This window comes from Sapajus apella, unplaced genomic scaffold (genome assembly GCF_009761245.1).
Source record: "Sapajus apella isolate SASKATOON/1434 unplaced genomic scaffold, GSC_monkey_1.0 scaffold134, whole genome shotgun sequence".
In the NCBI taxonomy this organism is placed as follows: domain Eukaryota; kingdom Metazoa; phylum Chordata; class Mammalia; order Primates; family Cebidae; genus Sapajus; species Sapajus apella.
This window is the reverse complement of record NW_022437074.1, coordinates 2,459,362-2,520,309: the sequence shown is the minus strand read 5'-3', so window position 1 is coordinate 2,520,309 and position 60,948 is coordinate 2,459,362. Positions and strand designations below refer to the sequence as shown.

The following is a 60,948-nucleotide window of genomic DNA, read 5'->3' as shown; positions in this document are numbered from 1 at the left end:
GTGCATATTTTTTTCCAAAAAAAAAAAAAAAGAAAAGCTATAAATACATTCTCTCTCCATCTGTCTCTCTGTCTCTCTGATTACTTACACTTGACATTCAAGGACAAGTCGTGTGTCACTAGGTGAGGAAGTTAGGGTCCAGGTCCTGGTTTTGCTGAAACAGCCATTAGCCAGGTCCTGCTTTGGACTATTTGAGTAGCCTGACTCAGGGTTAACTGGCAGCATGGAGGCCTGATTGCTGTTGGCCCCACCATCGAGGTGTGTGGCCATATCCTGGCAGAGCTGCAGCTCCTATGTTGCTACAGCTTTTTTCTCCACTAATTTACTTTCCGGGCTCACCATATCAGGATGCTGATTAATGAGTTTACCTTTGATAGCATTGGCCACACCTAGGTACCAAATCAAGTTTGGATTTTTGTCCTCTGGCGATAAACACACACACGGTGAATTCATTCTCCAGTGTGGGAGGAAATCACTGAGTGAGCAGCCTTTGTGAACATCAGGCCACAGAGAGAGGGCCATGTGCTCTCTTCAGTTCCTGTAAGATTAAGGGGTCTGCCCTTAAATCTCCTTTTCATGGGGATGGCTACTAGATTAAATGTTGCTGATGGCATCAAGATACTGTTACAGAAATCCAGAATCTTGGAGGGAGCCTAGAAATTCTATAAAAACACGTTGAAGGGCCCAGATGACTCTCCCCTCAGAAATAAAAGAGAAGGCCTACAGAGATACTGAGATTTTCATAGTAGACCAGCAAGGACCATAATTCATTCATTCATTCACCATTCATTGTTCACCAGGCACTGCCTCAGGCACTGAGTAAACAAAGAAATAGAGCTTTATACAATTTATGGAATTTAGCACTTGTGGATTTTGGTACTTCCTTCTTTATTTCCCTATAGTGATGAGATACAAAAATCTTAAAATGAAAGGGTCTGCAACCCCACACTTAGGGGCAGGGGGAAGTGGAATGCTGGGCCATGCTTCCCTCCATGGAGTCCCCAGCAGAGAGAGGAAAGCAAGAGGCTCCAGCAGGGGCTGACAGCTCTGGGGAAGAGAAAGAGACTGATGGAGTTTGGGAGGCCTGTGAGAAGAAAGAATATGATACTGGAGCAAGTGTGCTCTGCTTGTTCTCCATCAAACCACCCTCCAAGTAGCCAGCAGAGATACCTACCTAAATACCCTAAGGGCTTCACCCTGTGCATAGCAGGGGTCAGCAAGCTTTCTTTGTAATTTGCTGAGTGGTGACTGCTTCAGGCCTTGCCAATCACATGGTGTTGGTTGCAGCTACTCAAGTCTGCCTCTGATTTGTGACAGCAGCCACAGGCAATATTAAACAGATGGGTGGGACTATGTTCCAATAAAATTTTATTTATAAAAACAGGTGGGGAGCTTTGGTTTGCCCTCTCTGCCATATTGTATAAAGAAAAAACTCTTGAACTTGACATAAAAGTCATTTTTAGTAAACTTTTTCCTCCCTGAACCTCTGGCTGTGGTGATTCTCCTCATGTGAGTGGCCAGTGTCATCTTGAAGGCCCCATATTGCTGGTCTTTTTTTTTCCCTAACAACTTTATTTGTATATAATTCACACACCATATAATTCACCCACTCACTTAAAATACACAATTCAGTAGATTTTTAAAGCATATTCACAGAGCTTTACTACAATCAATTTTAGAACATTTTTGTCACCCTCTCAAAATGCTGTGCCCTTTAGATGCTGTCCTTCAGGCCCCTGTTCCCAGCCCTCAGCAATCTTAATTCTACCTTGTATTCCTGTAGATTTCCCTAGTCTGGAAATCTCATATAATTGGAATCACACAGTATGCGGCCTTTTGTGACAGGCTTCTTTCATAATATTCTCAATCTTACATTTTAATTTGATTATCTTTTCAAGGTTCAGCCATGCTGTAGCCTGTCTCACACTTCATTCCTTTTTATGGCTGAGTAGTATTCTGTTCTAGGAATAGACTACATTTTGTGTATCCATCAGTCAGTTGATGGACATTAGGGTTGTTTCCTTCTTTTAGATATTGGGAGTAATGCCACTATAGACATTCATGTATAAGTTTTTGTGTGGACAGATCTTTTCATTTTTCTTGAGTGTATACCTAGAAGTGGAATTACTGGGTCAAATGATGACTCTATTGAACTTTTTAAGGAATTGCCAAGCTATTTTCCCAAGTAGTTTCATTGTTTTACATTCCTACTCCCAGTGAATGAGTGATATAATTTCTCTACAGCCTCCACCAGTCATGGTTATCATCTTCCTTTTTTATCATAGTCATCCCAATGAGTAGGAGGTGGCATCTAATGGTGGTTTTAATTTGCCTTCCATAATGACTCATTAAGCTGAGTATCTTCTGGTAATTTGTGTATCTTCTTTGGAAAAAAATGTCTATTCAAGTTCTTTTTTCATTACAAAAAAATCATTCTTAACAGTTATATAATTACATGTATGTTTAAGCCAAAGCATTTAAAGTGGAAAAATTTTTAACTCTTATAGGTTAGCAAAATCACACTACACAGTGTATAAGGAGGAAGGAGGTACTACAAAGCATTCAAGTAAGAGCTAAGTATTTGAAAACAAAATAATATTTTAAAATTCAAGATTTCTTTATGAGAGTTCAACACTACAAGCTAAATGTATGTTTTGAATGATTCTGTAATCAAGGCAGTTTCTTCTTTTAAAATATCATGAAATGCACAAATGGTCATTAATAGATATAGCCGCCCTCAAGATTTCAATCTCGTTGGCTTTCTTTAAATTAAAACTCACAAAGCATACAATTAAAATATGTAAAAAAACTGAATCCGCTACTCTGATAGGTGTCCATGCTTAACACTTAGAAGTTTATTTGACCAAATTAGGTCTTTTTAGGGGAAGAAAATGAACAACTGTAAAGCAGTTAGTTTGAAATAGATGCTAATATTTTTATTAGAAATAAAAATTTATGGAGGAAAATTTATCATAAGGAAAATAAAAGTAAAACACTAGAATGAGCAAACATTTTCAAAGAACAAGCACCACAAAGGACAATTACATTGTATTTTTAATATTTATCAGTGCATATTTCTTTCCCCAACCAGTCTACTTCATCAAATTTGGAAAATTGTGTGGGGTAGAGCTCACAGAGGGCAGCACTGTCTCCTGGCAGAGAGAGCTGTGTAGAGGACCAGCTGGAGGGGAAGCTGGGTGAAGAGGGCCTGGGACAATGAAGGGAGGAGCCGGAGGAGGTGGTACAGCTGGAGTTCCCAAGGCAGTAGGTAGAGGTGGAGGCAGAGGTTGGGAGATCTTGGTAGAGAGCAGTTGAAGTCACTTAAGCTCCTAATGAGGACAATGACAGGGCAGATGGAAGAGTTGGTGGAGGGAGGTGTGGGAGTAGAGCTCACAGAGACAGGTGTATTGCCTATAGCTGGTGACCGAGGGTGATTTTCTATCAAACCTGCAGCAGCACTTACACAGGTGGGCAAGGATTTTGCACCTCCTGTTCCTTGAATTAATGGAGGTGGTTCATGTGGCCTGACTGAGACCTTTTACTCAGCTCTCATCTCATCTGAGTCTTAGTTGTCTGACTAAATGACAAGGCAGAAAGCTAAAAGATCCATCCACATGATCCACACGCTTCAGGGGCTTTGATGCAAAGAGATTGGCATCATCATCAGTCAGCTCCAGACTTGGGCCAGCTTCTGCCATCCTTTGTCTGGCTCATGAGAACAATCTAGATTTTTCTAGCTTCTGCTTTCTCTTTACCTTTCTCTGATCTAAAATGTTGCAACATTTTTTCTTTCATAAATCAAACTAATATGAAGGATTGGCACAAGTTTGCCCATTTAAATATTGGGCTGTTTGCCCTTTTATTGAGTTGTAAGAGTTCTTTATATATTTTAGGCAGAAGTCCCTTTTCAGATATAGGATTAACAACTGTTTTCTTCTATTCTGCAGGTGTTTTATTTTTCAACTTTCTTGATAGTATCTTTTGAAGTACAAAAGTCTATAATTTTGATGAAGCTTCATTTACTTATTTTTAATTCTTTTTTGTGCTTTCTTTGAGGATGGACCTCAGTGCCTCACAAAAATTTATATTGCTAATGTTTCTTTCACAAAAGGGTGACTATGCATTGAGGAAAATAAAATAATCAGACCCTTGGGGGACTACTTACTACGCAGGCTTTGAACTAACACTGAGTTCCAGAGATCCAAAATTTCACTGTGGCCCATTACAGTCAGAGTAGCGGCTTATGGCAGTCAGATGACCAATGGAATTCAGCTCAGGTCCATCTCACAGTGGGTCCAGTGTGTTTCTGAACCCATCCTGTGGGTATTTCCCTAGTTTTGAAATGCACAATTGCTCTAGACATATTCAGCAGATGACAGAATCCTCACATTGTTTCCTTGACTTGTGGAGTGAGGGCTCTTAAGGTGAGAAAAACCAAATGGCAGTCACTAGATCTGCCTTTACCTAGGAAAGTGGTAAATCAAAAGCAAATCCACATTTCTAGAGGAACTGCAGAGACTAGTGCCACAATCAAGTACTTGAAAGATGCAGGGATGTTGACTCCCACCACATCCCCATGTAGCTCTCCTGTTTGGCCTTTACAGAAGACAGAAGGATCTTAAAGAATGACAGTGGATTATCGGAAGTTTAACCAGGTGGTGGCTCTAATTACAACTGCTACACCAGATGTGGTTTCATTGCTTCAGCAAATTAACACATCCCTGAGAGCTGTCATGCAACTTTTTATCTGGTAAATTCATTCTTCTCCATGCTTGTCCATAACACTCACAAGAAGCAGTTTGCTTTTAGCTGACAAGGCCAGCAACGCACCTCACTATTGTTCCTTGGGGCTATCAGTTCTTCAGCTCTATGTCATAATTTAGTTAACAGAGATGTTATCGCCTTTACCTTCCATGAGATATTTCACTGTTCTGTTTATTGATGACATGATACTGATTGGACCTTGTGAGAGAGAAGTAGCAACCACTTGGGGCTTACTGGTATGATATTTGAGCGTCAGAGGGTAGGAAATAAATTTGACTAAAATTCTACCTCAGTGAAATTTCTAGGTGTCCAGCGGTGCAGGGCATGTTGAAATATTTCTTCTAATGTGAAAGGTAAGTTCTTGCAACTTTTCCCTTCTACTTCTTCAAAAATGAGGCAGAGTGCTCAATAAGCCTCTTGGGATTTTGGAGGCATCATCTTCCTCTTTGTGTGTCTTATACCAGCACATTTGCTGAGTGACCTGAAAATTCATTATGTTTAAGAAGGACCCAGAAGATCAGAAGTCTCTGCAATAGGTCCAGGCTGCCACACAGGCTATTCTGCCATTTGTGCCACACGACCCAGGATATCCAATGGTGCTTGAGGTGTCAGTGGCAGACAGGGATGCTGTGTGGAAGCCTTGGCAGCCCATGTAGGTGAATCACAGCACAGGTCTTTAGGATTTTAGAGCAAGCCCATGCTATCTTCCACAGATAACTACTCTCGTTTTGAGAGATAGCTCTTGGCCTGCTATTGGGCCTAGGTAGACTGAATGCTTAACCATGGGCCCTCAACATACCATGTGATCTGAGATGCCCATCATGAACTATTATCTAATCCACAAAGCCATAAACTTGGGTGTGCAGAGCAGCAGCTCATCATGAAATGGAAGTGATGTATACATGATTGGGCCTGAGCAGGCTCTAAAGGCACAAGTAAGTTACGTGAAGAAGTGCCCCAAATGTCCATGGTCCCCATGCTCCAAGATAGAGACAAGAAAGAGTTTGTCTGGAATCCTGGAGATAACTTTGAGTATTTGTGTACCATGCCTTGTGATTAAGTTCAGTGGAAAACTACAGATGAATTTGGGCAGGACTAATAGTTCAGGCCCTTCAGGATGAAGACTCAGGTCACCTCACCAGGTAATGGTGTATGACGAGCTGAGGTGTTTGTTGGAAGCATGGGAATATGGAATGGATAGTGGAAGAAGGTAGTTATAAATATCAGCTATGACCATGTGACCATTTACAGAACTAGGCATGTAATTGTCATGAATGTTTTTTGTTATGTTTGTGTGTATATAAATGTGTATTAAGCAAAGTCTTTGTTTTCTTCCTTCTCTCATCCCCATCAAGTAACAGAAGATATATTGCTTTTAAACTATAATGCTAAGGTATTATTAATTTTATATCATAGTATTTAAGTTACTGGATATCAAGGGGAAAGATACCCAATAAAACACTGTTTTTATAAACAGCAATTGGAAATAAAAAATTACAAGCAATAAATGGTTAAAGAGGAGAAGGAGCAGCAGCAGGAGCTGGGTCATTTTAAACATTTCTAGCACTGAGGTGCTATGGAGGGATATTACTTGTGGAGATGGGAAGATCTACTGGGCAGTTGAAAACATAATAATTCTGGAGAAGATTTGGAACTGGAGATTTAGATGTGGGACAAAAGCACATAGAGGTGCCATTTGGAGCTTTTGAAGGGAGAAGATGATCTATTCATATTTGAATTTCAAGTTCATTAGTTCTAGGTTGGAATGATCCTCAGAGGGTTTTCTTATTTCCATCTCCCAATCAGTTGGAAGCTTATAATGTTCCATCTCTCACTCTGTCTTTTTTGTTCTTACAATGAACCCCCATCTCTTGCTCACTCTCTCTCTCTCTCTCTTTTTTTTTTTTTTTTTTTTTTGAGATGCAATCTTGCTCTGTCACCCAGGCTGGAGTGCAGTAGTGCTATTTTGGCTCACTGCAACCTCTGCCTCCCAGGTTTAAGCGATTTTCCTGCCTCAGCCTCCTGAGTAGCTGGGATTACAGGTGCCCACCACCACAGCCAGCTATTTGTATTTTTTTTTTTTTTTTTTTTTTAGCAGAGCTGGGGTTTCAACATGTTGATCATGGCTGGTCTCAAACTCCTAGCCTCAAGTGACCTGCTTGCCTTGGCCTTCCAAAGTGCTAGTATTTGGCATGAGCCACTGCACCCAGTCTGAGCCCCATCTTTTAATCAGAAATATATATTTTAAGTGGAATGCCCTTGGATGGGTTGGCAGAGGTATAAGCATGCTTGAGAAGCAGAGTCAGGCCGCTGTGCCTGAGACATGAAACACTTCCGGTTTTATCGATTGTTGACTGACGTTTATGACAACATTCCAGAAACAAGGCTGAAACTCAAGGCTTTTAATCACAGACCTAAGACAGGCACATTATGTAAAGCCTTGTGTTCAGATTGCTTTATTATTTACAAATAGTTTTTCAGCTTTAGATTGACTTTGGCATAATCACGAACCAGGCTGAATGTCCAAAGGCTTCTTGTAAAGGCAAACCCTTGGAAGACAGAAGCATCCTGCTGGAGACTGATTGCCAGGTAGACACCTCTGTGAAATCCCATGGCATGCAGGCATCAAGATGTACTCACATAGCTAAATACACTGAAAACTGAAAAACGGTTTAAAGTTCTATTAGTCTGTCTATATATATCTCTGTCTCTATATCCTATCTATCTATCTTTCTATCATTTATCACAATAGAAGATTTCATTATAAAATTCAATGTCAGGTGGAAAAGTATAGCAGTTTCATATTTTCAGTGTTCTCTCAGAAATTAAAGATTCATTTAATATACTCCCCAAACAAACCATTATTTTGTCCCTTTAGTTTAAGTGGAGCAAATCTGCTCTATGAGTTTTGGTGTCATCACAGCCCAGCGTTTAGGCATTTTTCCCAGAAATCCTTTCTGGTTGTTTATTTTCCCTGTTCTTCCTGTTCTTCCCTGTTCCCCTTGTGCCTTCAGCATTGTGTTTTAGTCATGAGATATGCCTCAGGCTCTCCCCAGAGTGTTTTCTCCAGCTTCCTGGTCTCAGGCCCCATCTTCATTTCTGTGACTTTCGACTCCAACCCCGGCTCACTCAATTACTGGAGGTCCTGCTGCCCTAAGTAGGAAACACCCTGGCCTAGGACCTCCCTGGCTTGGACCTGTACCCCCGCCCCATGGAAAGGGGCTAGGATGTTGCATCTCACATTCTAGGTGTTTCACACCGAAGTGGCCACACTCTATATCAGGGCAGCAGGGTGTGGAGCTTTAAGAAGGGGGACTTCCCCTTAAGGCTGCAGGCTCTCCAATTTGGCTGGCAAAGACCAAGGCAGAGCTCACAGATCAATGTTGAGCTGGCAGATCAATCAATCCCACATGTGCCACCACTACAGTTCATCGCCATCAACAGTCCCCATGTGGACACCCTGTATTTACTGACTACTCAGCTTTCAGCTTCAGAGGGAAACTTTTCTACCATACAGAGGTCAGGGTTCTTGGTGGCACTCAAACAGTGCTGAGTTTTTCATGTGGGATTCAGAAGTGGGTTCCTCCTCACTGATGCTCCCTGGTAATGAAGCTGAGCTCCTAGTGCTCTGCCCAGATGCTGTGAGGTCCCCACCGCCAGTCCTCACCTCATCCCCTACCCTTTTTTCTACGAACCTGGACCTTGGTATCTGAGTGGCTTTACCCAGAGGCTTAGAGACCACAGGCTAGAGAACACAGGTACAGGGGCTGACATTTCCCTGGGGCATCTCAAAGGGAGTGACTGTGAGATGCTCCAGGAAAGCCCTGCTCCCTGCTTCAAGTAGGGATAATCTCTGCATTGCCCCTGAGGGTCAGGCTGCACCTAGGACTGTGCTAAGTCCATACCCTTGCTTGGCTACTTCCCCTCCAGCCAAGGAAGGGAACACTTTTTAAATAAATCACTTACATTGATCATTCTCTCCTAGGAACACTTTTTGAATAAATCACTTACACAGAAATTCTCATACCAGGGTCTGCTTCTGGCAACCCAAACCCAAATACAGGATGGCATAGGTTGCTTGCACACTGTGGGATTTCACAATGATGTCTTTCTGGCACACCAGCCCCTAGCAGGATGCTCCTGTCTTCTAAGGTTTTGCCTGTACAAACAGCCTTTGGACATTTAGCCTGGGATGCAGTTATGCCAAAGTGCTGTGGCTGATTGCAGTTTCCTACTTGATTACAACCAGGATGTGACCTGACATTCCACCAAATTCCAACTCCCTGGGATCTTAAGGGGCATGACTGGAGATGTTTTGTGCTAGTTTCCTGGGCTCATGTCCATGTGAATTGTTGGGGAGTGTATCTGAACTTTTATTTGGCTGTTGTAGCTGATTCTGTACTGAGTCTTGTGTAGGAAGCCAGCTTGGCCTGCCTCTCGCTGCACTTGTATTGTTCCGTAATTTCCATGGTTGGTACTACTAGGATGTTCTCCATCAGTTTGGAGCTTAGGGGGGCAGCCAGTGGTCTCCTGGCTAGGGACATGCTGGACTCTGGAGTTTTAAACCTAGGGGTGGATCAAACCCTAGCCAGTTTGTCTACCTTTTTCTGCTAAACTTTGCACCTAGGGCTGATGTCTGTGAGTGGACACCACTAATGACTGCTCCTGGAGGCCTGATGACCCATGAGACCACAGCAATCCAGCCGGACACTGGGGATGAACTAACATGTGGGGAGCTGTCCATCAGCCACACATAACCCTTCTTGATCCTTATATTCTGGCTGGAGGCCATGTTCAGGTCACCACCTGAAAACTGCACCTGCACTTTACCGTCCTTGCTGTCATGGCTCACATACACCATTGGTCACTTCTGTGTCCACCTACTTGTTCCTGGGACCACAATATGTACACCACTTCCCAGGAGGTTCTTCCAGATGGGAAGGTGGGTGGAGGAATAGCTCCCGCCTCCGGAGCATGAGAGCTGTTGTGGCCTAGGACCTCCCTTGGCTTCAAGAGCTAGGAGTACTTCCCCCACAAGCTTCAAAGGGAGGCAGGCCCTTTACCACGCACAGGCTCCGATTGTTGGGAGTGCTCCTCAGAACTCTTTGGGAGGAAGGCTGGGAGGATCTGATCATGTCTGGATTTCTGGGACTCCCATGGGATCCTCACCCAAGACCCCTATCTTCACAAATACGGATCTGCAGGAAGTCTCCTGTCCGTATTCAGGTCTCATTCATCCAAGTAAGACCAGTACAAGCTGACCCAGAAACTCAGCTTGAGCTGACTGAGGTGGGCTGCCTTCATCAGCTGAGGTAGAAGGAGGCACAGACACATTTTCTATTTGTCCGAACTCAAACCATGCTCCGCTCTGACTGGACTTTCCTCACTTAACCCCAGTTAAGACTCAGACGAGTCAATTCAGGGATGGTCAACCAAGGCAGACAGAGATTTACGAAAAGTGCTAACATCTCTGAGTTCTGCTTGGTAGGGTTTGGAGGAAGTTGGTGTGACACATTCTATGGGTTTTCCAAGAACCAGCTGCCACTGTAAGGCAATTCTAGGACCTAGCCATGTGAGCATGTCCCCGAGAAGATGTGGCCCTGGACACATACAGAGAGACGGCGTGGGGAGGGAGATTTCTCAGAGGACTACCAACATGACAGGTAAAGTCTCTCTTTCTAGCTTTGCTTATGGTGAAGATGGAACATGAATGGTTGATTATTCTCATGAAGAGACTGCAGAAGGAGGAAGTAGAAGCCACGGTGTGCTTGGGAGTCACTGAATGCAGAGACTGATCATGGGTCAGGGCTGGTGAGAGGGAGGGTGAGAGGGAGGAGAACAAGCACCACTGAGGAGAGACGGCCACATCACCTCTACTCTCCCAGGGTGCCCCCTGGGTGGAAGGTGGTGCCCAGTGATGGACAGGAGTCATGACCCTGAGGGAGATGAGTTTGCTGGAAACAGTCCACATTGCCAACAAAGATACAGCACTCGGGGCAGTCTGCAGACAGCTGAGGACCCCTGATTATATTAGAACCACTGGAGGGTCCATGACTCCTGCTGCCCACAGCCAAGTGCTCAGCCCTCCTTGATGTAAAGGTGTCCCTGAGGAGCTCTGCCTCTTCTTCCCGTGGAGCGATTCTGAAGCACTTGGTGAAAGGCAAGACATTACAATGTGCCGAGAGAGCCCAGATATACAGACTGTAGGAAGCACTGCTGATGGGGCAGGGCATGAGGGAGGAGAGGACACCAGGGCCTGGATGTTTGTGCCAGCCATGCATGATGGTCTTGGGATATGCTCTGTTTCTGCCACAGCTGGGCTGAGGGTGTTTGTCAATGTTTGTTCATTTGTAAAGCCAAATTTGGCAATTTTTGTTCCCTTCTCTTTTTCTCTGCTCTCCCTCCATGTAGCAGGCGTGCAACAGTTATGCCTGTGTGGCCATGGTGCCTACAGCAGGGCTGGTTGGATGGTCATCCAGGGCCTCTGCCTAAAGAATAGGCCTGCTGGGGAGCTCTCCTAAACTAGGGGTCAGAAAACAGTTTCTGTAAAGGACGAGATAGGGAATAGTTTAGGCTTTGTGGGTCATATATTCTTTGTCATTTCTGTTGTTTTTATAACAACTGTTTAAAAGTATAAAAACAGTTTATTCCTAGCTCCCAGTTATACTAAATGGCTGGATTTTTGGCCCACAGGCCACCTCAGTGGCCTAGACCAACCTCTGTGAGCCTAGAGCAACCACCCATGAATGTAGAGAAAGAAAGGGCACTGATAATGGAGAAGGGCTGGGAGGGTCTTCCACTGATGAAAAACCTCTTTGGAGAAGACTGATCATTAGATTCCCCTAGTATGAACTCTAACTCTACTAAGCTGAAAACAGAATAGGAACTGTTAAGAGGTAAACTCTGACATTTTAAAGAGTTTATTTGAGCAGGCAATGATTCCTCAATATGGGTCTCCAAGCCAGAATGATTCAGGGCTCCTTTGAAGGAGCATGTGGGGAGACTTTTATATAATGAATGGGAAGCAGTGTAGGGGAAATGTTTAATTGGTCAAAGTGGAGCAATAAGTGGAAAGTCCCTAGTCCGAGGTTGGCTGGTGGTTTCTGACCTGGTTGAGTCCTCAGTGTAACTGAATTTGGTCTCGGTTTGCTTCCATAGGAACCTGGGACACTGCAGGCACTGAGGTCTGATGGCCTTTCAGGTGATCATTTTAACAACCCCTATAAAGGGTTAAGGATTTTCATTCCTGTCCTTAACCCTCCTTTTTGTCATTTGTTTATTGGCATTCCCCATACTTGAGTTTATATGGACTAAAATTTGCCTCACATGTTTTGAAGTTCCTGTAACAGCAAAACCCACAGTAGATTATTAGTGAGAAGAGGAACATAGCCTTTGGGGCTGCATAGGGAGCTCAGTTCACTCCGTTGAGGGCATGCCCTATGGGAGATTTGGTGAGGTTGGGCAGGAGGCAGGGGGTGTCTTCCTGGCACCTACAAGCCAAAGAAAGCCCAGAAGCCCTGTGATGGGGATGGAGGGCAGAACTGGGCTTTACTCAGCTTTCGGAAAGGGCAGTTTCTGCTGGGGTCTCCTTCCTGCTCATGGACATCTCCAAGACACTCTAATGTAGAGACCCTATCTGGGAAGGGTCTCTAAGTGGATTCCCATTCAGGTTTTGTCGTTTTTCTTTTTCTAAGCAGGTCATTAGAAAAGTTTTGGAATGTCATGTAATCAGAAAATCCATAGAACGCCCAAGCTGTTCCAAGTGCAAAGAGGAAGTGAGTGAGTGCAAGATGCAGTCTGCAGAGAAGACTTTTGCAATCGGTGTGACTCCTGAAGTGTGTAGGGAGCTAGCCAGGGGCTGGGGGATCCCAATTTAACCGTGTCTGCTGTGACCTGTTTGTGAGAGTCATCTCTCTCTCCCCCTGGTTCTTAGTCTTCTCATCTGAAAAGTGAGATTGTTGAACGATATGATCTTTCTCATTCTTGTAATTCTCACTGTAAAATTTATGATTTTAACTTCCCATTGCTGCTTTTTATTTTCTTCTAAGTGAATGGTTCCAAAGTAAATTGAACATTTACAATTTGATCTTCTATGACTGTGGTATATTTAGGAGTCTCTCTCTCTCTCTCTCTCTCTCTCTCTCTCTCTCTCTCTCTTTGTGTGTGTGTGTGTATGTGTATGTAGTAAGTGATCAGAACACAAGTTCTTTTGAAATTATCCATGACCATCAAGAATGTTAGATTATCTAGGACACATGGATGGTCATCTTCATCATGTTTATTTTATGCAGCTGGACCAAAGATATTTTAAGATTGAATTAAACCATTAATTATTCTTCATAGTACTTTTAGCATTGCTTAAAAGGACATAGCAGAGCTTTGTAAAAAAGGAGTCTAGAAATATTTTCTGTGGCTGAAATTTATAGAGAATATAAGAATGATATCTATTTTTACAATTAAAGTAAAAAAATTAGCCTTATAAAGGGAGAAAAGCAAGTTTTGCCTAGTTGTAAACTCTAGACCTTTGCCTATATTCTGATCAATAATGCCCATATGTCCAGTTTCTATCATAGTCATAAAGGGAGTCATTATGTGCTTGCCATCTACATTGTTAGGCAGCTCTTGGAACATGAACCTAAGACATTTGGCGTGGGTGTTTCTGATAAAAATTCATTTGCTCTTGAATCACACTGGTTCAGTTCACCATATCTTTCTTCAGCACGGGCCAGCACTCTGCAAATATACTATACTGGGATATTTGTCATGTGGTTAATGATTTGCATGCTTTCTTTAGAGAGGGAACGAAGAAAGAATGCAAAGGGATATACTTTGTTACTGGGTGGAGTAGATAATTTTTTGTGTTGTATGATTTAGTGATAAGGAAATCACCCATCCCACAAAATGTACCTTCCTCATATTAAAAAAAATAATACATGGATCTTTGTATAACTTGTATAAATGATGGCAGATATTTTCTTGGTACAGGTTTTAATAAAAAGAAGAAAAAGAATGTAATCATAAGTTTAGCTGATCAACTTGCAATGCTGACAGTTTTGCTAAAAGCCCTTTTTAAAAAAGATAAAAAATGATTTACCACAGAGATATGCAAGTTTTTCTTAATTTGCAACAGTTACTGAATATTTTATTTTTTCCTTGAGCTCACTGAAGACTCTGTCTCTCATGCTGTCTCTCCCCATGCCCCCCCCCCACCGAGAAGTCCATCTGAAAGACAAAATATTTCTCTGCTTTCCAGCCTTGTGTTGGCCACGGAAGCTGGCTGAGTTTCTTGCTCATCTTGCATTCCTAATTCCTCTCCTGTGGCCTTTCTCTTTGGTTTTGGGACCATTTCAGCTTGAAGCCACCTGAATCAGACCCAGCTCACAGCATTCCATCCTTCATGCCACCCTCCGTACATCCTAATCTGATGTCTTTAAGAGTAGGACTATCCTCTGCTTCTCATTCCTGACTTTTAAAAATAAAAACCAGTTCCTCCTCACATTCTCCCTAGTGCCCACTCTCATCCTCATTCTTCTCTTGTTCACTTTCTCTTATGTTGAAATTAGACTCTTACCTATCTCTTTATTTATTTTACCATTGTAAACCAGTGATGGAACTAAATTACCTTTATTTTGCCTTAGGACAGGTGAGTACATTATGTGGTTGCTGTCTACATGAGGGATCATGTATCTTAATTAAAAACCACCTAGGATTTGGTTACATTTTGATGAAGTATTATCACAGTGGCATAGGGCCTATAGCTAGTGTGTAGCAGCTCCAGACTGGAGGAAGGGTATCTTTGTTTTAGGTGTCCTTGATCATGAGGCTAAAATGGCAAAAATCTGGTAAGAAAGTCCAGGGCAGACTCCATGACGGCTCTCAGATCTCTGTGCGAAAGTTTAGGGTGCTTCCTGCCATCTTCTTCTGGTAGTCTTTGTCAAATTCTTCATTTTGGGCCACAGTAAAATAGTTCTTCCAGTCTCCAGGCATCCCTGAAACAAGGCAAAATCTGACTGATTGCTGCAGGAGTACAGGGAGAGGTGAGCATGCACTCTTGGAACCCCACCAAGAATGGAGAGAAACAGGCAGCTTGCCTGTCAAAAAATGTACAGTGGTGCTGCTGCAAATAATAAATAATGGAGCATGAAGCAGTACAGGAAAATCTACCCAGATCATGGGGACCACAAAGTTCCATTTGACATCTTAGACTACAAAGCTTATCTACCTTTCCTCATAAAAGGGGAGATGGAGTGGTCCATGATGCTGGTGGGCAAAGTGGTATAGTTGGCCATTGGATTTTGCTTCATTACATCAAAGGAGGTGTGATAGATGATTTTATTCAGAACTTCCTCTGCTACGTCTTTCTCCAGGAACTTCAGTGTCTTCTCAATTTCCCGCTTTGGGTCCTGTATGTGGAACGGTCACACCAAACAAATCATGTTGGGTCTTCCCTTGGGGATGATGTTCCATTTGGACAGTATTTTGAAAGAAATGAGTTAAAGGATCAATTCAAACATATTCCAAAAATATTTCTCAAGTGACTCCTAGTGCAAGGCACTGTACTGTCTCAGATGCTGCAAGAACACAAAGGTAAGGGCTGTCCCTGCCCTCAGGAAGCTTACCTTGCAGGAAGGGAATTAAACATAAACACAAACAACCACACTGCTGGTTGAAAAAGTACATGTTGCCTGCAGAGTAGTACAGGGTGCCAGAAGATTTGGTGAGAAGGAGCAATGATAACTCCTGGGAGAGATGAGGGATGGTTGTGTGAAGGAGGAACAATGTTGGTGGTGAAGCATAGTGTGACTAACTCTAGTATTTGGACTACAATAGATGGCAAAAAGAACCTGTTAATTTAATAGAAGTTCACTAAGAGGAGGAATAAAATGAATCTCAAGTTGACCCAGAAATATAAATCCTTATTTCTTGGATCCTTTTCATCAAAGAGATACAGAAAGAGAGAAAGCTATAGCTTTTGATTAAATTTCCAAGGACATCTTAGATGCTACTTTTTAAATTCTAGGATGCTGATGCACTGGGTCATAAGAGTGAGTTTGTGCAGCCACTCATACACCATGGTTTGAAATTCAGAAATCAGTCCACTGTCCCAATATATGGGATGAATCCTACCAGTGTTTATGTGGAGTAAACTTTACTTTATGATATGGGGTTGAGGTGTACAAGAGGGAGAAGGAAGCTAAATTTCTTGAACACAACTATGTACACTTTACAAATGTGATAGTGTAAATCTTTAAAAAGATATCATGAGATACACATATACACGTGATATCGCTTTGTAGATAAATGTATCTGGCTTATAAGTATCAGGATCCAGCAGATTGATTCAACTATAAAGCATGTGCTATTTCCTGTGGAAGAAGAATCTTTTGAAAACTGTATTAAAGCAAAGAAAATTTAGAATACCAAAAAAGTAGTTAGACCTTTGAGGATAAAACTGAGTTGCAAAGAGTGTTATGGACTTGCACTGAAGGCTGTTCTGTAAGAAAGCCCATGCGCTATGGTTCTAAATGGGGATTGATGTATCCTAGGATGTGGGAGGATCTGATGGAAATGGCACTGCCCTCACCTCCTTCATGTCCTCGTAGAAGAGGTAGAGAATACGGTGCTGGTCTTTTGCATCCCACCATCCCTTTACGTGGTCATACCAGGAACCCCACAGCACTGAGGGGAAGGAGAGAGATAAGATGTCAATGCCATGATGAAACTTGTAAAACAAACCTGATTATTTCAAATAAAAGGGGACATTTAGTAAATACAACCAGAAGACCAAAGACCCTGGGGAGAATTCTCATTTACATAAGACAGGGATTTTTTTTTTTTAATTAGGATGATGATAAAAAGTATTCTGGATCCCTTGGCTTATATTTCCACCCTTGAACTTATTACTCCATGAAAGATTGTCTTGTGGCCAGGAATTCAACACCTTTATTTTCCTTGCATCATCACACAGTGCATTGGTCAATATTATACAATAAATATTGTTTCTGAACAGGCTGAAAAAGAAGACTTTTACTATGAAAAATTTATAAATACTGTGATATTTGGGCACCTTTACTCTCTTTGATGGTAAATAGAAAAAAGAGAGGCTCGCTGGGTATTTTCTGTTGTCTCTGCCAACTCCACTTTCCATCCTCTTCCTCTCTGCTTGGTGCCCTGCATAGTGTCCTGCATGGACTGTTTCGATGGGCTCCTTTGCCCTCAGGATTGCAGCTGGACTGTGTCAGTAAGAGGCAGAGGAAGGCGTTTAGAGGCAGAAGGAGAGGAGGACATTGTGTTTATTTCCCTGATGCCTTTCCTGTTGGCTCACTGTGGTTCACTGCTTCCCCCACCAAAGGCCTTAGCCCCTGTCAAGGGGGTCCTCTTTTGTCTCTGGAGAGATCTGGCTCCCTGCTGGTACTCTCCCCAGAATATGGTACTAGCCCTTGTCAGTTTCCTCAAACTCTGTTCATAGCCTTGTAAATAGTCTTGTTGTTAGAGTCTTCCCAGATGACCTGGTTTGAGTGTGCCATCTACTTCCTCACAAGACCTTGACAGATACAGCCATTCAATGAAAATTATCTTCCTTTCTGCTTTCAGCAGATGAATGAATAAGGAAATATGAACTCACAGTTTTCTTCCACTCACCTTTTCCAGCTTTGAATGTCTCAACATATTCCTCCCATGTACCAGGGTCAGGCAACATTTTATTCATTCTTGAGAAATGGTAGTAGGAGACCAGACAGTCCTTGGCATTTCTAGCCACATAGATAATCTGGAATTGGCCAGCAAGAGGAATGAGAAGCAGAGAGAAAGCAAGACAGCAAAGTATCATCCAGTACAGAGGACCATAATCTTAGAAAGCCTCTTTGTAGAATCTTGGACTATCCTATTTGAATAATTGAATGTTTATGCGTTTTCTGTGATCAAAGGTGACTATCCCTTTTAGTTTGCCTAGGCACAGTTCCAATTTATAGCTGTGGTCTTAGCATGATCATTAAGAGCACCCCTTTTCTATCACAGAAGTGTCCTAGTTTGGATACTACATGGTGCATACTACATTCACCCTAACTGTGATATTTCTGGAAGTTAAGGAGGCTACTCATGTTGTCTTCATCCATCTAGGATTCTATAAAAAAATACCACAGGCTGAGTGGCTCATAAGCAACAAAATCTTATTTCTCACAGTTCTACAGGATAGAGAGTACAAGATAACAGTGCTGGCAGATTTGGTATGTGGTGACAATCTGCTGTCTTGAGACAGTTGTGCTTTACAAGACATGAATCCCATTCAAAGGTCCTACCTCCTAATATTATCACTGTTGGGATTAAGATTTCACATATGAATTTTGACAGGACAGATGCAGATGATAGCATGTGGTATATTTTTCAGTGTGCGAAGGTTCCCATTGGCTTTCACTAAGCAAGGAATCTTAACTAGGTTCTAGGCTGGGAGGAGCTAAAGCAGCTAGCCATTTGGTTTAATTTCCATGATATGAATCCCAGCCTTACTGATAAATTATCACTTCTACATTCATTTGCTGATGAGGTTCAAGGACCCTTCAGGACAGTGCTAAGTCCATCCTTGGAGCTGTGCGTGATGGTCTTCTCATAGGATAGGCAGTGCGTGGTCTGGTGAGAAGGAGCTGATCTCTTGGCTTATTGTCCTGCTGACACCTTCCTCCCCTCATTACTCTGGCTTCCTTCCCATCCTACACTGTTGTGTGATTCTCCACAGGGCTGGGGAGGAACCATTCTCAGTGGCTTTTCAAGAATTTTTGTCCTGTGTCTCACTACGGAACTTCTGTATCCAACACAACCAATCATCCAGCCCTATTTTACTCTTAGTGAATTGCCCTAGGTTCTTGCTTTCCATCTTTGCTCACTCAGATGAACACAGTCACGCAGTCCTGCCATTACTCTGTTTCTCTGCTTTGTTTCTTGCTGCTAGATTTCTATCCAGCATTTATGAAAGCATTTATGGTATCAGAATATATGATACAAGTGTAAAGTCTTATTATTATGTACATATATTTTGTGTAATATTCCTTAATGCTTATGTTGGTTATTGCCTTCTAGGTATAAATGGAAATGGGAAGTCCTAGGCTAAACAGGGAACATATTCAAATGTACATTAGGTGTGGGGTCCAATGTCAAATACAATTTCTGAGAATCTTTTGATTCATCTGTATTCATTTTCCATTGCTGCTTTAACAAATTTCCCCAAATAGCTTAAAGCAATGTAGATTTATTCTCTCACTGTCCTGAAGGCCAGATTTCACTAGGTTAAAGTCAAGGTGTCAGCAAGGCTGGTTCCTTTAATGGGTCTGGGGAGAATTCATTTTCTTGTTTTTAGCATCTAGAGGCCACCTGTACTCCTTGGTTCTTGACCCCTTCCTTGAATCACTCCAGATTCTTGCTTCAGTTGTCACAGCTCCTATTTCCTCCCTTGGTATGCTTGTTTCCAACTTTTAAATACCCTTGTGCTGATATTTAAGACCAAGACAATCCAAGATAATCTCCCCATCTCAAGATCCTTAACTTAGTCACATCTGAGTAGTCCATTTTGCAATATGTGGTAAATCTTCAGGTGCTGGTAATTAGATGTAGCTATCTTGGAGTGACCATTTTTAAGTCTACCATACCATCATAAAATGAAAAACTTGGATTGAGCTCCCTACAATCATTTCCTACTCAAATAATTCACACCAAGTCTAAATGGAAGTACTACCACTGAGATGTTTACATTATTTAGAAGACCTGATTTTACAAAAAGAAGATGTTAGTCTGGTGACTAACAAAGTGTTAGTATGTCTTTTGACAATGAGTCTACAAGATTTGGAGAAAATACTGGTTCTTGAGGAATAAAATGAACATATAATTAGTGAAGATATTTATCTGTGGGAATAAACCAAGAAGTTTTCACACATCCAGGTGACCTGGGCATGATCTTAGGGAAGCAAATCAGCAAATCAGGGAAGTAAAGCAAGCAGATACTTGAAAAACTATTCAATTGTATTGTACCTTATTTGGAGATAGGAGATGGGCAAAATAAAGAGCTGGTGAGTCATGGAAGCTCAGAAGAAAGAGGAAGTCAAAAGCAATTACTTACATCATGTATCTGAGCACTGCCCCAAGGAGAGAGTATCTTGGTTAGATTTGACCATTATGGTTTTCTTGATAAATTCAGTCTAGAAGATTGTTAAGACTCTGCAGTTGTCTTAGCTGAAAAACACTTTTTAACATCAACTGACTTTCTCAGCAATCTTCAGATAACTGTGTTTACAAAGCAGGTTGCCCACAAAGAGATGATGTGCTGGTCTAGCTGATACAAGCATTTGGTTCTGCTGAATGGCTATACTTTTTATTGCGAACGTATAATTCAATATTTTGTTTATATTACACATTTCATTAATTTAAGACTAACTTATAAAGCAGAAATCAGAAGGAAACACTGGTACATTCAATGTACACTGCATTTATAGGATCTGAATTAGGAAGTGTCAAAATTATATTTTTTGAAAGCAGAGGAAGTAAAGGTGTAACAGTACCTAGGAGCTTGCTTCATGAGATATGGTTTCTGAGAGTCTGTTGATCTCTCAGTTGTCTATTAAGGTGTGTGTGTCGGAGGGGGAAACAAACTGAAATAAGACAAAATCATACTTCTCATACTGAAAGGAAGAGGAGCAGATTTTGGATACCAAGGTGTACATTATCTCATCAGGGCAGCCAGATGGTGGCCATGAACATGGACTGTTCAGATCTCTGGATGTGGAAAGCTTAAGTGATGGATAGCCTCAAATGCTGTACTCTGAATCCACTACCATGTTCTTTACAAAAACACATTTCCAAATGGCTGCTCTTGTCTAATGAGTAAACACAGCAGGCATGCCTACGCAGGTCCACTCTATGAGATATGGGACTCTCTGATGGCTGAGTTTGGCTGGAGGACTCCCCATCAACTTGGATGAACCTTGCTCATGGCTGCACTGTAGTCTGAGTCTTCAACTTTCCTTCCTTGCCTCTCCTTCATAGGGGTCAGACTTGCATCATGACCTTATTGTTCTCCATACTTACTTGTCTTACTCCACTTTTCACGGGTTTTCCTCCAAATAGTTTTCTTTCAGGTCTGACTCTGCTGGTTCCTTAGAGGACAATCTAAGAGATCACTCTTCCTCAGGAAATACCTGCTTGTTTCATTGATCACCTTCTTTGAATGTGGCTTAGATGGCAGTCAAAATAATTTTGTCTGAAAATTTCCCAATATGTACCCCAAAATAATATTTTGAAGGAAGATAAATCCAGAATGGAGTAGGTGGAAATGTGGGGTAAGGCCATCATCTGCCATATGGCTCCACTGACTTTCTTTTAGCGTCTTTTACTGTTTCTACTTGGAGACATTATTAGGCCATGCTAATCAAGTTGGGTTTGAAGAGTTCGCTCTTCTTACCTTTGAATTTTCTTTCCAGAAGGAAGGTGGTAGCATCTGAACAGGCAGATGAGTCTTCAGAGTTCTAGGAGAAGGCATTTTGTTAGCCAGATCCAGACCTGGGAAACAAGGCCACACCATTCAGCCAAACATTTCTCATCAGCTGCATAGATTTGATATTACTGCTGTGCCAATCATTTGAAATCAGATTGACCCAATAGTCAGCAATCTGTCTAAACTAATAATTTTTATGCCTATGTTTCCTTTCTGATGACAGCTTTACTGCTCATTCTGGTAGAGGAAAGCGCTCATGAAATATTGAAAACTATGGAAGTATATTACTTCCCGTACTTGTTGGGCATCAGTGTGTGCTTTTGTGGGCAGATAAAGATGGTTGATGAGAACAGCTCTGTAGCTCCAGTAGCTCTGTCTAAAGAATGCAAAATTTTCTTTCAACTTTTACTTTCAAGGCCATGAACTACAATAGCCATAAGGCATGTGAAAGCATTGTGCTGGGAAATATTTTTAGCTGAAAAACTGCCTTATAGGGATCAAGTTATTTATCCAAGTTAGTAAATGTGAAAGCCAGGATGAGAAATCAGTCAGTCTGTGAGTGTGGAGAGCCAAGGAGGAGAAGCTTTGTAAAAAACAGTAAAGAGACAAGAAAGACTTAAATAAAGCACAGACAAAGTCATTCCTGGAAATAGAAAGTCCAATGCTGACTGCTGAAATGCTGAATATAGGCTGGATGTAGTCATGTGCAGCACCAACCTCATGGAAGGGGCATGCAAATAAAGCATAAATGTCAGCTATGGAGAAGATAGCTTCTGATAGAGAATGAGATATGTAAGGAAAGGGAGGTTCTCCTTGGAGGTACAGCAGCAAAGGGATAGAAGGAAGCAAAAGAGAGAAAATTAAAAATTCTGCATAAAAGAAAGAAAGTAAAAGGATGCCAATTTCTGCTCCTCCCAACTAACCTGTACTAAGTACTTGTTAACAGCACTGCACAGAAGAAGGCAGAATTGACAGAAGAGGACGTTTTCAAACTAGAAACTGTGTTCATGAAGTAAAAAAAAAAAAAAAAAAAAAAAAAGATTTCATTGACACAAAGCTATTATAAAATCAGAGTCAAATAAAAAAAATCAAATCAAATCCCCACAGAATCAACTACAAAGTTGAAAATGAAAATGCAACATTTTAAACTAAAATATCTGGAAACAAACATTTGGGAATATGAAAATAAAATCTGAAATCAGAAGTACAAAAAGTAAAAACAGATATGGACAAAAAGAGAAAGTGTAAAAGATTTGACTGGACTCAAAGAAAGGAAGAAAATGTAAATTAGCATTAAAAATGAAATTATAAAAATGATAATGGGAAATAGAATAAAATGAAAATATAAATGCTATTGAAGAAAAGCATTAAACCAATTAAGACAATGACACAAGGAAAAGAAAGAAGTAGAAAGGTTCAGAGAGCAAGTGGCTGACGTTGAAGACAGGTAAAGAAGGTCTAACATTAGTAGAAGCTGGAGTTCCTGAGAAGAAAATGAAAACAGTGGAATAAAACTAGTATTTAAACTTGTAATCTAAAACAGTTTTCTGGAGAAAAAGACTGGAATTTATATGTTAACCATAGGGCATCAGGGAAAGTTGATTCATAATGATCAATTTTGAAACATATGGTAAAATTATTATATTTTATGATTTAAAAAAATTCATGCCTCATGCAAAATATGAAATAATCCTTAAGGCCAATGGAACCAAACTGGCATCAAACTCTTGAAAACATCATAAAAAGCAAGGAATCTGTTGATCAGCATTTTGAAGAAATTAAGGACAGAAAATGTGAACAAAAAATGTTATCTCCAAGCAGGCTGTGCTTCAAGTATCAAGGATAGACAAAAAAAGAAAAAAAAAAAAGATTTAAATGTGCAAGGACTAGGGAATATAGTCCAGATGTGGCTTTCCTGATCAATTAGCTAGAATGAGTTCCATTCAATCAAGAAATGACTTGGAAATCTTTGCAAAAAGGATCAATGGTGAATATTTCACATTAAATAATACAACAATTAAATTAATGAGGGTAGATCATGAGTAAAAGAATAATGTGTAAACTAACTGTATAGGTTCCCATAAAGTAGTAATACAACTCAATATTTGGAATATGATTATTTGCTATTGTATAATTAATGGGAGGAGTTATAGATCCTTTGAAACCAGCAGACCAGATAGTAAAATATTAAGTAAAAGAAAAGAGGAATTAAGGTTTTGTAAATGGTAATAATACGCAAGTAACCACTAGGAAAAAGAAATACAAACTTTCCTAAATACTAAGCACACCACCAAAACAAACAACCTCCCGCTTTTTTTTTTATAACAAAAAGGAAAATGAAAAGGATACACTAAATAGGGAAACACAGTAAATATTACTTATTACCACAGTAATTTGAACAAATGATGATATGACATAATTGTGACCAAACACATCAATCACATCAATAAATGTGAGTGGCTTAACTAACCTATTAATATTTTTCAAATTGGCTCATAAAAGAGAAGTCAACTATATGCATTGTTCAAGAGAATACCCTAAAACATAATAATTAATATAAGGTAAAAATAAAAGAATGGATAAACATATAACACACAATGAAAACTATAAGAAAGCAAAGATTGTGGAGAGCAAGATGATGAATAGAAGCCTCCACTGATCATGCCACCCCTTTGCCCCCACTGCATCCAATGACTATCAACTTAACAGCTATCTACACAAAAGAAGCACCTTCATAAGAACCAAAAATCAGATGAGCAGTCATAGTACTTGGTTTTAACTTTGTATCCCTGAAAGAGGCACTGAAGAGGTTAAATAAAATGATTCGAATTGCCAACAACAGCCCCCGCTTTGCCCCCATGAAGTGGTGATGTAGTGCTGAGAGCATTTCTTTGCACTGGGGTAGGGAGCGCACAGCAATTGTGAGGCATTGAACTCAGTGCTGTCTTCTTATAGCAGAAAGCAAACCCAGAAAGAACTCAGCTGGTGCCTGCCCAGCCCTAACCGGGGTGGGGGTGCAGGGGGGAAGAAATCGCTGAAATCACTGATTCCCGTGGTCAGAATTTCAGTTCCTGCAAGCCTTGCCACAGAGGACTAAAGTGTTTTGGGGCTGTAAATAAACTCAAAAGGCAGTCTAGGCCGCAAGGACTGCCACTCCTAGGAGAGTCCTAGTCTGAACTGAACCCAGAGACAATGGACTGATGGGGGCGCGTGACCTATTGCGATACCAGCCGGTGTGGCTAAGGGAGTGCTGGCATCATTCCTCCCCTATTTCCAGACTACACAGCTCATAGGCCCAAAAGGGATCTGTTATTTCCGCTTGAGGAGATCTGTTATTTCCACTTGAGGAGAGAAGAGGGAAGAGTGGGGTGGAGTCTTGCATTTTGAATACCAGCTTAGTCACGGCAGAATAGGGTACAGGTCAGAGTTTTAAGGCTTCCCTTCCAGGACCTAGCTCCCAGACATTTCTAGACACACTTTGGGCCAGAAGGGAGTCTGCTACCTTAAAGGGAAGGACCTTTAAGAATGAGTCCTGGCAGCATTCATTTCCTGCTAACTGAAAAGTCCCTGGGCCCCAAGTAACCTGCAGCAATTTTCAGGTACTATGTTGAGGGCCTTGAATGAGACCTTGAGGCATGCTGGCTTCAGGTACCAGCTCGGCCACGGTGGAGTACAGCACCAAGCAGTCTGTTGGAGACTCTGATTCCAGAACTTGGCTCTTGGATGACATTTCTGGACCTTCCCTGGGGCAGAGGGGAGCCCACTTCCCTGAAGGGTGTATCCCAGGCCAGGCAACATTTACCACAAGCTGACTGAAGAGCCCTTGGACCTTAAGGAAACATCAGTGGTAGTCTGGCAGTATTCCCTATGGGCCTGTGGTGGCAGTGGCCATGGGATGAGGCTCTTCTGCCTTTGGAAAGGGGAAGGAAGAGAGGGAAGGACTACATTTTGTGGTTTCAGTGCCAGCTTAGGCACAGCACAGTAGAATATCAGGCAGATTTCTAAGGTTTTTAACCAGATGGCACCTCTGGAGCATGTGGGAACTCATGATAAAAACCCTAACTGGGTATAGAAGAAACATACCTCAACATAATAAAAGCCATATATGACAGACCCACAGCTAGTATCATACTGAGTGGGGAAAAACTGAAAGCCTTTGCTCTAAAATTTGGAACATGACAAGGATGCCTACTGTCACCACAGCTATTCAACACAGTACTGGAAGTCTTAGCTAAAGCAATCAGAAAAGAGAAGGAAATAAAAGGCAACCAAACTGGAAAGGAAGACATTAACTTATCCTTGTTTGCCGATGATATAATCTTATATTTGGAAAAATATCAAGACTCCACAGAAAAACTGTTAGAGCTGACAAAAAAATTTGGTAACACAGCAGAATACAAAACCAACCATATAGAAATAAGTAGCATTTTTATATAACAACAGTGAATGATCTGAAAAAGAAAATTTAAAAGTACTCCTGATTATAATAACTACAAATAAAATTAAATACCTAGGAATTATCAAAGAACTGAAAGATCTTTATAATCAAAACTATAAAACACTGGTGAAAGAAATTGAAGAAGACACCAAAAAAAATGGAAAGATATTCCATGTCCATGGATTGGAAGAATCAATATTGTTAAAATGATCATACTACCCAAAGCAATCTGTATATTCAATGTAATCTCTAACAAAATACTGATGACCTTTTTGCATAGATGTAGAATAAACAATCCTAAAATTTACATGGAACCACAAAAGACCCAGAATACACAAGGTTATCCTAACCAAAATGACCAAAACTGGAGGAATCACATTACCTGACTTCAAATTATACTACAGAGCTGTAATAACCAAAGCACCATGATACAGGCATAAAAACAAACACATAGATCAATGGAATGGTATAGAGAACCCAGAAACAAATCCACACACTTACAGTGAACCATTTTTGACAAAGGTGCCAAGAACATACACTGGGGAAATGGCAGTCTCTTCAAAAAATGGTGCTTGAGAAAACTAGGTATCAATAGGCAGAAAAATGAAACTAGACCTCTGTCTCTCACTATATACAAAAATCAAATCAGAATGAATTAAAAACTTAAACATAAGACCTCAGCTATGAAACTACTACAAGAAAACATTAGGACAATCTTCAGGACATGGATTGTCAAAAAGCAGAAATGGATGAATGTGATCACATCATGTTAAAATGCTCCTGCACGGCAAAGGATACAATCAACAAAGTGAAGAGACAATCCATAGAATGGGAGAAAGTCTTTGCAAGCTACCCATTTGACAAGGGATTAATAACCAGAATAGATAAAGAACTTAACTGTGTGGGAAAAAGTCCAATAATCCAATAAAAAATGGGTAAAAAGATTTCAATGGACATTTCCGAAAAGAAGACATACAAATGGCAAACAGGCATATGAAAAGGTGTGGAACATCATTGATCATCAGAGAAATGCAAATCAAAACTATAATGAGATATCATCTCATCCTAGTAAAAATGGCTTATATCTAAAAGACAGGCAATGACCAATGCTGGTAAGGATGCAGAGAAAAGGGAACCTTTCTTTGTACATTGTTGTTTACAGTGTAAATTAGTACAACCACTATAAAGAACATTTTGGAGATTCCTCAAAAAGCTGAATATAGAGCTGCCGTAGGATCCATCCATCCCATTGCTGGGTATATACCCAAAAGAAAGGAAATCAGTATAACAAAGACATATTTGCAATCTCATGTTTGTTGTAGCACTGTTCACAATAGCCAAGATTTAGAAGCAACCTAAGTGTCCGTCAACAGATGAATGGATAGACACACTTTGGCCAGAAGGGAATCTGCTGTCTTAAAAGGAGTAAGACAGCATAAAAAAATAAGATCCTGTCATTTGCAACAACATGGATGGAGCTGGAGATCATTATGTTAAGCGAAATAAGCCAGGCACAAAAAGAGAAACATTGCATGTTGTCGCTTATTTGTGGAATCTAAAAATCAAAACAATTGAACTCATGGAGTTAGAGAATACAAGGATGGTTACCAGAGGCTGGGAATGGTAGTGTGGGTGTGTGTGGGGGATGTGGGGATGGTTAATGGGTACAAAAATTAGTTAGAAAGAATTAATAAGACCTACTATTTGTTAGCACCACAGAGTAACTGTAGTCAATGATAATTTAAGTGTAAATTTAAAAATAACTAAAAGAGTATAGCTGGATTGTTTATTAACACAAAGGATAAATGCTTGAGGGGATGGATACCCCATTCTCCATGGTGTGATTATTATGCATCGTATGCCTGTATTAAGACATCTCATGTACCCCATAAATATATACACTTACTATGAACCCACAAATGTTAAAAATTAAAAAAGAAAGCAAGGATTGTGATGCTATAAGATAAATTGGTATTCAACCTCAAATATGTATGACACAAAGAAGAAAGTTTATAATGTGAATGATTCCATTATATTAATAAAATATAGTAATCATGGATATCTGTGTACCACGTAATCCAGTAACCACTTTATAAAATGGAAACCACAGTAGATGCAAACAGAACATGTTAATCATAGGATGTTTTAACTTTCAGTGCAAAATAAGTCAACTGGAAAAAAGAGAAGATACAAAGTATTTAAACAACATAATATATTAGATATTTTGGGTAATAGAGAATATGCTTTCTTCTCAAGTAAACAGAAAATTCACAAAATAATGGTATATTAAGGCACAAATAAAACATCAGTAGATTTCATAGTGTTGACATTTTATAAACAAATCTCTTATCACAATGCAATAAAACTAGAAATCAAACACAAAGGCAAAAATCAAAGAAGCACTTTCATCTGGAAATTAAAAACTTCTACTAAACATTTCTGGCATAAAGTTTCAAAAATTCTGAAAAATGTAGTGAAATTAAATGTAACAAAAACACTACATATTAAAAACAAATACATTTAACATGATGATGAGATAAAAATTTATAGCACTAAACAAAGAATGAATTAAAATAAATGAATTGAATTCCCAAGTCAAAAAACATTTGACTAAATCTAACAGTGGTTTATTATTAAAAACTCTGAGAAAACAATGAATAAAAATAAACTTCTTAGTCCGATAAATCCCATCTACAAAAAATCTGCATCTAGCATTATGCTTAATGGTGAAAGAATGAATGCTTTTCCACTAAGATCAGGGACAAGGCAAGAATGTTTGGTCTTATTATTTCTATTCAATACTACACTGGAGGCTCCAGATGATAGTGAAATAAGGCAAGAAAAAGAAATACTGTCATAGAAATCAAGCCTAGAAAGCAGAAGTAAAATTGTCTTCATTCAAAGAAGACATGATTGTCTGTGTAGAAAATCCAATATCCAATAGAAAAGTACAAAAAATCTAGAACTAATAAGCCAAGTTGCAAGATACAAGGGTAAAGAAAAAATCAATACATATCTGCAACATATAAATAAACATTAAAATACAGCAATATCAAAATATAATATTTTAATAAAATAAAACAATACTTATGATTAAATTTGACTAAAGATGTGACAGACATAATGAAGCTGTAAATCATTACTGAGTAAAATTTAAAATGTTCAAAATAATTGGAGACCAGATTAAATGCAATCCCAACCAAAATATGAGGAGACTTTTGTTTCTTTGTTTGCTTGTTTGTTTTGGTAGGAAATGACAACTTGATTAAAGTATTTATATGAAAATGCAAAGATCCTAGAATAGCTAAAGCAAAAAAAAGAAAAAAATGAGAGAGAGAGAGAGAAATTGGGAGGACTTATTTCTACTTAATTTAAAAACTTATTACCAAACTATAGGAATTATAAGACTGTGTAATATTGGCATAAAGATCGATACATCAATGACAGAAGTAGAATAGAAAATCCAAAAATATACCCACATATAAACAGTTAATTTTGGCAAAAGTTTCAAGACAATTCAATGGGAGGAAAGATTAAAAAATATTTTTCAATAAATGTTGCTGAAGTAATTGGCCCAATCAACAATAGGGTTTCAATAAATATTAGGTATTATTATTTTACAAATGAAGAAAAATTAGGCTTTGCGATGCTTAATGACTTGCTCAAGGTACCCAGATAAAAAATCTACATCAGCAGTTGAAAGTGGACTGTGTGATTTTAACATCAATGCCTTCTCACCAAAGGCTTGTCTCCTACTGTGAAAACTACTGTTTATTACTATTGGCTTTGTAAAAACATGTCCTTTATTCCCAACATGATTACAAAATATTCAAGGGTGCAGTCTATGTCTTGCATGTCTTAGTATATTTGCTGTAAAGTGTAATCATTTATGGCAGTACTTTTCTCCCCAGGTGTTTTGACCTGAACCTCCTTCAGACTCCTTCCCGGTTCCTTATGGACATAGTTTCTAAAAGGCTAACTGCAGAAATGATTTTCCTCTCAGGTGAAAACTGACCCAGTATAGTGGTTTCAACCCCGCAGGCCTCACTCGGGCAAACTTACCTGAGTTGAGAGGTGGGGGCAGTGTCCACTCAATGAAAGGATGGCGATCAAAGGTGTTGGCCCTCTGGCACTTCTGCACATCCCCATCATTTTGGATCATGTCCACAATCTCCTGTGTCCAGGTTGTGCCTAGAAGGATTAGTTATTCTCATCTTCACCCACTTGTGGTACAATTTAATTCTATTTTCATGCTTACTCGTGTATTTAGTTAATCTTCCAATTGCTGAGTGTTGAGCAGGATCAGCTCACCTACCTTTTCTTCTGCATGACCCCCAAGGTGAGCTGGGCTTCTGTATGCCATCTAGAGTGGGTGGGGCCTCTCCTCTGAGCGCCAGCCCCTATCTGCGCTCATTGATTATCATGGTCTGCTTACGTATTGGCTTCCTTGCCACACTAAGCGCTCTTTGGAGGTAGGGACTCATTCTTTTTTTCCCCTTTGTTCCTAGTACATACCATAGGGCTTTGTACCTAATGAATGTAGCTGCATGGATGAATATTGAAGCAAATAAAATTAGGGAGATATAAAGATGAATTAGCCATTGTATCTGCTCTAACAAGCTTACAATCTTACAATATTTTGGGGGGAGATAAGATGTGACAGAGACTGCTTCTTGCCATAGCTATTATGCATTCATCCCTTCTCTTTTCAAATTAATAGATTCTAAATTTTTAGCTTGGAATATAGCTATTTGGCTCAAAGGTTATATTTTCTACTATTTCTTACAGATAAATGTGGCCATGCCAGTAAATTCTGGTACCTGTCATGAAAGGAAAGAACATGACCTTCATTTCTTCCTTCCTATCTCCTTGCTAGTATTTGGAATGTGCCTGTGGTGGTTGGAGGCCCAGCAGTCATACTAGACCATAAAATCACAAGCCAGACCTGAGGATGGTGGAGCAGAAAGCAAGAACCAGGGTGGCTGATGACCAAGGCAGCCACTGTTTCAGCCCCAGGATGCCAGCCTCTTGACTGCTTTTCCTTTTGTGTTATTTTGGGTTTTCTAACACATGTAGTCAAATAGAATCTTAACTGATACAGAAGAGGACCGTGAATGGACATGTGTGTAGGCAAAAAGGTGGACTGCAGCAGAGAGACCTAATTGTCCACTAAATACCCATTTTGTTCTTACTACTTTTGATGTCTCTGTGGCTTGCAGCCAAACCTGACACTCACTGAAACATGAGACATATGCAGATAACTGAAAGAGAAACTTCCATGAAGGGCTGTAAAGGTATGTAAAGTGCTCTAGGAGTTCAGAGGAGGGTGGACTCACTGCAGAAGGCATCAGTAGAGCTCAGTGAAGGAGGGGGATGGTAGCTCTGAAATGAAGGGCTGAAGTGGGAACAAAATGTCAGTCTTCACTAACGAGGCATGGCATCCTAGGCAGGGAGCCTCAGGAGCAAAGACAAAGGCATGCATATTCCACACTGGGAAGGAAGGAGGGCTCTCAGGAAGTTGAGAGGTGGTAGGAGAGATGGGGAAGTAAGGCTGGGGAAGCACTGAGGCCTTGAGATGGAGGGCCTTGGGGTCAACTGCATAATTTCCCAAGTAAGCTGACACAAAATTTCTGCCCTGAGGTAATACAGGTTTACCTTCACATCTGGACAAGAGGAAGTGTCCAATGCAAATCAAACAGAAAAGAGATTCTAGAGAAACTGATACCTACTAATAGCAAGCCCCTACCTAAGTTTATTAAGAAAGCCCTGGCCAGCCAATGCTGAATTAGTAAGAAGGGAGTGAGGCTAAGGAGGGGAATTTGGAGCCAAAGAGAGGACAGAAACACATTTCCAAGAACTGTGGTGAAGGGGCCCTTTCCTGAAATCTTTCTGGTTATGGATATCTAGTGTTCTTCCTATTGAGTCAAGTGGCCACTGAGAGACTTGACCAAACTGATTAAAGTTCTTTGCTTTACTTGGTCACACTATCTGAAATTATATATTCAGATAACATGGGGATTATTAGTCATCATCACAGTCTTGCTGGTGGTGATGTTCCCTGCTCCTCCACCCTGCACAAGCCTAGAACACTCTTTGCTATTTCTGACTCTTGCTTTTTCCACAAACTCCTCTTCCTTTCATAAGAGTCTGGTAAATGCCAGCTTCCCTTTCTCACATCCTCCCCATCATACTCACATAGGTTTGGGCCCAACTCTATCAGTACTTTTCTAGTGGGGTGAAAGCATTCAGTTCCCCATCTGTCTCCTCCTCTGGGAGGAACTTCTTAGGGGCAAGGACTGTGGTTAATTCCAGGAGGCCTTAGCAGATGGGAGCAAAGTCTGGCTGGTTGGCAAGTTTACTGTAAGAACTTCTGTGCTCTTCACAATTCCTTCAGTCCTTTGGGGATTTGGGATTCTGGCTATCTCTTTTACAGGGACCAAATAAGAGGAAGATCTTGGGTCATAGTGAATTAAAGATCATAAGCAAGTCTGGTTTTTCATTTTTTTCCAGGGCCAGCACTGGTGAAAACCTGCATTTTTAAAGTGGGAGACCCATTCCAGGTGTCAGTGTTCTGCCTAAATCTGGCTTTCCTGCCGTTTTCTCATACCCACCTGATTTTGCGTAGGTTGCAATGAGGAGATCATCAGGTTTTGCTTGGAAATTCCAGATTTTGTCCCAATTATCACTAATCATTTTGGCCATGAGGATTCCATTCACTTCTTTAGTTTCTGGGTGTAGATAATCTTCCTCCAGATGAAGCTGTTTCATCTTCTCCAAGGACATCTTACGGGAGGATTGTACAGCTGCTTAAGACAAAAGTGTGCTGTGTCATTTCTAATACTTAGAACAGTAAGCCTTTTTTTTTTTAAAAAAAAAAAGATTATTATTTGAGAGATTCAGAGGAGACATATAGTGGGAATTTATTACTGTGTTTTATTTTAAGTGAGAGAAGTAAAAACTGTGGGAGCCTGAGCATTGCAAATACCTTTGTTTCAGGGTAAGGAAAGATGGCAAAGAAATAAATGCACCTCTGGTGGGGATGGACGTCAGGTAGGACCACAAACCTGGGAGATTTTTTAGCCAAGAGGTGCTTTGAGTCGGCTCATCAGCGATGCTTGAGCCCTGAGACACTAGCAGAGGCCTTGGCGTGGAGCTCAGGGACAGAGAGGTCACTCAGTTCACAGACTTTTGTCAAGTTTGAGCAAGGAATAAGTTACTTGGACTAATTTTGAGATACTAAAAAGATGGCATGATTTTTCCAGTGTGCAGAAATGTGATCTATGAACTATTCCAAAGAAAGCCTCAAAGAAGAGAGAATCTGGTCCTGCATGGGCATCCCTTTTCATCTCCCATCACTCCCTTGCCCCCAGGACCTGTGTTTTCTCATCATTGGACTTACTTCAATCTCCTAAACAACCTTAGCCCTTTTGTGATCCTGTATTTTGTCCTTATGCCCATGCTCTTGGGTAATCAGTCTTCAACTTGTTCTTTAAAACACTCTAAAATGTAACTTCACTAAGCTTTGATCATGTCTTTTCATGCAAGGTTAACATTTGGAAAAACTTCTATTTCGACTTAGACACTTTGTTCTTGAAGAGAAAGGATTAAGTCATTTATTTATGTCAAAAAGAAAAAAAAGTCAAATAGATGTACTCTGTTCCAGGGAGGTAGCACACAATGTATAAAGAGTTATCCTCTAAATTGGAAAGTGTACACCTGTTACTTGTTCATAACGTTTGTACCAAACCATATTTCTTTGTGGTATTTTATGAATGGAGGTAGGAAGAACCCCTGTCACCAGAAATATGACCTCTAGCACCCCTTACTCAGCAGACCCCTGCAGCCTGAGCATTGCAAATACCTGTGTTTCAGGGTAAAGAAAGAAGGTAAAGAAATAAGTGCACCTCTGATGGGTATGGACATCAGGGAGGACCACAAACTTGGGAGATTTAGCCACCAGTGCTATGTTGAGGGAATGTGGAGCTGAAGTTGAATCCTGTCACTGGGGACTTTCATGACATCCATGTATGTGTTCAGAGGGACACACTTTACCTTGGCTTCTGAAAGGAAGCATCCCTTTCACTAAATTCTCTGCAATCATACAACACTGGGAAGAATGATGCAATAGGCATCATAATGTCTCTCAAAAGTGTTTATGTCCTGATGCCTGGAAACTGTGAATGTCACCTTACATGGCAAAAGGCACTTTGCACATGTGATTGAGTGAAAAAATTTTTAGATGGGGAGATTATCCTGAATTATCTGGGTGAACCCAATGTAATCAGAAGGCGGGAGGTCATGTAATAGTGAAATAGCGAAAGAATTAATATAACTATTTTTGTATACGGGGCCTTTAATCCATTTTATATGTAGGCTAAGGTAATTTTGGATTACTAAGATAATATATAAAAATAACAATCCTGTAGTTATAAAAAACTAACTCTGGGATAAAAAACAACAACCTATGTTAACAACTATGTTTTGTGAAAAATTTATAAAAACATTGTGACCTGACCAAAGACAAAAAAGTTCTAACCACCTCACACCCTTGCTGTCACTCAGATTGTGGTAATCAGTCATCTCTTTATTGCACCCTCTTTTCTTCGCCCTTGCCCTTAACATAAAAAGAGCCTAAAGTTTGTTCTGACTTGAGATGGTACTTTAGGACAGTAGTCTGCCATCTTCTTGGTTTGCTGGCTCTCTTAAAAAAGCTGCTTTTCCTTTCACCAACTCTTGTCTCTCATGTTTGTCTTTTGAGTGGCGAGCAGCTGAACCTGGGTTTGGTTAAAACTATGGAGCCCAACATGGGGCTGTGTGCCTCCGGTGGTCTATCCTGCCTGGTTTTCGACAGATGGAGCAATTGTCCGTAGCAGCACAGCAGGGCTGCTACCTGGCAGAATTTCACTACCAGGCAGGGCAACAACCGCCTATGAGTGCCATCTGCTGGTGGTTAGCTGATATTGTGGCTAGGATTCCAGGGATATCCCAGCATCTGTCGAGAACACTTTTGTCTTGGGGATCCTCCCTTCTCTCTCCCCTTTGAGGCATCAGCTACCTACAATGCTTCACTGGTGCAAGGAGAAGCAGAGTCTGGGGGAGTCAGTGGACTGCAGGACTGGGTAAGTTGCTCCAGTTTGTACAACCAGGAACTCTCCCTCCATTTGGGCTTTTCCTCTGAATAAGCCACTTCGTGTTTGTATTTGATTGGCATACACTGTGGGATAAGGGACCTCTGAATAAGCCACTTCGTGTTTGTATTTGATTGGCATACACTGTGGGATAAGGGAATAGTTGCTGGACTTTTACCCAATTTGAGAACTTGTTCATTTGCATTTGTCTGTCAGTTATCTTTATGCACCCTTGCTTACATGTTTAAAAACACGAGAAAGTTCAAAGGCAAGCCAGCCTGTCTGAGACCGCAGCTAATTACAGGTTATAGCCCATTTCTATAGACATTTTGAACTGATGGACAAATTACAGCAAGAAAACTTCAGAGCTCAAATGGTTTACCTACAACTAGAGAGTTAAACAGTCTTCTAAACTCTTTCTTTCTTTATTTTTTTTTCCTGCCTGCTTTGAATCTACTGCTATTAAACTCCTGGTATTACGATAAACTCACTCTTTATAGTACCACCAATTCAAGGTTATTTGAGGTTTTGTTTTTCTTACACAGTTCAGCCAGTTCTGTAGAAAATAAACACTCATTTAAAACTAAATGTAGACAATAAACACTCATTTAAAACAAAAATAGAAGGATAAAAAAGATTTTTTAAAATCAAACTGCCATAAAAAGCACTTTAGCCAAAATTTTTGTCCACAATCTTTACTGAATTGCCTATTGACAGGTCCCAATTTTACCAAAAATAATTTGGATCTAGCTATCTTTTATAGGTCAGTGATTTTTGTGATGCTGTCTCATGGCAAGAGTTCCAAGGTAAAAGCTATTAAATCTTTGTGCGTATGTATATGTATTTCAACATCAGCTCCTCCTCCTGTAATTTCCCCCTCTAGTTCTAACTTGTGGTCTGAAGCTAAAATGTTTTATCTGAAAGGTCTAAAAAACCAATATTTTCCTCCAGTATAACTTGATTCTATACTTTTGGCTTTTCTTAATATGTCTAAATTTTTCTAAATAATCAAGTAACTTCTCAGACAATTTCTAAGAGTGACGTACAAGACCCATCGGTGTACTCTATTCAGGAGAACCATCTCACATGCAAATACTCACATGGACTCAAAATAAAGGGATGGAAGAATATTCACCAAGCAAATGGAGAGTAAAAAAATGCAGGGGTAGCAATCCTAGTCTCGGATACAATGGACTTTAAACCAACAAAGATCAAAAGAGACAAAGAAGGGCATTCCATATGGTAAAAGGATCAATGCAACAAGAAGAGCTAACTATCCTAAATATATATGCACCCAATACAGGAGCACCCAGATACATAAGGCAAGTTCTTAAAGACCTACAAAGAGACTTAGACTCACGCACAATAATTGTGGGAGACTTTAACATTCCACTGACAATATTGGACAGATCAACGAGACAGAAAGTCAACAAGGATATCCAGGACTTAAATGCATATTTGGATCAAGCGGACCTAATAGACATTTACAGGACACTCCACCCCAAATCCACAGAATACGCATTCTTCTCAGCACCACATTGCAGTTACTCCAAAATTGACCACATAATTGGAAGTAAATCGCTCCTCAGCAAATGCAAAAGAATGGAAATCAAACATTCTCTCAGACCACAGTGCAATCAAATTAGAACTCAGGATTAAGAAAAGCACTCTAAACTGTACAATCACATGGAAACTGAACAACTTGCCCCTGAATGATGAATAAACAATGAAATGAAGGCAGAAATAAAAATGTTCTTTGAAACCAACAAGAATGAAGACACAACATACCAGATCCTATGGGACACATTTAAAGCAGTGTCTAGACGGAAATTTATAGCAATAAATGCCCGCATGAGAAACAAGGAAAAATCTAAAATCGACACCCTATCATCAAAATTGAAAGAGCTAGGGGAGCAAGATAAAAAAACTCAAAAGCAAGCAGAAGACAATAAATAACTAAGATCAGAGCAGAAATGAAGGAGATAGAGGAAAAAAAAAACAACCCTTCAAAAACATCAATAAATCCAACAGCTGTTTTTTGGAAAAGATCAACAAAATAGACTGCTAGCTAGACTAATAAAAAAGAAAAGAGGGAAGAATCAAATAGATGCAATAAAAAATAATAAAGTGGAGATCACCATTGATTCCTCGGAAGTACAAACTACCATCAAAGATTACTACAAACAGCTCTATGCACATAAACCAGTAAATCTGGAAGAAATGGATAAATTCTTGGACACTTGCACACTCCCAAGACTAAGTCAAGAAGAAGTTCAAACCCTGAATAGACCATTAATAAGGTCTGAAGTTGAGGCAGCAATTAATAGCCTACCAACCAAAAAAAGTCCAGGTCGAGACGGGTTCACAGCTGAATTCTACCAGACATACATATTCTTTGAAACTATTCCAAAGAATAGAAAAAAAGGGAATCCTCCCTAACTCTTTCTATGAGACCAACGTGATCCTGATACCATAATCTAGCAGAGACACAACTAAATAAGAAAAGTACAGGCCAATATCCATGATGAACATTGATGCAAAGGTCTTCAATAAAATACTGGCAAACAGAATCCAACAGCACATCAAAAAGCTTATCCACCATGATCAAGCAGTCTTCATCCTGGGGATGCAAGGCTGATTCAACATATGCAAATCTATAAACATAATTCATCATATAAACAGAACCAAAAACAAAAACCACATGATTATCTCAATAGATACAGAGAAGGCCTTCGACAAAATTCAACAGTGTTTTATGGTAAAAACTCTCAATAAACTAGGTATCGATGGAACGTATCTCAACACAATAAAAGCTATTTATGAGAAACCCACAGCCAATATCATACTGAATGGGCAAAAATTAGAAGCATTCCCTTTAAAAACTGGCACTAGACAAGGATGCCCTCTCTCACCACTCCTATTCAATATAGTATTGGAAGTTCTAGCCAGAGAAATTAGGCAAGAAAAAGACATAAAGCACATTCAGTTAGGAAAAGAAGAAGTCAAATTGTCCCTATTTGCAGATGACATGATTGTATATTTAGAAGACCCCATTGTCTCAGCCCAAAACCTCCTTAAGCTGATAAGCAACTTCAGCAAAGTCTCAGGATACAAAATCAATGTGCAGAAATCACAAGCATTCCTATACACCAATAACAGACAGAGAGTCAAATCATGAGCGAACCCCCATTTACAATTGCTACAAGAGGATAAAATACCTAGGAATACAACTAACAAAGGAGGTAAAAGATCTCTTCAAGGAGAACTACAAACCACTGATCAAGGAAATAAGAGAAGACACAAACAGATAGAGAAACATTCCATGCTCATGGTTAGGAAGAATCAATATTGTGAAAATGGTCATACTGCCCAAAGTAATTTATGGATTCAATGCTATCCCCATCAAGCTACCACGGACCTTCTTCACAGAACTGAGAAAAACCCCTTTAAACTTCATATGAAACCAAAAGAGAGCCCACACAGCCAACACAATCCTAAGCAAAAAGAACAAAGCTGGAGGCACATGCTACCTGACTTTAAACTATACTGCAAGTCTACAGTAATCAAAACAGCATGGTACTGGCACCAAAACAGAGATATAGACCAATGGAACAGAACAGAGGCCTCGGAAACAAAGCCACACATCTACGACCATCTGATCTTTGAAAAACCTGACAAAAATAAGCAATGAGGAAAGGATTCCCTGTTTAATAAATGGTGTTGGGAAAACTGGCTAGCCATATGCAGGAAGCTGAAATTGGATCCCTTCCTTATACCTTATACAAAAATTAACTCCAGATGGATTAAAGATTTAAACATAAGAACTAACACCATAAAAACCCAAGAAGACAACCTAGGCAAAACCATTCAGGACATACGCACAGTCAACGACTTCATGACTAAAACACCAAAAACCTTGGCAACAAAAGCCAAAATAGACAAATTAAACATAAGAGCTTTGGCACAGCAACAGAAACAACCATTACAGTAAACCAGCAACCAACAGAATGGGAAAAAGTTTTTGCAATCTACCCATCTTACAAAGGGCTAATATCCAGAATCTACAAAGAACTAAAGCAGGTTTACAAGAAAAAAACAAAGCCATTCAAAAGTGGGCAAAGGATATGAACAGACACTTTTCAAAAGAAGACAAATATAAGGCCAACAAACATATGAAAAAATGCTCACTATCACTGGTCATTAGAGAAATGCAAATCAAAACCACATTGAGATACCATCTCATACCAGTTAGAATGTCGTTCATTAAAAAATCTGGAGACAACAGATGCTGGAGAGAATGTGGAGAAATAGGAACACTTTTACACTGTTGGTGGGGGTGTAAATTAATTCAACCATTATGGAAGACAGTGTGGCGATTCCTCAAGGATCTAGAAATAGAAATTCCATTTGACCTAGCAATCCCATTACTGGGTATATACCCAAAGGATTATAAATTGTTCTATCATAAAGACACATGCACACGTATGTTCTTTGTGTTTACAATAGCAAAGACCTGGAACCAACCCAAATGCCCATCGATGATAGACTGGACAAAAAAATGTGACACATATATACCATGGAATACTATGCAGCCATAAAAATGGATGAGTTCATGTCCTTTGTAGAGACTTGGAACCTAGAAACCATCATTCTCAGCAAACTGACACAAGAGCAGAAAACCAAACACTGCATGTTTTCACTCATAGGTGGGTGATGAGCAGTGAGAACACTTGGGCACAGGAAAGGGAACAATACTCACAGGGCTAGGTTGGGAGGTGGAGGGGAGGGGTGGGGAGGGACAGTGGGGGATAGGGGCGGGGAGGATGGGGAAGGATAACATTGGGAGAAATAAATGCCTGACATAGGCAATGGGGTCGGAGGTGGGATGGAGACAGCAAACAACTACGGCATGTATGTACCTATGCAACAATCCTGCAGGATGCAGATTGTGCACATGTACCCCAGAGCCCAAATAAAAAAAAAAAAAACCCAAAAAACAAAAAACTCCTACCTGCCTACCTCCAGTTCCTAAAATGGCCTAAAATGCTTAACTGGCTATAAGTCTTTTTGACTGAGAGACATAATTAATGTCACACTGCTCTGACATCAACATGGGACAAAACAAAAATTTGGCCATGGATATTGCCTCTGGTATATCTTGATCAAAAAAAGAGAAAATAAAAACTAATAAAAAAAATCCTAAGCCCTCCACAGACTAGACAGGCTCCTCTTTGATCAACAGAACTCCAGGGGAAAAAAACCTTAAAAGCCTAGTTCCCCAGCCATAATGGGGTGGGAAGTCAGACACACCTTGCTACGCCCCCTCCCTTTTATGGTTTAGACACAACACCTTACCAATATTAATATTAAAATAAAAATCATAAGACTGACAAAACAGACTCTTTGTAACAATAAAATTCCAAATTATAAACAAGACCTAAGGCCACGCCAGGCAAGAGTTAAGTCACACAACCTACACTTGCAAAGTAAACTGTGTTCTACCTGCCATAGGTTTTCCTTTTTCTCTACCAGCTAAACATTGGCCTCAAAATAAACATTATTAAGGCAATTTAACTAACTTTTTACCAGATACTGACTAATCGAATGCAGTCCCTGTTATAGCAGCCATGACTGCAGCTTTAATTATAGACAATAGATTGATTTCAGTAACTTTCTCCTAATGAAAAGACCACTGGCCATAGACTAGTTCTGGTTGGTTCATAAATATTACACATTTGCATGACTTTGAATCCTAAAAAACATTTCACATATATGGCCTAATTATAACACATTTAAATATTAAGTCTGCACCCTAAAGTAAACATAAGTCATATGTTACCTACATGTTTTCCAATACACCTTCATAAATATTTGTAACTCCTCCTATAATTTATTAAATGTATTATGGTTTAGCCAACCTGTCATCAGATCTCCATGAGAGCCCCATGTACAATTGACAATGGGAAACAGATTTATTAACTTCCTTTTTTTTTTTATGAAATGCTATCTTTATTTCTAATATTGCTTTTTTGTTTAAAGTTTAACTGGTCTGATACCAAGAGGATGTCTTCATTCTTAGGTGGTAGTGGCTGAAATATGTAGTGGTGAAGTGTCACAGTGACCTTAACTTACATTCAAATAGCTCAGTGGAATAGAGTACGCTTATGTGTGTGCACAACATATGTGTATATACAGAACGGGCAGTTTTTTTCATCTATTATTTTTGGCTTAAGTAAAAAAGCTACTTATTCTGTAAATTGGCAGAAAGAATCTCTCTGGATACTTGTTTTCAACTTTTTTAAGTTCTTACACCTAGACTGGAAATGAAAACATTTACCTAAAAAGCAAATATTTTCTTCATTAAAAAGCTAAGCTAAACAGATTAAGTTTAGTGAAAACAATTTCAGTGACATAGGAAAACAGTGACACTTAAGCAGCCTTTTCTCTGGAAATCTATAAATAAATGAGTTTCAGCTTTCTGATTGCAGGAACCACATCTAGTCACCTTGGTGCCTCCATGCCTGGTGATAAGCAATACAGAGTGGGTGCTGTGTTTCTGTTGTTGTTGAGTGACTTTGAATTTGCTTACCCACCCGTGAGATAGGAAGACATATTTTTCTTCTTTAGTTAGAGCTTGCATCCTGCCTAGCGCTAACCAATTGCCCACACTCATTACTGTTACTTGAAGACTCAGCCCCAGCCTGTGCAAAATGAATTGGCTCATGGCCAGCTCCTCCATGCTTGGGGAAGCAGAGGGTTTCATGCTGGGCTCCCAAGGGAGACCCAGGCCCTCTGCATCCAGCCTCTAACACAGCTAAGCCTGTGGGAGAAGTATGAGACCGGACTTGCCCAGAAAACCAGCCTGTGAGTGTTCCCTGCAGATGGCCAGTCCAGTCACCTGCCCTGGTGGATGGGATTGTACCCTGTCAGGCTAGGGATGTATCTTCTATCCCAAGCTACACGTTTTCTGTGTCCTCATGCACTTTTGCTGGGCTCCAAGGCAAGGTGAAGGGTTCAGAAGCCAATACTGCTGCAGAGGCCCTTGTAGAGTGGTCTCAAGGAGGTCAGTGGGGGCCTGGCCCCTCCATGCTCATTACCAGTGCCCACCTGAGAAGGGGGCTAAGCTCTGAGGTTTTTATTCAGGTGGAGCCTTGGTGGTGCAGAGAGGTTATAGAACAGTCCACTATCTTGCTGGTGACAGGCACACAGGTGCTGTCTCCACCACTCAAGTTCTTGCCTAAGGGCCTCTAGCACATGGGGAGCCTTCAGTATAACATCCACCTGTTACTGGGGTGAAGGGCAAAGCTCTCAGGGAACCTCTGGGCCTGGTTAATCTGAGGTCCAGGTACTTGCTGAAGATCCCCCTTCCGCCTCTCCTGTGGCTTTGGAATGTCATGACTACCTGGGCTGCAGCTCCACGGTACCTGGAACCCACCTCTTGTGTGTTGCCCCTCTGCCGTCTGGGTATAGGGCTTTTTGAGGCCTGTCTGTGAACATAGACTGTGTTATCCAAGTGTCTGTAGTTGTATACCCTGAGCTTTTTGTGAGGATGGTAAGAGGAGAAAATTATTTCTGGAGCCAGAGGAAAGGCACAGAAGCCTCTGCTCAGCCCTTGGTCCCCACTCTTCCCCTGGAGCTGTAGCCTCCTTGCTTGGACCCTTGAATCTGCTGCCAGTTTGCTCCTCCATTCTTTTCAGAATAATTTCCTGTGAACAGACAGTGAAAGGTGGCTCTGTAGTTTACCCCCTTGGCCACAGAACCCAGTCTGTGTGGGCTCCATTGAGAAGATCCTGGCCCTGTTTTATACAGACAAATTGAAATTGGAAGTATATGCCTTGGAGGTGGGTCAAGGTGTCTCCCACCCGCAGGGAGGGGAAGGACCTGGTAGTTGCTTTCTCAGGGTGAATTAAGTTAATTCTTTAGGAAAGTTTCGCTGTAATCTAATAAGGCCACCACAGAACAAAAGGACAGAAGCCTTGGGAAATTTGGGACTGAGGGCAGGCAAATACATTTTTTTCCTCCTTCCTATCTTTGAAAAATATTTTTTTTTCTTTTCTGTGCTGGAGAAAGTGACCAATTCTTTCCCTTTCTTCCCTGACCTTGCTATCTGTTCGCCTTGAAGGAATCTAACCTGGGCAATTCAGTGGGAGGATTTTTAGCCAGTACTCACAAGATTCCAAGAGAAAGTGGTTTTTCAAGACCTTGATCTTTACTTTCTGTTTGTGGACTCTTGATGTCTTTGCTTCCTTTAGTCTCTTCCTCCAGAATTTTTCACGAGTTCTGAAGCCCTGACATACAGAGGAAGGCCTGTGGAGAGGTTCTTGCATGAATCCTTCCCCCTCCTTCCCTTGATATAGGACCTGCTTAAGGCAGATTAGGGATCGAGTTGCATCTAAGTGCTTAACAGCTGAAGGAGGAGATCAAGGCAGTAACTAATGAAAGCCCTGGTGACGAACTCCAGCCAATCATCTCAGCAGCATAGCCTGACACTTGCTTCCAAACTGTTCTGTCCCATGATCATTTATTTCTTGGCAGTGACAAAGCACTTTGAAATTACAAGTTTGGAATTGTAAGGGGCAGTATTAGGAGGCATATGCAGCAACACATTCCCTCTTGTACCTGTAGTGTACATCAATAAATGAACAGGGAACTCTTTGCCAATGAAACCATATATGTCCTCAGAATTCTCCTTAACATAGTTTTCCAGAGAGTCATTTCAATTGAGAAGAATTGGCTAAAAGATAAGACCTGTTAGTTATCCCTGGTTTATAGTGTTCTGGTGGAATTAAAGTCAAAGGTTTAAAATGTCAGTTCTTTTTGTTTGTTTGTTTAGTTTTCCATTTTTTCATTTATCAATAATTGAAAACTAAGCATTTTTATTTGGTTTTACTTGTTTGGTTTAGTTACCCTGATACTTCAAACAATTCTCTTATAAAATGTCCTTGTGGACACACTGACTGCGTGGTTATCTTGCACATTTGCTAAAATTACCATGTTTTTATTTATTCCATAAAGTTATAGCTACTTTTATCCTAATGCTATTTTGTGTATGTTTTGGTTTTACTTGCATTTTAAACAGCATATAAGTATATTTTAAGTATATTTTATTATAGTGATGAGTCTTAATATGAAGCCTTGTGAATATTTATTAATGGCTTAGCATTAATTGATGGTAATAATTAATACTAATTTTAATTCACTTATGGTAGGTAGTTATCACGCAAAGAACCTGTGGACCCCCAAGTGAAATAAGCCAAACAATAAACAGCAAACCCTCATTAAAGGCTAATATATATTAAGCCCAAGTTTTAAGTGCTTTGCTTGTCTTTTATGATATAAAAATCCTTCCTGCAGTTCTGCCAAATAGGTATATCACTTTTTTTGCTTCTATTTTATGGGTTAGAAATGTAAGGTCTAGAGAGCTTCAGTAGCACACCCAGAGTAACACAACTAATTTTGGAATCCAGGCAGTTGAGGTCAACATGGTTTTTCCTATGGTGGAGAGGCCTTAATGTAAAGGAAGTTAGTGCAGTTCAATGCCAGGTGGTTTATTTTAAATATATAGAATATTTGGCCTAGTGGACTCTCCAGATTTTTAAGCAATGACTTTGAAAGAAATTAAATTAACAAATATATGATTATTGAAATAAACCGAACTTCAAAACTTTAAGTTAATCTATAATATTAGAAGCTCACCAAGTCATATATATGTATATTAACGCATTTAAAAATACCATTAAATCAAGTATCTCCTAAAGATGTTTGCTCTAAGCTATAAAGCTTTAAAATTTTAAATGCTAAGCATTTGATATCAATTTGCTCCAAGTTTCTATTTGTTCTAGGAGAAAAGGGTGAAGTGTGAGAAATAGTATATTTTCTTTTTTTGGTGACTTCTAGAAATTTTATATTCTAGATTTTCAGTGACACTATGAATATTCATCAATTTTTGAGGCCCACATTCAGAACTTCAATGATTATTATCTAAAGATGTGTGTTTAAAAAATTGTATTGATTCTGCTGCTCAGGTACAAATGCCTTAGTACCTGTAACTGGACCAAGCCAATGGTAGGGATGGAATCTTAAAGGGGAAATGACCAAAGGATGTGAATGGCAATCTGTGTCCATTGATTGTTAGAAAAACCACAGGAACATCTGAAAATCATAAGTGAGTCTATGGGTACTGTGGAGTGAAATACAGACTATAGGCATTTACTTGGATAATTACAAATAAGATAACTATAGAGTTTCTTCTTTTGGTCTGAACTTTATAGGTAGGTAGGTGGTTCTCATTTGTCTATCTATGCATCCATCCATCCATCCACCTACCCACCCATCCACGACCCATCCGTTCAACAAATAATTACTTGACACCTCCTACATGCTAGGCATTATTTAACTGTTGGGAGAGGTTGTTTCCAATCAGGTATGAGAAGACAGATAATAAAACAATAAACAAGATTTCAGCAGAATGTTGTGCTATGATAAAAGTGAGAGTTAGTAATGAAAAGAAATTGGGTGATGTCCAAGAAGTCATGAACATGACCTGAGGTAGGTGAATTTAGACCTGAAGGAGCCAGGCTAGGGAAGACCCTTGGCAAGGGAATGCCAGGCAGAAGGATTCCAAGTTATAAGACCTGGGGCTTGTCTTGCTCCTGGAGCCAACAAGAGACTTGAGCCCGTATGGTCGTCAGGGGCGACTGGCACAAGTGAGATCAGAAAGGTAGGTAGAGATAAAAGAGGCTTTGGGACTGCGAGAGAGTTTGGGTTTTATTCTAAGTCAAAAGGGGTCCTTTGGAGGGTTTAGATCTCTTTCTTAAAATCAAGACTCTGATTTCCACTGGACAGAGCATACACTGGTTGCTGTTGTAGAATCATTTGTAGAGGACAGGAATTCCAATGATAAGACCAGCTCAGGGACTCTTCTGCAGACAGATAATTGCTCACTGGCATTTATTTGGCCTTGGACATGTAATGGATTAAATGTTTTGGTAGTGGTGATGGCAACATGTGCTCTGGGAAATATTATAGACCCAAGTTGTCCACAGAGAAAAAACTAGTTAAGGGTCTCAGCTGCCTTACCTGCTGGCCAAATTACAGAGGGAACACCTGCTGGCGTGTATTGACTTACCAGTTGGACACCTACAGGGATCATTTATCACTCTCCATAATAGAAATATTTTCATGGGAAACCAGACTCTCCGTGCTCAGTTACCTGGAGGACTTACAGGATTTCATCATTAGTGGAAATAAGTTCAATCGTGTGCGACCACAAAGGGATTAAAGAATTGTTTACCTTCTCCTGAGGAGGTAGAGCATGTTTGCTGCCTGTGAACAAATGTGTGGGCTGTGGAAGGTGGGTTTGGTGGGGCCTCCCACTGACTTCCTTCTTCCTCACAGAGTGAAGAGGAAAAATGCCGTGGAGTAAAATTCGCCTCTCAGAATGTGACAGGGCTATAACGTCAGGTAAATCTGTATTTGGAAAAAAACAAACAGCAAAAAAAATTAAAAATAGCAACCCAGGTGAAAAAAGTACACTTTCCTGAGAGATGGAGTCCCACCCCTAGGAAATGTGCTGTCCCACCATTGATTTCCCGAATAGACTCTTTTGTAAAGACTTAGTTTCCTGAGATCTTTGACCAGGCTTATCTGCATGTCCACAGTGTTGTTTATACTAGTTTGGAGAAGGCAGTCCTAGGCAACGTGTGACAAAGAGTCAATGGGACTCTTCTTTCTTACCCACCTATTCTTATATGTTTATTAATAAAGCATTGCTTTGTTATATTCTAAAAAATAAGAAAAGAAATCCTCCTCCAAAGAAAAAAGAAGAACAGAAAAGGAAAAGTAACAACAAAAAGGAAATAATCATATTTGAGTTGTGAAATTGAGACTGCATTATACTTTTGGTTAATTTAAGGAGAATTGAATGACAAATTCAATATTATTTTCTACACCAATCCATGATATTATTAAAAATTATTTAAATCATTTTTAATGTCTAGAGTTTTAATACAAGAAGATGTAACAAACATGAACATTTACATACTAAAGTGCATTGCATTAAATCATACAAAGTAAAAATTGGTAGTTTAACAAATCTTCTGTTTTGTGGTAGAATTTATTACATATTTCTCTGAATTTGGGAAATCTCCTAGTTTAAAATAAACAAGGGTATACAGCAGGGAATAAACTAAAATACTTTAAGCACAAACTGATAGAATTATTATGAAAGGGAGGAGGCATGGTAGGACCTTTGGTAAACTGCACAGACTGTACACGACCTCAAAGCAGTCAAAGAAAAGGAATTTTTTGAAGATAAAAGTAAACACTATGAAGAGTGTAAATGCTAGATTTTTACTAGTGTAAATAGTGTAATTACTATAGGTTGTCTCAAAAATTAGGAATATATCAAGATATAAAGGCAGAAGTGGAAATCACTTGAAATCTCACCATGCAAAGAAAACCACCAATAATATGTTGGTGGCCTTCATTTGTGTATCTCCACATCTATAGATATAATCAAATATAAATATTTTACATCTATCCTTATAAATATATCCATAAATATTTATATATACATATTGTGATGGTTAGTTTTAGGTGTCAATCTGGCTGGATTGAGGAATGCCTAGATGGCTGGTGAAACGTTGTTTCTGAAGGCTTCTGTGAAGGTGTTTCCAAAGGTGATTGACAGGTGAGTAATGTGTATATGTACATGTTTATTGTTTATTTTGCATAACGGTCATATTTTATCCACTAGTCTGCATTTTATTTCTGTGTAAATTCTGCCAAGCTAACCAATAGTTCATACTCATTAATTTTTTAAAACCCTCACTCTAACCCTAACCCTTCCAACTCATTTGACTAGGTTTGAATTAGCTGAATAATATTATATTGGAATAATATTCTGTTGATTGAATAAAATTTTATTCTATAATATTCTATTGGCTGAATAATATTCTATAAGGTGCACAGATGGGGCAATAAAACTTTCCCAGATGGATCAGTGTTTGTGTAAGAAGCTCCAGCTTCCGGAGACTGTCTGCATTAATGAGATTGGATCTACAGCAATTTGTTTAGTTCATTGCTCTGATTCAAAAAGTTAATAAAACTTCTCCTTAGCTCTTTCCAGAGGACCAAAATGTATGTTCTACAATAGCTCTCTAGGTTACGCCCCAGGATGTCTGGGAGTCTAATGTAGCTATCTTCCTAGATGTTTGCATTTCAAAGAGCAATGAGCCCCAGACCTTGGTGACATCTCTAGGTCAAAGGTGCTCTCTGCTCCTAGAGAGATTTGACTTATATAGCAAGGGGTTGTATTAAGGAGGAGACCGTTTCAGAAGAGGAGGCAGACAGCTCCTTCTTTCCCATTTATAACAAGGGCATTTATTTTGTCATCCCTGGCCTATGGGATGTATGGCTGTTGTGTAGGAAGGTCTCCCATTTGACTTTCATAGTGTCAGTGCAGGTACAGGTCTGAGCTTGAGGGTTAGGGGTTAGTGGGTTTGAGGGAGGGTGACATTCGTATATAATAGTAAGTTAATTAATAAGAAATTATTTCTTATCTGGAATACCTCTTGTGAGCAATGAAGACGAATATGAAAAACCAAACAGGATGTCTGTCAGTTTATTTCCTCCTTCCTTTTTCATAGGCACTCATGTGGTTTACAGATTATAGCCACTATTCTATAAACCACTATTGCAACACACATCCTATGTGTGTATCAGTATATACTGTGTTTTTTTCTGAAAAGTTCCCATAGTAGTAGGAGGGTTTATGGCTCAGACTGATTATGTTTTATTTTTAACAGATACTATTTTCCAAAAGGTTCATAAGAAATTAGATTTCTCTTGAGACATGAAAAACCATTCAAAAGATCAACAAACCCAGGAACTGTTTTATTTGAAAAAATTTAATAGGATAAATAGGCTGCTAGTTAGACCAATAAAGAAGAAAAGAGAGAGGATCCAAATAAACACAATTATAAATGACAAAGGGGTTGGTACCCCTGGCCCCACAGAAATACAATATGAACACTTCTATTGACACAAACTAGAAAACCTAGAAGAGATGGATAAATTCCTGGACATTACACCCTCCCAAGACTGAACAGGAAAGAAACTAATTCCCTGAACAAGCCAATAATGAGCTCCAACATTGAATTAGTAATAAATAGCCTACAACCAAAAAAATCCCAGGACAAGATGGATTTACAGCTGAATTCTACCAGATGGATAAATAAGACTTAATACCGTTCCTACTGAAACTATTCCAAAAAATTGAGAATGGACTCCTCCCCAACCCATTCTGTGAGGCAAGCATCACCCTGATACCAAAACCTGGCAGAGACATGCACACATACACAACATAAAACTTTAGGCCAATATCCTAGATGAACACTGATGCAAAAATCCTTCACAAAATATTTGCAAACAAAATCCAGCAGTACATCAAAAAGCGAATCCACCAGGATTAAGTCTTCATCTCCAGAATGTAAGTTTGGTTCAACATATGCATATCAATAAATGTGATTTATCATATAAACAGAACTAAGACAAAAACCACATGATTATCTGAATAGATGCAGAAAAGGCATTCCATGAAATTCAATATTTCTTCATGATAAAAACTGCCAATAAACTAGATACTGAAGGAACGTACCTCAAATTAATAAGAGCCATCTATGCCAAACTCACAGGCAACATCATACCAAATGGACAAAAACTGGAAGCATTTTCCTTGAAAATCAACAAAACAAGAATGCCCTCTCTCACCACATTTATTCAACATAGTATCGGAAGTCCTGGCTGGAGAATCTGGCAACAGAAAGAAATAAAGGGCATTCAAATAGGAAGAGAGGAAGTTGAACTATCCCTGTTTGCAGATGACATAATTCTGTATGTAGAATATTCCATTGTCTTGGCTCCAATGCTCCTTCAGCTAATAAACGACTTTAGCAAAGTTTCAGGATACAAAATCAATATACAAAAATTCTAGCATTCCTATACACCAACAACAGCCAAGCAGAGAACCAAATTGGGAATGCAATCCCATTCACAATTGCCACAAAAAGAATAAAATACCTAGGAATAAAACTGAAAAGGGAGATAAAAGATCTCTAAAATGAGAATTACAAACCAGTGCTCAAAGAAATCAGAGATGACAGAAACCAATAGAAACACATTCCATGCTCATAAATAGGAAGAATCAATATCATTCAAATGGTTCTACTGCCTAAAGTGATTTACAGATTCAATGCTATTCTTATGATGCTACCAATAACATTCTTTACAGAACTAGAAAACACTTAAAAATTTTATATGGAACCAAAAAAGAACCCGAGTAGCCAAGACAATTCTAAGTAAAAAGAACATTGCTGAAGGCATCAGGTTACCCAACTTCAAACTATACTACAGGGCTACAGTAATCAAAGCAGCATGGTATTGGTACAAAAACAGACACATAGACCAATGGAACAGAATAGAGAGACCAGAAATAAGGCCACACATCTATGACCATCTGATTTTTGACAAATATGACAAAAACAAGCAATGGGGAAAAGACTCATTATTCAATATATGATTCTGGAATAACTGGCTAACCATAAGTAGAAGATTGAAACTGAACCCCTTCCTTACACCATATACAAAGATTAACTCAAGATGGATTAAAGACTTAAATTTAAAATCCCAAACTATAAAAACCCTGAAAGATAACCTAGGCAATACCATTTTGGACATAGGAATGGGCAAAGATTTCATGATGAAGATGCCGAAAGCAATCACAACAAAAGCAAAAATTGACAATCGAGGTCCAGTTAAACTTAAGAGCTTCTCCACAGCAAAATAAACTATCAACAGAATAAACAGATAACCTACAGAATGGGAGAAAATATTTGCAAACTATGCATCTGACAAAGGTCTAATATATAACTTCTTTAAGGAACTTAAACAAGTTAACAAGAAAAAAAAAACCAAACAACTCCATTAAAAAGTGGGCAAAAGACACAATCCTGATACTTTTCAAGACATACATGTGGCTGATAAGCATAGTAAAAAAAGCTGAATATCATTGATCACTAAAAAAATACAAATCAAAACCACAATGAGATACCATCTCACACCAGTCAGAATGGCCAATTTTAAAGAATCAAACAATAATATATGCTAATGAGGTTGTGGAGAAAAGGGAACACTTAATACATTCTTGGTGGGAGTGTAAATTAGTTCAATCATTGTAGGAAGCAATGTAGTAATAGCTCAAAGAGCTGAAAACAGAAACACCATTTGGCCTAGTAATCCCATCACTGGTTATATACCCAAAGGAATATAAATCATTCTGTTACAAAGATACACGCACATGTATATTCAGTGCATCACTGTTCACAATAGCAAAGACATAGAATCAACCTAAATGCCCATCAGTGACAGATTAGATAAAGAAAATGTGGTATATATACACCATGGAATACTATGCAGCCATAGAAAAGAAGGAGATCATGTCTTTTGCAGGAATGTGGTTGGAGCTGGAGGCCATTATTCTCAGCAAACAAATGTAAGTACAGAAAACCAAATACCACATATTATCATTTATAAGTGGTAGCTAAATGGTGAGAACTGATGGACACAAATAGGGGAACAATACACAATGGGGCCTACTTGAGTGTGGAGGATAGGAGGAGGGAGAGGATCAGAGAAAATAACTCTTGGGTACTAGGCTTAGTATTTGGGTGATGAAATAATCTGGACAACAAACCTCTGTGACATGATTTTACTTATATAACTAACCTGTGCATGTACACTTGAACCTAAAATAAGAGTTAAAAAAGATAAGTATAAATGCCCAGAAGAGAAAAAAATGATAAAAAAACATAATGTAATCTCTGCACTTAAAAAAAAAAAGAAATTAGATTTCTCTGGAAATATAGAACAATATACTTCTTCCAAACTTTATCTAATCCTAGCCAATAGTGTGTGTTGTCATTCTGTGCATTTTCAAAACTTTTGCCACTTTTATTGGTAAGAAATTTCTGTCCATTTCTACCTTCATTTGCAGTTCTCTGACAACTGGGGATGAGACTGAGAATCTTCATGAGGTTTTTATATTTGGCCTTGTGGGGTGTGTGTGTGTATTGCCTATTCATATTTTTGCTCATTTTTCTATTAGGATATTTACCTTTTTCTTGTTTGTTTATAGCAGTTATTTGTATATAGATAACTTATCCAGCTGCAAATATTGTTTCAGAATTATCATTTGTTTATTGATTTATTTCTTTAAAAAAATTTATTTTACTTTAAGTTCTGGGATACATGTGCAGAATGTGCAGGTTTGTTACATAGGTACACATGTGCCATGGTGTTTTGCTGCACCTATCAACCCGTCATCTAGATTTTAAGCCCCACATGCATTAGATATTTGTCTTAATGTTCTCCCTCCCCTTTCCCCCATTATCCAACAGGCCCCAGTGTGTGATGTTCCCCTCCCTATCCATGTGCTCTCATTGTTCAGCTCCCACTTGTGAGTGAGAACATGTGGTGTTTGGTTTTCTGTTCCTATGTTAGTTTGCTGTGAATGATGGTTTCCAGCTTCATCCATGTCCCTGCAAAGGTCACGATCTCATTCTTTTCTATGGCTGCATAGTATTTCATGGTATATATGTGCCACATTAAAAAAAATTATTTTATGTTATTGTACTTTAGGTTCAGGGGTACATGTGCAGATCATGCAGGATTGTTGCATAAGTACATACATGGCAATTGGTTTGCTGCCTCCATCCCCCATCACCTTTATCTGGCATTTCTCCCCGTGTTATTCCTTCCCAACCTCCCCACCACCCACTGTCCCTCCCTTAGGCCCCCCCCAAGAGACCCCAATATGTGATGCTTCCCTCCCTGTCTCCATGAGTTCTCATTGTTCAACACTCATCTATAAGTGAGAACATGCAGTGCTTGATTTTCTGTTCTTGTGTCAGCTTGATGAGAATGCTGGTGTCCAGATTTATCCATGTCCCCACAAAGGACATGAACTCATCATTTTTTATGGCTGTGCAGTATTCCATGGTGTATATGTGCCACATTTTCCCTGTCCAGTTTGTCATCGATGGGCATTTGAATTGGTTCCAGGTCTTTGCTATTGTGAACAGTGCCACAGTGAACATACGTGTGCATGTGTCTTTATAATAGACCGATTTATAATCCTTTGGGTATATACCTAGCAATGGGATTGCTGGATCAAATGGAATTTCTATATCTAGGTCTTTGTAGAATTGCCACACTGTCTTCCACAATGATTGAAGTAATTTACACTCCCACCAACAGTGTAAAAGTGTTCCTATTTCTCCACATCCTCTCCAGCATCTATTGTCTCTTGATTTTTTTTTTAAATGATTGACATTCTAACTGGCATGAGATGGTATGTCAGGGTGGTTTTGATTTGCATTTTTCTAATGACCAGTGATGATGAGCATTTTTTCATATGTTTGTTGCCCTCATATATGTCTTCTTTTGAAAAGTATCTGTTCTTAGCCTCTGCCCACTTTTGGATGGGTTTGTTTGCTTTTTCTTGTAAATCTGTTTTAGTTCTTTGTAGATTCTGGATATTAGCCCTTTGTCAGATGGGTAGATTGCAAAATTTTTTTCCCATTCTGTTGGTTGCTGGTTCACTCTAATGATTGTTTCTTTTGCTGTACAGAAGCTCTAGAGTTTAATTAGGTCCTATTTGTCTATTTTGGCTTTTGCTGCCAATGCTTTTGGTGTTTTAGTCATGAAGTCCTTGCCTATGCCTATGTCTTGAATGGTTTTGCTTAGGTTTTCTTCTATGGTTTTTCTGGTGTTAGGTCTTCTGTTTAAGTCTTTAATTCGTCTGCAGTTAATTTTAGTGTAAGGTGTTGGGCAGTGGTCCAGTTTCAGCTTTCTGCATACTGCTCGCCAGTTTTCCCAACACCATTTATTAAAGAGGGAATCCTTTCCCCATTGCTTGTTTTTGTCAAAGATCAGATGGTTGTAGATGTGTAGCATTGCCCCAGGGCCTTTGTTTTGTTCCATTGGTCTGTATCTCTGTTTTGGTACCAGTACCATGCTGTTTTGATTACTGTAGCCTTGTAGTATAGTTTGAAATCAGGGAGTGTGTTGCCTCCAGCTTTGTTCTTTTTGCTTAGGATTGTCTTGGCTTTGTGGGCTCTTTTTTGATTCCATATGAAGTTTAAGGTGGTTTTTCCAGTTCTGTGAAGAAGCTCATTGGTAGCTTGATGGGGATAGCATGGAATCTATAAATTACTTTGGGCAGTATGGCCATTTTCACAATATTGATTCTTCCTAACCATGAGCATGAAATGTTTCTTTATCTGTTTGTGTCCTCTCTTATTTCGTTGAATCGTGGTTTGTAGTTCTCCTTGAAGAGGTCCTTTTCATTCTTTGTTAGTTGTGTTCCTAAGTATTTTATTCTTTTTGTAGCAATTGTGAATGGGAGTTTGCTCATGCTTTGACTCTCTGTTAGTCTGTTATTTTTGTATAGGAATGCTTGTGATTTCTGCACATTGATTTTGTATCTTGAGAGTTTGCTGAAGTTCTTATCAGTTTAAGGAGATTTTGGGCTGAGATGATAGATTCTTCTAAATATACAATCATGTCATCTGCAAATAGAGATGAATTTACTTCCTCATTTCCTAGTTTAATACCCTTTGTTTTTTTTTCTTGCCTAATTGCTCTGGGTAGAACTTCCAAAAGTATATGGAATAGGAGTGGTGAGATAGGGCATCCTTGTCTAGTGCCAGATTTCAAAAAGAATGCTTCCAGTTTTTGCCCATTCAGTATGATATTGGCTGTAGATTTGTCATAAATGGCTTTTATTGTTTTGATATATGTTCGTTTGACACCTAGCTTATTGAGCCTTTTTAGCATAAAGGGCTGTTGAATTTTGTTGAAGGCCTTCTCTGCATCTCTTGAGATAATCATGTGTTTTTTGTCTTTGGTTCCGTTTATGTGATGGATTAGGTTTATAGACTTGTGTATGTTGAATCGGCCTTGCATCCCTGGAATGAAGCCTACGTGATTATGATGGATAAGCTTGTTGATGTGCTGTTGCGATCAGTTTTCCCGTATTTTATTGAAGATTTTTGCATCTATATTCATCATGGATATTGGCCTGAAGTTTTCTTTTTTGTTAAGTCTCTGCTGGGTTTTGGTATCAGGATGATATTGGTCTCATAAAATGATATGGGAAGGATTGCCTCTTTTTATATTGTTTGGAATAGTTTCAGAAGGAATGTTATCAGCTCCTCTTTGTACATCTGGTAGAATTCGGCTGTGAACCCATCCGGACCTGGACTTTTTTAGTTGGTAGACTATTAATTGCTGCCTCAACTTCAGCCCTTGTTAGTGGTCTATTCAGGGTTTTAACTTCTTCCCGGTTTAGTCTTGGGAGGGTGCAAGTGTCCAGGAACTTATCCATTTCTTCCAGGTTTACTGGTTTAAGTGCATAGAGCTGTTTGTAGTAATCTATGATTGTTTTTTATATTTCTGTAGAATCAGTGGTGATATCCAGTTTATCATTTTTTATTGCATCTATTTGATTCTACTCCCTTTTCTTTTTTTATTAATCTGGCTAGCAGTCTGTCTATTTTGTTGATGTTTTCAAAATACCAGCTCCTACATTCATTGATTTTGTGAAGGGTTTTTTTTGTGTGTCTAGCCCCTTCAGTTATGCTCTGATCTTAGTTATTTCTTGTCTTCTGATAACTTTTGAATTTGTTTGATCTTGCTACTCTAGCTCTTTCAATTTTGATGATAAGGTGTTGATTTTCAATCTTTCCTTACTTCTCATATGGGCATTTATTGCTATCAGTTTCCTTCTAGACACTGCTTTAAATGTGTCCCAGTGATTCTAGTACATTGTGTCTTCATTCTCGTTCATTTCAAAGAACATCTTATTTCTGCCTTCATTTCATTGTTTATCCAGTCAACATTCAGGAGCCAATTGTTGAGTTTCCATGAAACCTGTTGGTTTTGAGTTAGTTTCTTAATTCTGAGTTCTAATTTGGTTGCCCTGTGATCTGAGAGACTATTTGTTGTGATTTCCATTCTTTTGCATTTGCTGAGGAGTGATTTACTTCCAATTATGTGGTCAATTTTAGAGTAAGTGCCATGTGGCACTGAGAAGAATGTATATTCTGTGGATTTGGGGTGGATATTTCTGTAGATGTCTATTAGGTCCTCTTGGTCCAGATCTGAGCTCAAGTCCTGGATGTCCTTGTTAATTTTCTGTCTCATTGATCTAATATTGACAGCAGAGTGTTAGCATCTCTCACTATTATTGTGTGGGAATCTAGGAGTCTTTGTAGGTCTTTAAGAACTTGCTTCATGTATCTGGGTGCTCCTGTATTGGGTGTATATATATTTAGGATCATTAGCTCTTCTTGTTGAATTGATCCTTTTACCATTATGTAATGTCCTTCTTTGTCTCTTTTGATTTTTGTTGGTTTGAAGTCCATTTTATCAGACACTAGGATTGCAACTCCTGCTTTTTTTTGCTCTCCATTTTCTTGGTAAATCTTCCTCCATCCCTTTATTTTGAGCCTATGTGTGTTCCTGAATACAACACACATATGGTTCTTGACTTTTTATCCAATTTTCCAGTCTGTGTCTTTTGATTGGGGCATTTAGCCCATTTGCATTTAAGGTTAATATTGTTATGTGTGAATTTGTTCCTGTCATTTTGATGCTAGCTGGATGTTTTGCCCATTAGTTGATGCACTTTTTTTTCATTATGTCAATGGTCTTTACCATTTGGTGCATTTTTGGAGTGGCTGGTACTCGTTGTTCCTTTCCATGTTTGGTGCTTCCTTCAGGAGCTCTTATAAGACAGGCCTGGTGGTGACAAAATCTCTCAGCAATTGCTTGTCCATAAAGGGTTTTCTTTCTCCTTTGCTAATGAAGCTTAGTTTGGCTGGATATGAAATTCTAGGTTGAAAGTTCTTTTCTTTTAGGATGTTAAATATTGGCTCCTACTCTCTTCTGGCTTGTAGGATTTCTGCTGAGAGATCCACTGTGAGTCTGATGGGCTTCCCTTTGTCGGCAACCTGACCTTTTACTCTGGCTGCCCATAACATTTTTTCCTTCATTTCAACCCTGGTGAATCTGACGATTATGTGCCTTGGGGTTACTCTTCTTTAGGAATATCTTTGTGGTGTTCTCTGTATTTCCTGGACTTGAATGGTTGCCAGCTTGCTAGGTTGGGGAAGTTCTCCTGGATAATATCCTGAAGAGTGCTTTCTGGCTTGGATTCATTCTCTCTGTCACATTCAGGTACACCTATCAAATGTAGATTAGGTCTTTTCACATAATCCCATATTTCTTGGAGGTTTTGTTCTTTTCACTCTTTTTTCTCTATTCTTGCCTTCTCATTTTATTTCATTGAGTTGATCTTCAATCTCTGATATCCTTTCTTCTGCTTCGTGGATTTGGCTATTGAAACTTGTGTATGCTTCACAAAGTTCTTGTGCTGTGTTTTTCACCTCCATCAAGTCGTTTTTATTCTTCTCTAAGCTGTTTATTCTAGCTAGCATCTAATGTAACCTTTTTTCTAGGTTCTTAGTTTCTTTGCATTGGGTTAGCACATGTTCTTTTAGCTCTGAGAAGTTTGTTAATACCCACTTTCTGAAGCATGTTTCTGTCAATTCATCAGATTCATTCTCCATCCATCTTTGATCCCTAGCTGGTGAGGAGTTGTGATTCTTTGCAGGAGGAGAGGCGTTCTTGTTTTTGGTGTTTTCATCTATTTTGCACTGGTTTCTTCCCATCTTATTGACTTTATCTACCTGTGGTCTTTGTAGTTGGTGACTTTTGTATGGGGTCTCTGAGTGGTTGTCCTTTTTGTTGATGATGAAGTTATTTCTTTCTGTTTCTTAGTTTTCCTTCTAAGAGTCAGGCCCCTCTGCTGCAGGACTGCTGGAGGTCCACTCCTGACCCTGCTTGCCTAGGGATCACCCATGTGGGCTGCAGAACAGTAAGGGTTGCTGCCAGTTTCTTCTGTTATCTTCGTCCCAGAAGGGTACCTGCCAGATGTCAGCTTGAGCTCTTCTTTATGAGGTGTCTCTTTGGGTATATGTGGGTCAGGGAGCTGCTTGATGAGACAGTCTGTCTTTTATAGGATCAAGTGCTGTGCTGGGAGTGCTGTTGTTCCATGCAGAGCTGCTGGGCAGGTACTTTGAAGTCTGCTGCAGCTGAAGTCATAACCGCCTTTTTTCCCAGGTGGTCTTTTCTATGAAGGTTGGCTTTATTTATAAGTTTCTGTCATGCTGCTGCCTTTTTTCTTAGATGCCCTGCCCTACATGGAGTGGTCTAGTCACAGTCTGCCAGCAGAGGTGTTGTTGAGCTGCTGCAGGCTCTGGCCAGCTGATGTGTGAATTGCCTCAGTAGTGGTGGTTGCCCCTCCCCTCACTGAGCTGGGCCATCTGGGGTCCAGTTGCACTTGCTGGGAAGCTCTCAATCCAGAGCATTTCAGATTGCTTGTTTTGTTTGGGTGGTACCTGCAGAGCCAGATCATCTGGCTCCCTGTCTCTGTCCCCTCTCTTTCAGCTGACTGGGTGGCTCCGTCTCCCAGGCATTGCCGGCACCAGTTGAAATGGCCACCGAGATTTGTGTGAGTTTCTGTGCACCAAGCTGGCCCTGGCTGAAACTGCCATGCTGAAAACTCATGGTGCTTTTTGGCCTGGGAATCTCCTGGTCTGTGGGCAGTGAAAATTTGTTTGGAAGTGTAGTGGACACTCACCCTGTGCATTGTTCTTGCTGGCAACTGCACTCTGGAGCTGTTCCTATTCAGCCATCTTGGATCCTTCAATGTTTACATTTTAAAAACAGTTTTGTAGACAGTAAATATGTACCATTTTGTCAATTAGCAATAAATTTATTAATTAGAAAATATGAATAAAAATACAAATAAAAGATTCTCTCTTTGTGTATAATATTACCAAGTTTGAATGTAATGTGTCTTGCATTGTTCTCTTTGGATTTATACTTTTTAAATTTTGTGTTCCTAGTTTGCTAAGTATTTTTATCATGAAAGGGTGTCACATTTTCAAATGTTAACACAATGGATCAGTGTAATATCAAATGGACCACATGACTTTGTCTATTATATTTCAGAGCCGAATAAACAATCCTGGGCAAAAACGTCACTCAATATTGTGCTTTTCATACAACTTCAATTAAGACTTGTGCTCTGATCAGAAGAGGCAAGAGCATATTCTCCATTTCTGTGTTGCATGCCATGTGCCTGATGCTGTAGGATTTCACTCCAACAGTAACAGTGCACATGGATCTGCAGTTGTCATCAGGGCAGGCACTTGGTTGAGCTATGGTGGTCTCCAGTCCTCCATTAGAATCTATTCTACTTCTGAAGAGGCTGCACTGAAGAATTAAAAGAAAACATCATAAGGGCCTCCTCCACTCCACAGCTACTTCACATTTAAGAACTTTACAAATGGAATTCATCTCTGCCACCCAAATCCAGCCCGTTGCAAACAGGCAATATTGTTATTGATTTGCTATCTAGGTGAATCAGAGCAGTTCATCAGCTGCCCCATGGCCCTCTTACTTCACAGGCAAAGGGCCCAATGTGGGGATTGCTCCAATGGCCAATAATACTAATCCAATTATACAGTCAGAGACAGGGAAAAGGACCATCCACTGGGTAAATCTATAAAATTTAGCTAGAATTTAGCCAGGACTCTCATTATTATGTAGCCCCATATGCTCTTGCTCAGACCATAATGATGCTTTGGGTCTTCCAGTATTGTTAGTCCATTATGGGTTACTATAAAGGAATACTTAAGGCTAAATAATTTATACAAAAAAGAGGTTTATTTGACTTATAGCTTTGCAAGCTGTATAAGAAGGATGGTGCTAGCATGTGCTTCTGGTGAGAGGTTCAAGAAGCCTTCAGTCATGACAGAAGATGAAGGTGAGCTGGTCTCTCACACAGCAAGAGCTGGAGGAAGGGGAGGAAGAGTGGTTTCACATTCTATTAAGCAACCTGAACTCACTCATTAGTCATATGAGTTCATGAATTCATATGAAGTCACTCATTACTACCAACAGGGCACCAAGCTATTCATGAAGGATTTGCCCTATGACCCAAACACCTGTCACCAGGACTTGATTTCAACACTGGGGATCAAATTTCAACATAAATTTTGGAGAGGAAAAATATCAAAACCCGAAGTTTAACTTCAATTTAATCATGAAGAAATAATAAGATATAACAGGAATGTAGAATGTTCCATGAGACAACTAGCCTGGATTCTTCAAAAGAGTCAATATCATAGAGATATAAACAGAAGGAAACAAACTGATTTGGGCTTGGAGGGTTGTTCTCAATTAGAAGAGACTAAAAAGACTCCACCAAATGCAATGCAAACATTTCATGGAATCTGAATTGGGTAAAAAAAGGCTTTATGTATTAGGCTGTTTTTTTAAATTGCTATAAAAAATGCTTGAGTCTGGGTAATTTATAAAGAAAAGGGGTTTAATGGGCTAATGATTCTGCAGACAGTACAACAAACATGGTGCCAGCATCTACTTCTAGTGAGGACCTCAGGAAACTGCCACTCACAGCAGAAGGTGAAGAAGGAGCAGGCATCTCAGAATGTGAGAGCTGGAGCAAGATAGAGAGGAAGATGATGCCACACATTTTTAAACAACCAGATCTTACATGAACTCACTCATTAACAAAGGGATGGTGCTAAGCAGTTCATGAGGGATCTGCCTCCGTGATCCCAACACGTCCTACCAGATTCCACCTCCAGTACTGGAAATCGCATTTCAACATAAGATTTAGAGGGGACAAACATCCAAACCATATTACTTTGGCAGATATTGCTGAGACAGTTGGGGAAAATGGAACAGAGATTTTATGTTTTCTGGCGTTATGCTAAGACAGAAGAATGTAATTTTTCTTAGGAGATAGCAAGCAAAGTGTGTATGGGAGAATGTCACAGTTGACATCAACTTACACACAGATGGCCCATTGAAATAGAATATATTTACATATGTGGACATGCACATATGTGTATATAGTGTCTGTGTATGCAAAGATGCATATGCAGTGCTTATACATACCCATATGCATATATAGCACATACGATTGA

The 60,948-nt window shown here is 39.6% G+C and overlaps 1 protein-coding gene across 1 annotated transcript; it reads right to left on the bottom strand.

Annotated features, from left to right (window-relative positions):
- Positions 1-14,640: 14,640 nt before the first annotated feature.
- LOC116539852 (sulfotransferase 1C1) lies at positions 14,641-32,426 on the bottom strand. Its single transcript, XM_032263034.1, has 7 exons — positions 32,291-32,426; positions 29,742-29,870; positions 21,209-21,306; positions 17,407-17,533; positions 16,349-16,443; positions 14,987-15,167; positions 14,641-14,753 (listed from the first exon to the last, which is right to left on the bottom strand). Exons 1-7 carry the CDS (start codon positions 32,379-32,381, stop codon positions 14,641-14,643), a joined length of 834 nt encoding a protein of 277 aa, XP_032118925.1. The 5' UTR covers positions 32,382-32,426.
- Positions 32,427-60,948: the final 28,522 nt, after the last annotated feature.

What these genes read in the sequence shown, in the direction of transcription:
- LOC116539852 (XM_032263034.1), bottom strand. Translation starts at nt 32,381, where the DNA reads ATGGCCAAAATGATTAGTGATAATTGGGACAAAATCTGGAATTTCCAA. An exon ending in GCCCCCACCTCTCAACTCAG is followed by an intron (nt 21,307 to 29,741) that starts GTAAGTTTGCCC and finishes CTTGTTTCCCAG; the next exon opens with GTCTGGATCTGGCTAACAAA. An exon ending in CTCCCCTTTTATGAGGAAAG is followed by an intron (nt 14,754 to 14,986) that starts GTAGATAAGCTT and finishes GCCTTGTTTCAG; the next exon opens with GGATGCCTGGAGACTGGAAG.